The 71,711-nt window shown below is 46.7% G+C and overlaps 2 protein-coding genes, 1 long non-coding RNA gene and 4 pseudogenes across 4 annotated transcripts; 6 read left to right on the plus strand and 1 right to left on the minus strand.

Moving 5' to 3' along the window:
- Positions 1 to 280: 280 nt before the first annotated feature.
- Positions 281 to 4,691, minus strand: LOC120685207 (annotated as a pseudogene).
- A 3,815-nt stretch (positions 4,692 to 8,506) lies between these two features.
- On the plus strand, positions 8,507 to 14,392 carry LOC120685582. Its single transcript, XM_039967592.1, has 3 exons — positions 8,507 to 8,652; positions 10,079 to 10,209; positions 12,095 to 14,392. Exons 2-3 carry the CDS (start codon positions 10,157 to 10,159, stop codon positions 14,226 to 14,228), a joined length of 2,187 nt encoding a protein of 728 aa, XP_039823526.1. The 5' UTR covers positions 8,507 to 8,652; positions 10,079 to 10,156; the 3' UTR covers positions 14,229 to 14,392.
- Positions 14,393 to 18,336: 3,944 nt separating this feature from the next.
- Positions 18,337 to 22,848, plus strand: LOC120685583. Of its 2 annotated transcripts, none has more exons than XR_005679647.1 (6): positions 18,337 to 18,580; positions 18,670 to 18,727; positions 19,189 to 19,693; positions 21,780 to 21,932; positions 22,412 to 22,496; positions 22,583 to 22,848. It is a non-coding gene; the product is annotated as an uncharacterized LOC120685583 (long non-coding RNA). The 2 variants fall into 2 exon arrangements; XR_005679646.1 differs by having other exon boundaries at positions 18,338 to 18,529.
- Positions 22,849 to 36,631: 13,783 nt separating this feature from the next.
- LOC120685208 (putative disease resistance protein At1g50180) lies at positions 36,632 to 39,199 on the plus strand. The gene is made up of 4 exons (XM_039967024.1): positions 36,632 to 36,881; positions 36,999 to 37,144; positions 37,982 to 38,205; positions 38,558 to 39,199. Exon 4 carries the CDS (start codon positions 38,600 to 38,602, stop codon positions 39,197 to 39,199), a length of 600 nt encoding a protein of 199 aa, XP_039822958.1. The 5' UTR covers positions 36,632 to 36,881; positions 36,999 to 37,144; positions 37,982 to 38,205; positions 38,558 to 38,599.
- A 103-nt stretch (positions 39,200 to 39,302) lies between these two features.
- On the plus strand, positions 39,303 to 41,885 carry LOC120685209 (annotated as a pseudogene).
- LOC120685584 lies at positions 41,634 to 43,671 on the plus strand (annotated as a pseudogene).
- Positions 43,672 to 54,890: 11,219 nt separating this feature from the next.
- Positions 54,891 to 57,685, plus strand: LOC120685210 (annotated as a pseudogene).
- Positions 57,686 to 71,711: the final 14,026 nt, after the last annotated feature.

Below are 71,711 nucleotides of genomic sequence, written 5' to 3' on the forward strand. Positions count from 1 at the left end.
CTCGCATGAAATGGTTCAGAGTTCATGCGAGGATTATTTGACACTACCCTGGGCTGAACCCTGAACATTTAGTCATTCTGTGAAGGTCACAGTAGGACTCTGAAAATCTAGAAGTCCACACCAACAAAGCAAAAAGAGACGAACAATTCGTACCCTTATTCCCATAATAATCTACAAATGAATCCAAGCTTTACATGATTCGGATCTTATCGAATACTAGCATCTACTAATTGTTTGTCGAATTTGACCACTGATCCACTGCTACATATATAAACTACTGTCAGTGACTAATAGTACAAGAGCTGTGCGTGAGCCTGAATACGTCTGTCGTGACTCGTGAGACTGATTCATCAATAATAAAGGAACAAGAGCAGTACAGGCAGCAGAAGCCACTGTGATCATATAGCGTGCTCGCTGATGACAGCGTCATCCACGGCTGCTGATAGGTAGTTCCATCTCCGCCGCCGTCGCTGGCCGTCGGAGGCGGCTGGCTGGTGCTCCCGCCGCCGTTGCTGACAGCAGGAGGAGGCGTGCTGTCACCAGCACTGTCGCCGCCACTAGTGCTCTGCCCATCGGCCGTTGGCGGCGGCCCCAGCGGAACGCCGCCAGACATCTGCGACCTGCGTCAAGATCAAGAGCTCGTTTTAATCTCAACTCTTAACTTTTTGGCAGACGTCAAATATTATTTCTTTGTTCATCAAAATCGTGCAGATCAGAGTGTGTTTCAGGGTTCTGAATTGTGATCAACGTGACTGGTAGCCGGCGAGGTTAATTACCCGGAGGAAGGCAGGCAGAAGGCGATGGTGTAGTCGGCGGCGCTGCTGCGGGTGAAGGTGCTGGAGCTAGCCGTCGTCGTAGGCGTAGCTGTACGCGCGCGGGCACGCCGCCTTGAAGATGGACGAGTAGGGCGTCGGGCGGCACGTCGCCGGCGTCGCGTACGCGCCGCTGCAGCAGTACTGGTCCTGCCCGAACGCCTCGCACGCGCTCCGGCACTCCACCGCGCCGCCGCCGCGGTCCACCTGCAGCTCCTTGGGGCACGCTGCCACACACACGCACGCACAGAGAGTATCACGCGTAAGAGAAACAAAGGCTCCGTAGTGCACGAGATGGATGCCACGTAAGCATGGTGGTGTGGCGCAGCGCGGCACACGTACAGCGGATGAGGTCGGCCGTGCAGCCCGCGGGACGGCGACGACGGGCAGATTGTACCCGTCGACGAGGCTCACGTCGTAGTAGTCAAGGTCCGCAGCGCCGCCTTTTCCCAGCGTGACCTCGAACAGCGTCGCCGGCGGCGTCGCGCCGGTGCCGGCACACTCCATGCGCCCGCTGCAGTCGCCGGTCTGGCACGTGCCCTTGCCGCCGGCGTCGAACACGCAGCTGAAAGCGATTGGGTGCTTTAGCCTAAGAGGGGGAGGGGGTGAATTAGGCACTCTAAAAATCTTAACCTATGGCTCCAACTAGTTTACACAAAATTTAAACTAAAACAAGCTATCTAGATGTGCAAATATGGTTCATCTCAGTGTGAAACCCTCATCCCAAAAGAGTTTTGCAACCTATAGTCAATCCTAGCAAGATACTATACTAAGAAAGTAAAGGCACACAAGTTGCAATATGAAATACGGAAGCTAAAGAAGAGGGATGAGAGAAAGCGAACTCTCGACACGAGGATATATCTCGTGGTTCGGTTTGCCACAAAGACACTCCTACATCCATGTTGTTAAAGCACTCACGAAGAGTATCGCTTCCCGGCAATCAAGTCTCTTCCGTGAACACAATCACGGTCACCTTGATCCCAATCTTCACTAAGGGAGATTACCCACGAAGGAGGGGTCTCCGTCCCCCGCACAATGTTATCGACGCCACTCCACACCAAGCCGGAGGTTCGTTGACTTGTCGGCGAGCCACTAATGCTCCAAGGAGGCCGGCGCACCGAGATACAAGTTTGGTTTACTCTAGAACCACAGCACAATGATCTAAACCTTGCTTGATCACTCACTCAAGAGCTAACCTAGCACTACTCACAAAGATTGTGCTAAGGACTAAGGATTTGAACTCTATGCTCTTGGATGGCTTGGAGGTGTTCTTGGGTGTGTGTGATGTCTTGGGACTCCAGCAAACTTCAAATGGCCGGGGAGCTCATATATATAGGTCTCCAAGTCGAACTAGCCGTTTGTAGCCGTTGGCAGATTTCTGCGCAGGCATCGGAACTTCCAGTGCAGAGGCATCGGTTCTTCCGGTCACTCTGTGCTCTGAACTAGCCGTTGGCTTCTCTGACATGGCCACAGCAACTTCAGGAACCATCGGTTGAACCGATGCTTAGGTGTCGGTTCTTCCGGTGACACTTGATCCGCAGATAGCCGTTGCACCTTGCTGACATCATTGCACGGACGCTTGCTCCGATAGGGCATCGGTTCATCCGGTGCTGAAAGCTTGGCTGCTGCACGCTTGACAACGTCTCTGGAACATAGTATGTTGATTGCACCGATGCTTTACTTGACACCATCGGTTCAACCGGTGCTTCACTTCTTTCTTCACTTGATCTCTAGAGGCGCTCAGTCTTGCACCAAAGCAGGGCCGCCGGATCTTCCGACAACCATCGGATGCACCGATGCTATGGGTATCGGTTCTTCCGGTGCTACTGATTTCAGTAGAACTCGTCCAATTCAGCGTTTCTTTGAGTTCTTTCTTTGTGTTTTGCTTTGTATGACCTTTTTACTTCATCCTTGGGATCTAGAAATGTTCACTTAACAAAACCATTAGTCCCATTAATTGCGTTGTCATACGATCACCAAAATCACTCGAAATGGCATAAAAGGTGCCATGTTCGTTACAATCTCCCCCTTTTTGGTGATTGATGACAACACAATCAAAGCAAGCATAAAATTTGTAAAAAATTAACAAATTAAACCACTTACACTCGCTTGGATGTTTACCACCATCCAATGATGGCTTGGCCTCCCCCTAAAACTATGATCCCCCTTTGTTCCTCCCCTTATTTGCTACTCTTCTCTCATATGTTGACTTGATCCAGTCGGCATTTTTCCTTTTTTGAATATACTTTTCCTTCTTGGGAACATCTCTCCCCCTTTTTTTGGAACATGCCTTGCTTTGATCCACATTTCTCCCCCTTTGGAATCAAATCACCTAAAAGGTCTTGCACCTAAAAGGTCTTGCAAAAAAATATAGCTCAAGAGAAGATTAGTAGCCTAGGGAGTTAGTTCCATGACTCATGATCCAATTGTATGATATCAATGAAGATACCAATTGAAAATTGCACTATGATGGATCACAAAATCACGAAACTAGCATGACATGAGCTAAACTTTCCATAAGTATGTGCACAAAATGATAATTTGAAAATCAAGTACAAAACTAGAAGTTTTAACTAGAAAGCTTAGGCCATATCATGCACAGAGGTAGCTCTAAAAATGATAAGAGATTGACAATTATACCAATTGAATGAGTTTAGAACCTTGCATACCTTCGGGGGACACTTTATTTACCTTGCATGTACCAAATGAAAGTGACTTGCAACCAATTGAAAGTCTTTAAACAAAGAGCACTTGGTATACCAAGGTTAAGCAAATATATGAGCACATAGCCTATGAACTTAGATATGAGCATTTAAGTTCAATAGAGCATGACTCAAAATGCATGAAAGTATAATTTATCTAATCACTCTTATAGAGTTGTTTGTTCACATTGATCGTGAAAAACATTCTCTTAGAGTGTTAACTCCACGTGAGACTACAAAAGATAAACTTGTAAACATATTAGTCTCAAAATCATAAGCCATAGGATTAACTCCCCCTAAATGTGTGCATTTAGTGTTTGAATCACCAAGCAAGTTGGATTGCTCCATACATTCCCATGGAGGAAAATTGTAAGGGATAAGAAACACCGGCCACATACTGTACGAAGCACTCATTTTTCCAAATGGGTTGAAACCATCCGTAGCAAGGCCAAGTCTGATGTTTCTTGCATCTTTTGCAAACCACTCATACTTTCTATCAAAGTCTTTCCATGCCTCACCATCAGCTAGATGGCTAAGCTCATTCTCCACTGGTTTCCTCTTCAGCTTATGCCATTGTGCTTGCTCTGCAATTTGTTTAGAAGAGAACATCCTCTTTAGCCTTGGAATCAATGGAAAATGCCGCAATACCTTTTTAGGAATCTTCTTTCCTTCTTTTTCATCTTTCCATCTTGATGCATCACAAATAGGACATTTATCCATTTTTTCAAACTTCTTTCGGAACAAAACACAATTGTTTGGGCACATATGGATTGAATCATATCTGAGTTCTGAGTCCCAATGCATGAATAAGTCTCTTTGCTTCCTGGTAAGAAGAGGGAATAGAGCAATCTGGGAATGCTGATGATAACAACTTTAGTAATGCAGTGAATGCAACATTGCTTATTCGATAGAATGACTTTATATGAAGTAACTTCACCACAAAAGAAAATCATGAATGAGCTGCAGCAGGGTAAAGTTCCTGCTTCATCTCTTCTAATAGAACTGCAAACATCGATTTTTTCTTGTTACCTTCTTCTTCAGCCACGTACAATTCCTCTACCATATCATGAATTTTATCGTCACCGTCATCTTCTTGAACCTCATTCATACTGACATCATCACTGAAATCAATATGTCCATCAAGATGGTCTGCATTTTCATTACTTTGGACATCCATTGCTTCCCCGTGATATATCCACCTAGTATATTTGGTAGCCATCCCATGAATGTAATGGTGATCCTCCACAATTCCTTTATGTTGATGAATCCGATTCAAACAACGGCGACATGGGCATAGTATCTCTTCATTCTCATCATACCTCTCTGACACAAACTTCATGAAATTGCTGACCCCATCTAGGTGGGGCTTACTAAATAGCCTACTATTGATACAAGATCGATCCATCTGTAGAACAATGATAAAAGATAATAGATAAAAAAAATAATTAAGGGCACGAAATAGATCTACTTCTCAAGATCATGCTTAGCATATCTATGTGATGTTCAAGAAAAGTCAAAATAAAGTCATATTATATTGTCATACTTCACCAATCTAGCCTTCAATATTTTGTTGATGGTCAACTTGGAAATACTGCAGAGCTAAATAGTAAACAAAATCTAACCATTAATCTTTTTGATTGCGCCCGACTACAAATTAATCCAATATGGAAAATGCACTCACCAGTGGTGGCTAGGAGAAAATCGCCGTGGCAAGCGCTGCCTCATCCGTTGACCTCTGGTGCACTCCCGATCAGGCTGATTCCTAAGTTTTGGAGGGTGCAAAACACAAAATGGTGGCCCAATATTTAGAAAATGTAAGTCACAGCAATCAGTGTAAGCCTTTTTTTTATTGTTGCACTTTTCATTAATCATTACTAGAAATGCCATGATGATGTTTTTGTAGAATCATATGATGACCTTATTGCCAAGAAAAATGATGAGCTCAACCAAGAAGTGAAAAGGCTCATGAAGAACATGGCTAAACTAAAAGGCAAGAGCATAGAGAGCAATGTCCAACCTTCTCAAGATAACCGTGAATACTTGGTGAAGAAGCTTGAGAAGGGGTCCACCATGACTTGCTCTAAATACCATCAAGAAGGCCACAAGTTCAACAAGTACCCTCAACCAAAGAAGAAGATTTCGGATGAGAAGAACAAGAAGAAGCTCACAATCAAGAGTTCTCTCATCTACACCAAGCCCAACCGGAGGAACAAAAGCAATAGCACCTCCTATGTGATCAAGAAGAAAACCAATGGCAAGGTGGTTGCTCACAAGGTTGGGAAGAAGGAAAGGAGTTGAATCACTCCATTTGGGTGCCCAAGGATATCATCACTAATATGAAGGGGCCTCAAATTGTGTGGGTTCCAAAGGAGACGTGAAGCCCAAGAATGGCTTCAGGGAATTTGGAGGCTTAGCTTACAAGATGATGTGAAGGTTTAAGCCAAAAAAAGCTAAGCTCACAACTTGGACATTTGGTGCCCAAGTACCCCATAAGGTAATAGTAGCTAGATTTCAATTTAAGCATTATGTAGCTCTATTGCTTTTTGCTAGGATGTTTGCATGCATTGCATTTCCTAGTGCTATATATGGTGGGTTGCTTATGTCTTGCTCTAACCCATGAGCAACCTACATGGGTTAATAAGTGTGTAGAAAGCTACACGTAGTTACCCTTCATGGTACATGGATTTCATAAGGTATGTACTTCATTTATATACCATGAACACAATCTATAGGGTAAACTTCCCTATCATAAACAATGTGCATACATTTGATTGGTGATTCAAACTCTAAATGCACATATTTAAGGGGAGTTCATCCTATGGTTTGTGATTTTGGAGACTAACATGTTTGCAAGTTTATCCTTTGTAGTCTCTTTCCAGAGTTAACACTCTCAGAGAATGTTGTTTACGCTCAATGTGAATTAACAACTATATAAGAGTGATTAGATAAAGTAGTGTGCTTTCATGCATATTGAGCCATGCTCTATCGAACTTAAATTTCCATATCTAAGTTTATAGGCTATGTGCTCATACATTTGCTCACCTTGGTGTACCAAGTGTTCTTCACTTCAAAGACTCTCAATTGATATCTAACTATAATTGGTATCATTTGGCACAAGTCACTTTTAATTGGTATATGCAAGATAACTACACTCCCGGAGGTATGCAAGATTCTAAAACTTCTTCAATTGGTATCCTTGTCAATTCTTAGTTATTTTAGAGCTACCTCCGTGCATAATATGATCTAAGCTTTCTCGTTCAAATGTTCAGTTGCGCACTTGATTTTCACATTATCATTTCGTGCACACAATTGTGGAAAGCTTAGCTCATATCATGCAAATTTCATGTTTTATGATCCACCTTAGTAAATTGCTCAATTGGTATCTTCAATGATATCATACAATTGGATCATGATTCATGGAACTAAGTCCCTAGGCTACTAACTTTTCCCATTGAGCTATATTGTTTTGCAAGGCCTTTTTAGGTGATTTGATTCCAAAGGGGGAGAAGTTTGGATCAAAGCAAGGTGATCAAAGGGGGAGAAGTTTGCAAGTGGCTTTGACAAAGAGGGAAGTAGCAAACAAGGGAAGAAACAAAGGGGGAATGATGGATTTAGGGGGAGGTCAAGCCGTCATTGGATGATGGTAAGCATCCAAGCAAGTGTAAGTGATTCAATTTGTCAATCTTTGCAAAATTTATACTTGCTTTGATTGTGTTGTCATCAATCACCAAAAAGGGGGAGATTGTAAGGAGCATGGCCCTATTAGGCCATTGTTGTGTGATTTTGGTGATCGATTGACAACGCAATCAATGGGACTCATGAGTTTGTCAAGTGAATCTATCTAGGTCCCAAAGGTGAAGTAAAAAGCCCAAGCAAAGCAAACCACGAAGAAAGAACTCAAAGAAATGTTGAATTAGATGAGTTCTGCAGAAATCAGTAGCACCGGATGAACCAATGCTATGCCGTCGGTCTAACCAATGAGCATCGGATGAACCGACGCTAGGTCGTTGGTGCATTGTGCAGCGTAGGTGCCAGGCCAAGTGGAGAAAGCCAAGTGGCTCTGGACGAACCGACGGTGCCAAAAAGAGGCATTGGAGCATCCACCGGAAGATTGACCAGAGACGATGTCAAGCGCGCTGAAGCAAAGCATTCAGCACCTTAGTGGAAATCGGGATCAAGATGACTGTGGTGACTCGGTGTCCCCGGAAGAGACTTGATTGCCGAGAAGCAATACTCTTTGTGAGTGCTTCAACAATGTCGATGTAGGTGTGTCTTTGTGGCTAACCGAACCATGGGGTAAATCTTTGTGTCAAGAGTTTGCTTCCACTCATCCCGCCTTTATGTTTCCGCATTTCATATTAGCAATTTTTGTATGCCTTTACTTTCATAGAGTAGTATCTTGATAGGATTGGCTATAGGTTGCTAAACTCTTTTTGGGATGGGAGTTTCACACTAGAAGAACCGAAGTTGCACATTTAGATAGTTTGTTTTAGTTTAAATATTGTGCAAACTAGTTGGAGCCATAGGTTAAGGTTTTTAGTTGCCTATTTCACCCCCTCCCCCTCTTAGGCTAGAGCACCCGATCCGCTTTTCACACAGTCACACAAACACAAATATGCCTCTAACACATATTAACAAACTTAACTGTTAAAACACTTATATATATGTAAAATGTGAGGACTTGAATTTAAACTTTGTCAAGGCATCACCTCACCTATCTTCCAAGCAAAGCATAAAGTGGAGGAGGACCAGGTAAAATGTGAGGACTTGAATTTAAACTTTGTCAAGGCAATACCTCACCTATTTTCCAAGCAAAGCATAAAGTGGAGGAGGACCAGCTTTATGTCCTGAGGGTTGCGAGGACACTGCAAGCATAGATACAAGAGGACCACCTGTTTTGCGCAAGCTTTGGGAGCGAGCACGAACGTACAATAGTAGGGTGGCCATATAAATTCCTCCATGGATAGCCTTTGCGCATACCCGTGTGCCCACTCCATCTCGCTCAGAAGTCCGGAGAATGAAGCCGACATCCGTCCGGTGAGTGGCGGTGCCAAGCCTCCCATTCACGTCGACGTCTCGAACGGTGACTCGTGACGGCAAGCTCGGCTGGACCGGGTGGAGGTGGCAGCACTATAGGCGTAAGTTGGAGTCGGTTAAATTTCATAAATATTTTTTGTGATAGCATCTATAAGAGTTTTGCACTCAACCAGCCAATATTACGGAGTTGTTATGCCATAGAGGCTTCAACCAAAGCGAAGGGACTAAAAGTGACAAGACACAAAAAAAAAATGCTAAAACTAAGGGCAACGCCTATTCATAAGTATTCATCCATTTCTTATGAAGATCTCCATGACATTCGTCTTCAAGGTGCAGCAAGCTCGTTTCTGTCTCTCCCGAACCTCCTCCGATCCTTTTCTAGCAGTGCCCAAAACCGCGTCCAGACTTTTGATGATACAATGGTATATGCCAAGTTGAATTATTTATACTAATCTATCAACCCATGCTGCTACATGGGCTAGTAATTTTAGGAAAAATAAGTATTAGAAGTTGTTGATTAATTTATGACCATGGCTAATAATAAAAACTGTTTATTTTGCTTTTTCTTGTTTGTTCATATTTTAACAAAATAGTCACACACATACTTTGCAATCTTTATCTAGTTGTGATAAGACTTTAATTACCAAGACCACTATATGCTTTCTCCACAAGGCGCCGCAACCAAAGTTTCCCTAGGAAATACAAAACAGCATAGGGCATGTGTTTCTTTCCTTATGTGTGCCTGAGGTAACCGTAGGGGTATGATCTTTCCCAACATTTGCTAATTCACTTCTAGGGAAACTTTTAAAACGTAGGGGAATTGGTGATTTCCGGTGGTATTACACCTTCATATCTGTTTGCCTGTGTTAAGTTGAAACAGTAGCATAAGTTCTGCGTTCAAAATGGAAGTCGATGTGCTCGTACCTTCATGTATAAACGTATGTGTGGTTTGTACGGTGAACGGTGATACACATCATGCATTACACCTTAGATGGTTTTTTCTATATTAACAGCAACGGAATTGAAATAGATAATATAGGCATACTTTGGGTTATTATATTAATAAAAAATGTCTGTAATTTATTTATAGACAAAATTAGGGAATTACGTTTTATTATCTTTTATAATGGAATATGCGGGTTATTAGATGAAGATATAGAGGTTAATTTAAATTATTTTTTATAATGGCATAGGACGTAGGTGGGTACTTTACTTATAAATTTAGGGGGTTGTTTTAGACTCTATTTTATAATGACAATTGTGATTAGTTTCATTTAGAAAATAGAATAGATCCCATAGCTACCATTGTTGCTGGGGATTAGTAATATTAAGATTAGAGAAGGGAAATGGCACAGGCCACTCTGCTAGTTTATCTCCTATGGAAAAAGGTTATTAGTGTGTTTCAAACAGAATACTTAGTTTCCTAACAGATAATTGCAAATCTCATCGGTTCATAGCTAGCTCCTGCTTAATTAGTAGCAAATTTATGCTTTACATTAACCATTTCACCTCTGTTTTCTTTCTCAGCTACCAGCTGGCAACGAACTAAAGATGATAGTCCGCGAGCCCGTATAGGTTCTCAAGCGCGTGATTGAGCGAGTTGCCATGACAGTCGACATCCATGTCGATGGAGGCCAGAAGGCGAAAGAACTGCTCAGGTCCGGTACAGTAATGGTAGTAAGCTTGCTAATAATGTATCATTTTTATTAAGGGGTCCTTCGGTTGCTTCTTTTTTCTCCCAAATAATTTCTTTCACCCGTGCTGAAAAGGTTCCTAGTACCTCTCCATCATCCTCCCTACCACTGGCGACCGCCATGCATGCTGACCACAACAACCTCATCGTTGCCCAAGCCCCGAGCCCCTTACCCTCCCCAGCCAGTAGCCCCCCATTGCCTGCAGCCACCAGTGCGACGGACAGCGCCCGACCCCGCGCGTGCCACATGTGACTCCACTCTAAACTTGGCGGCGGAGAAAGCCCGCAACAGCAACCTCTTACCACCGTACCATTGATAGAAAAAAAAGGTTTCAACAGTAATTTTTTATTTTCACTATATTTTTTTTCACAATCCTTTTGTTCTTTTACCTATGCATGCAACAGAAAGCGAATGAGAAAAGAGGGGTCATTTTTCTCTTAAAAGATAAACTCTAAAACCTCTGGAGTTTTTAGGCAAGTACCCGGATGTAAGGCGTAATCTTTAAATTGGATATAGAAGCAACTTACATACTACTACCTCCTTTTTAAATATATGTTGCTGTTGATTTTGGACATGACGTTTGATCATTCGTCTTATTAAAAAATAGAATTGTCATTCATTTTATCATAACTTATTTTATTATAAAATTTAGTTTATGCATAACTTATATTTTTGTACATTTACACAGTTTTTTAATAAGACGAATGGTCAAATGTTTGTCAGCGGGAAGGGAGTACACATTTGAGTCTCTCTTCCAAGCTTCCACATGAATCATTGTAATATATGTTAGAAAAATAAAAAACCATAGAAATCCCAGGAAAAAACATCTGGCTATCAATTAGTAGACCCCAATCATTGTTGATCTAATTTGCTTCTTAAATTATCCGCTATCCATTTCTGTAAAGAACTAGTCCCTAGTGCACTTGCTGTGCATCTAAATTACCCACCTCCATCATTATAAATATTAAATACACGAGCGGCCCATAAACTTGTTCCGTAGTGCCACTTAGGTTCACGAACTTGCAAAATGCATTTCTAGCACTCTAAACTTGTCAAATGGTTCATGCCAGATCCATACCCCTTCATGGCCTTATTTTTGCTGATGTGGCAGCGCCAACATAGCTTCCATCATGTCTGGTTGACAATTTTTTCGTCTGTTGGCCAAACAATTGTTCAAACCTTGAAATTTGGGATCGACAAATGAAAAACCGGAGAGTACTGATTTTTCTTTTATGAAGATAGGGGGGGGGGGTCTAATTACCGAATTGCTTGGCCAACAAGCGGTAAAATTCGCGTCTAGACATAGTGGACGCTATGTTGGTACTGCCACATCAGTGAAAGCATGCCCACGAAGGGGTATGGACCTGCCATGAACCCCTTGGCAAGTTCAGAGTGTCAGAAATGCATTTTGCAAGTTCCTGGACTTAAGCGGTACAAGTTTAGGAGCCGCCAGTATATTTAACTCTATATAAAAAAACCTAAACCTAAAGTACACGTGCATGCGAAAAGCTAGCGAGAGAGAGTGTGTCCAGTATTTGCAAATTAGAAAAATGTGAGCTTGAATGAAACTATTATACATATGCCTTTCATACTTCAATTAAAGTCCCCAGGACGACCCAACAACCAACAATTTAACGAATATTGTTAGGCCATATAGACATACTGTTAAGAAGCTGGTGAAGCCGATAAGGGAGTAGCATACTTTTTTAGATGTAATAAGTATAGCTCGTCCTCTGCACCAACTAAGGATACACACAGTAATTAATAAACTGGTAAACATATGAATATGTGCACACCTGGTGAGTATGCATTTGGTGCTTCTGCATTGATTCCTGTCGCGTTCGTGCAGCGTGTCCTCCGCACAGCAACTGTGGGAAAAATGGGAGCTGCAGTGCTTGGTCCTTGCCAGCTTCACCCTGCAGGCCTTCTTCCTGTTCGCCGCCAGCATCCGGCGGCGCAACAAGTCCGCTGTGCTCCGCATCCTGCTCTGGCTGGCGTACCTGTCCGCTGACTACGTGGCGGTCTTCGTCCTCGGGCACCTGACCCTGAAGATGGACGACCCGCAGCACCAGCTGGTGCTGCTGTGGGCGCCCGTGCTGCTGCTCCACTTGGGCGGCCAGGATACCATCACGGCCTTCTCCATGGAGGACAACGAGCTGTGGAAGCGCCACCTCCTGGGCCTCCTCACCCAGGTGGCGATGGCCGTGTACGTGGTGGCCAAGTCCTGGCGCAGCAGCAGCGACGGGCTCCTCGTCGCCACCGTCGCACTCATGTTCGTCTCCGGCACCGTCAAGTACGCCGAGCGGACGTGGGCGCTCAAGACGGCAACCTCCGACGCCATCAAAGACAGCCGCATGAGCGACCTGTACGAAGCCATGAGGACGAGAGAGGCTGCCGCCAGTGGCAGCTCATCGTCGTCGTCCTCCTCGGCGGTCCGGATCCAGAGGTACAACCAAGACATTGTTGGCCGTCAGAAATGGTGGCTCCAGGAGGAGTACGCCGACCTCGTGCAAGCGGCCGGTGACAGCTTCCCCAACTGCATGAACGCGCTGATGGACATCCCCGTCGCGCCATGGTTGCTGCCCCAGATATGGGGCATGATCCGAGAGATCCAGCGCCTCCGTGGACCCGCGACGCAAGCAGCAGGTGCAGGCGGCAGCAGGGAGGAGGTTGACGCGTTCCCGTCCAGGGCGTACAAGCTGGGCGAGATCCAACTCTCGCTCATGTACGACCACCTCTACACCAAGGTCGGCCTCCGGTACGCCCAGCGTTGGCCGGTCGTCGGCCTCGGCCTACCGCTCCTCACGCTCGCCACCACCTCGTCGGCTCTCGCGCTATTCGCGGCGGCGGCGACGAGGAAGAAGGATGGCGGCGCGTCGTACAGCGCCGTCGACGTCGCCGTCTCCTACGTCCTGCTGGGCGGCGCCGTGGCGCTGGAGGTGCTGTCCATACTGACCGTGACGCTGTCCTTCCGCTCCTACTGCTTCCTGCGGGACAAGCTTGGCGCCGGCGGCAGGCTCACGCCGGCGGTCTTCTGGCTGGTCAGGTCCCTGAGACCCTACGACAAGCCGCTGTGGTCGAACAAGTGGGCGCAGTACAACCTGCTCGCCGGATGCATCAGGGAGAAGCAAGCCGGCGTGTTCAAGAGGGCGATGCGTCGCGTCGGCCTGGCCGGGGACACCGAGCTCCGCCGCATCTCCGACGAGACCAAGGCGCTCATCTGCAACGAGCTGGACGACCAGAAGCGGCTGTCGAAGTTCAGCCACGCCCGGGGGACGGAGATCCTGTTGCTGAGCGGCCACGGCGAGGGCTCGCCGCTGCACAAGAGCATCGCCAAGGTGGACTTCTCCACAAGCGTCGTCATGTGGCACCTTGTCACCGACATGTGCTTCTTCTTTGGTGGCAAGCCGCCGGGCATGGACGACGGCGGCGGCCGACACGCGGCTCTGGCCCGGGAGGTCTCCAGCTACCTCATGGACCTCGTCATGGAACGACGCGTGCTGATCAGCAGCGAGGGACACGTCGCGCACCGCAAGGCCCGCGACGAGGTGAAGCAGATCCTGGCGCGGCACGAGGGGGCAAAGGTACTCGACGCGGGCGACGCCGACGCCATGAGGAAGTTGCTGGAGGCCGGCGTGCCAATGATCTCGGACCCCGCCGAGCGGGGCGCGGCGCCGGAGGGGGTGGACATGGTGTTCGCGAGCAACTCGTACGAGACCATGCGGCCGGTGCTGCCCCGCGCGTGGAGGCTCGCGCAGCTTCTGCTACAGAAAGGCCGAGGCGCGGCGGAGACAGGAGGCGGCGCTCCACCGTGGGAGATAATCGCGTCGGTCTGGGTGGAGATGCTCTTCCACCTCGCCACGAGGTGTGAGGCCGGCTTCCACGCCAAGAATCTCAGTACCGGCGGCGAGTTCATCACACATGTCAGGTTCCTGCTCCTCAATCGGGGGATCGGCTGGAACTTCATCCTTGGGCGAGCTTGACGACCTTGCTGCGGCCTGCCTTCATGCGCGCAGCTGATAACCAAGAATCTACTCCATCCGTTCCAAATTATAAGTCATTCAAACTTTCTTAATTATAAAATCAAAGTATCTTAATTTGACTAAGTTTTTATAATAAAGTACCAATATTTATGATACCAACTAAATACCAATAGATTCTTTCTTAAATATATTTTTATAGTATATCTATTCGGTGTTATAAATCTTTATAATCCTCTCTATAATTTTGGTCAAATATAAAATGGTTTGACTCTCTAAAAAAGTTGGAATGACTTACAATTTGGAACAGAGGGAGTATATGTCTTATATAAATGCAAACCACTGAGGGTCATTAATTCCTAATTTTCTCTTCCGTGGCGCAGCCACATCACCTCAATTATCTACACCATTTGATATAAACAAAAATCCAATCTTGGCCATCAACAACCCACTATGGGACTTAATTATTTACTTGATTTCATTATTGCCCCGTGATAAATGCAATAATGCAAATACCATTATCACTTTATTTTAGTGACAGAATAGCTGTAATTCTATTAATTTAGTTTCAATTAGGATGGAACAAAACCTTCCTTTTCTGATTATTCAAGAAGTTCTCCCAATACGATATACGGTAGATATGTCCAAGCAATGAACGAGCTCAAGGATGCTACAAGCCCAGAAGATTATTTAAATTTCACAAGTAAATCTCAGGTTAGAGACATAGTCACACGACCATTGTTCACTACATACGAGAAGGGAAAATATATACTATTATCAGTGATGAGGACTCTAGGAATATAAATGAAAAGTAGTTATCTTATCACAATTATGTTTTATTTTCTCAACAATTTTAAAATTTTATTCCATAGATAGCTACTCCCTCCAGGTCCGAATTAGCTGATGTTTTGAGGTTGTCCTAAGTCAACTATTTCAAACTTTGACTATAAAATAATCTTGATGTATTGAGTTTGGATATATGAAAATGATATGAGTAGATTTATCTTGAAATGTGGTTTCATAAAAGTATATTTTATTTATATTTTACAAATATTTTATAGGAAAAAGTAGTAGTCAAAGTTGTGTTTCCAAGACTGTATCAATGTCCAAAACGATAACTAATTCGGAGGGAGTATATCTGTATTGTGAAGAATCTTTTAATTAAACTAGTAAAGTGTACGTGTGTCACGCACGTGTTTAAACAAACTCTTAAAAGATTTAAGGATCACAAGTTGTAACTCTTGCATTAAAAAAAATACTATAACTATGATACTATGATTTTTTTTTTCATCTATACATCATAGTAGTGATAATATCTATACATCAATGTACAATGTGTTGATGATCAAAAGTGGATGTTTGGACTTATGCAATATGATGGATGTGTTGAAAAATGTGAAAGCTTTTCTGATTTCTTGCTAAATAAATCTGCAAGTGTTAAAAAACATCTGCACTAATAAAACAGTATTGTAAGAAAGAAAAGAAAAATTGGCAGATTCAAGTGAAGAAGAATGACATGTTCATGTAAAGAAAAATAACAGAGTCCGTGAAGAAAGAAAAATGGCATGCTCTGAAGAAGAACGACAGGTTTCTCTACTCCTCACAATCCATTCTAATCCTATCTTCTCTTGTTCCCTAAGTTTTGATCCTCGACTGCAGTCAGGATTTTCGATCGATCGATCCAAACTCAGTTTTCCTCTCAAGCCGTTACGTTCATTATCTGGATCGCCAAGTTTTGTTGCACAACTCCGATCCGGACACACCCCGTCCTCTATATCGCGGGTGAGATTTTACTCCTGCGCGCTGCCTTTTCTGACCTCGATCCCGATTCTCCCCCTTCCTCTACTTAAGCCAGTGCTCATGCAGCAGAAGGCGGAGCCAGAGATCGATCTAGGACATGATCGAAGAGTCTAGCCGCGGGTCCGTCACGATCACCGGCGCCGCCGCCGCCGCCGCTCCGGCCGTCGGGGCGGCGTGGGCGCTGCACGCCGCGTGCTCCACGAAGTGCGCGGCGCTGCACATGTACATGAGGATGGGCAGGCGGTCGCCGTAGGCGCGGTAGTGCCGGCAGCCGCCGCGCGCCGCGCACCGGGGCGTCACAGTGCTCCAGGGGCGCCCTCGTCAGGTTCCCCTCGAGCGGCGCCTCGGCATCCTGCAGCACCGCCGCCGTCGCCGGGTCCACTGCTGTCAGCTCCTCGAGTGTGGCGTCGACGACGGAGCCCCTCGCGTCGTCGGCCGGCGCGTCGGCGCCGCGGCTAGGTGCCTGGGTATGGCACATGGAGCACCGGAACGTGAGCAGCAAGAGCAACACGACCAGGAGCGGGAGCGCGACCAGCGGGTGGCTCCACTGCCTCTACATCCCGAGCGGCGGGGAAGGGAGTGAAACTGAGGCGGCGGTAGTGGCGAAGCGAGTGCCATCGGGGGTGGGGCGCCACGCCGGAGACTGCGGAGCCATGCCGCGAGGCCAGGCGATGGCGACGGTAGGGAAGCGAGGGAGGAGCAAGGGAGGAGGCCGGACGAGGTGGGAGGGTGAGGGAGGCCATGGCGGTGGCAGTGAGCGGGCCACGGCGGCGGCGGCCGGTCCAGTTGGGTCAACCGTGGAAGTATGGGTATGCGGCGGGTATGTGCGGAAGCGGTGAGGAAAAAAGTAATTTTTTGGTAGAAATATTCTAACTTTCAATTTTTATGGGTCTATCCTTTCGTCCACCTCTCTTGGTTCTTACACACGGGTCCAACATGAGGGGTACGGTCGATCCGATTCAAGTAACAAACATTGTCAATTCTTTTTTATCTTTATAGTATAGATAACTCGCTTTCGTGCCAAAAATAAAACAGGCAAAATTTTCCCCTGACTTTATCCTATAATAATAATTAAAAATTATACAAATATCCCACAACGATTGGCAAAATTTTCCATTAACTTTATCCTATAATTTTTCTATAGCTCATTGTCTTTGCTTTCACTTGTTAGCTGATCTTCTGGGCGGTATAACAAATAAATATGCTAATCTGTGAAAATTACTTACACTTAAGTTTTAGTTGTGTTGCGGTCCTTGATCTATTTTCCCTGCCTTCTTCCAGTTTGGGGTGGCATTTTTACATCACTGGGGCCTTAGAATTGCAAATAAAATATGATTGAAGGTTAATCCCATCTTTGTTACTTTATTTCAGATGCTTGGTAAGGCAGGGTCGGGAACAAATGGCCTAGGGTGGTCTAAAAACCGGCGCAGTTCTTTGTGAGGTATTCCAGGTTCCATTAATGTCGTTAACCTAAAATCTTGAAGTGGTCCTTTTCTGAACGCATTGAGATCTAATAGTGGTAACATAAAACACTAAGTTTCTACTCCATTTATCTATGTGTACCGCTTCCTTTTGGACCTTTGGTCCTACAAATGGATATACTGTCATTGCAATGTATAATAACTTCATTTATGTGTGAATTCTCTTTGTGCTTATGTGGCTTTCCTGACAAGAAATGTTGTTTCAAATTCTGTGATCATTTAACACACAAAGCTAGGTGCACTACACCACAACACCAAATTACCGACGGGAGTCAGCCGGTAAAAGTGCAATATTACCATTGGGCAGTCCGTGGGTAAAGCTTACCAATGGATGGTCTGTCGGTGATGCTTGTTTTAGAGAGGAACCATCGGTAAACGTATATGTATTTACCCACGAATAGTCAGTCGGAAAACCCTTATACTACGTCGCGCGGTCAGTCGGCAAAACTAACACATTTTAGCGCCGATCGTTTTCTAAATTTTAATTTTGCGCGGGCACCGTTGCGCGGTGACTCAAATCCAATAAAGCTAACCCAGCCCAGCCGGCCCATCTGACCTAAAACTTTCACACACACCCTAATCACCCAGCGCCGCCACCCCACCCAATCCAGGGCCGCTGCCCCGAGCTCCTCTCGCAAGCGCGCCGCCCCCCACCCTGCATCGCCGCCCCACCCAGCGCCACCGCCCCGCCCCACCTCGCCCCAGCCAACATCCCAGTGCCGCCGCTCCCCCACCAAACACCGCCGCCCCACCCCGCCCACCCAGCGCCGCCGTGCCCCACCCAACACCGCGGCCACGCCCCGCCCCACCCAACACCGCGGCCACGCCCCGCCCCACCCAGTGCCGCCGCCTGACCTCCTCTCGCACGCAGCCAATAGGAGAGCTACCGCCCCATCCGTCTCGCCGCACCACTAGGTCGAGTCACAGGCCATGCAGCGTGGCACCCTGCGTGGCGCATGAGCGATGGCCGGCGGCGCCCCCCTCCCCTCCCCTGCATGATGGGCGGCAGCGCAGGCGGGGCAGGTATGATGCTGCCGAAGCTCTTCCAAGCTCTGTGTGCTAGTTCGGTTGAAGGTAGAAGGGCAAGTATTTGTCCTAGGGTTTCGATTCAGTCATGTTCTTGTAGAGGTACTGCTAACTATAATTCATGTTCCTTTGTGCAGATCTGCTTCTTTCCTCACTTGTTGAACTCCCTCAGTTCTTGTTTCTCCAGAACTCGTGGTAACTAGTACATTTTCTCCCTGTTTGCTTTGCTGTTCATGCTCCATGGTTGAATTATTCTGGTTCTGTATAATTTGACTCATGCAAGAGCTTGGTTTATACAGTGTAATGTACATTCTAGCATCTTTGATATACTCTTTTTTGTTGAGATGAATTAGTTTTCTGTTATGATAGAACTTCGACAAAAAATTCTTTTCCATCATGAAATCACAAAGAGGCTGGGTATGGTAAAGTTAGTGAAGATCTGGATTTACCTTGACACAAACAATTTTGAGTTAATGTTCCTCTAGTATTTCCCTGTGGTTGCAAGTGATATAAGGCATGCAGAGTCTTGCATGACATTGGATTTTCTATAATGAAGCATGATAGCAGCGTTGAGATCATTAATGGTCATCACCTGTAGCCTTTTATTTCAGTTCTTGGTTGCACATGTTCACCTGAAGCTTCTCTTGATTTTGCAGGGTTCTCAGCCTTGTACTTACTATGCACAGCATGGCTTTTGCAAGTTTGGGCCGACATGCAAGTTTGATCACCCGATGGGCACTCTAAACTTTAGTCCTTCAGTGTCATCACTTACTGATGTGCCAGTCACTCCATATCCTCTCAGTTTCCCTGTTACTCCTATGGCACCATATCCATCATCTTCTGATCTGCGGCCACAGTACACTCTAACCAAGGAGCACTCTGCTAATCCACATGCAGTCTCGGATTCTTTTTGCTCCGATTTGACTGCCCATCTATTGTGAATAAAGGCTGCAGCTGACATAGGAATAAATGCAAAGATAGGAATTGGCAAGCTCATTCACTTGCCATTTTCTCATCTCATTGGTGTTTGCTTTTAATCTGATTATAGTGTTGAGCACATGTTCATGCCTATTATGTTTGTCTTTAATCTGATTTCCATGTTTGAATCTGACCAGACCACATGTCCAAGCTGATGGTGATTCATTTGTAACTTAGTATAAGGTGAAAACTGAACTCATGCCCATGCCAATGATGACTTCTTTAAATATCTAAATGGTGAAAAATGAAGTTCTGTCTGCTGGTGTGATGATTCACAAGTTTCTCCCCTTTTATGTGGCTAGTAAAATGTTGGTTTCTATATGTACTAGTAGTTGGCGCGCACCCATGCGCGCGGGTTGTTGATGCGTTGTATAGCGCATTATGAAAGTAGTTTATCAAATATGATTACAAATATTCAATAAGCATAGTGTGGAAGTTTTAGCTAATTTAAGACTACCGAGTTCATTGTTGATCGAGATAAATAAGTAGTGTGGAATATATAGGACATGCAACATTGCTGATTAACTTGGAGGAAATACGTATATAAATATCTAAGTTTAAACAGTCATAGGTAATTTTAATGGGAGGTACTTCATAGTTTCATATTTATCGGCAGATAAGAGGATAGCCCTGCTAATGGGTTGGAACCCGCACCATACCCAACCCCACCCAAAATTAACATATTTAGATACCCAACCCCACCCAACCCAATTAGTTAATTTCTCAACTCTAACCAACCCGCCCCATTATAAGCGGGTAACCCATAAAAACCCATGGGTTCTACTATGCAGAGGAATTTAGTGGTTCTATACTTAATGTGGGGACCACATATATGTCTAGCCACACTATTTTGCACAGAGTATCTGTCAGTCATATTGACTCATCTCTAAAAATTTCAGTCAATTTCGATAAAATTTTATAGTGTGAACGCGAGGTTTTAATTCCAGGGTCCGGCTCTTGATGTGGAGCCCACGTATAGTTCTAGCCACGCTATTTTGCACAGAGTAGCTGCCAGTCGTACTGAGTCATCTCCAACAAATTTCAGTCAATTTCGATAAAATTTTATAGTGTGAACGCGAGATTTTAATTCTAGGGTCCGGCTCTTGATGTGGAGCCCACGTGTAGTTCTAGCCACGCTGCTTTGCACATAGTAGCTGCCAGTCGTACTGAGTCATCTCCAACAAATTTCAGCCAATTTCGATAAAATTTTATAGTGTGAACGCGAGGTTTTAATTCTAGGGTCCGGCTCTTGATGTGGAGCCCACGTGTAGTTCTAGCCACGCTGCTTTGCACAGAGTAGCTGACAGTCGTACTGAGTCATCTCCAACAAATTTCAGTCAATTTCGATAAAATTTTATAGTGTGAACGCGAGGTTTTAATTCCAGAGTCCGGCTCTTCATGTGGGGCCCACAGGTAGTTCTAGCCACACTGCTTTGCACAAAATAGCTGCCAGTCGTACTGAGTCATCTCCAACAAAATTCAGTCAATTTCGATAAAATTTTCTGATATAAACACGTGGTTTTAATTTCAGAGTCCAGCTCTCATGTGGGACCCACATTTATATATAGTTATACTATTTTGTAAAAAGTATCCATTTCAACCCACCCCAACCCGCCCCAACCCGCATTTATATAGAACCGCCCCGACCCACCCCATTAACTAATACAACCCATTTTAAATCATCCAAACACACTCCATTTCAAAACCCACCCCATAAAATCCATTTCAACCCAACCCATTAGCAGGCTATAAGAGGAAATTGACATCAATGTAGTAGTCGTTCTTGCATAGTAGTCGTTCTTGTGGTGCTTCTTGGTTTGTTGTAATTAGCATTATTATTTCCATTCTCTGTACTTGTGGAATGCGCGGTAGCCTGACCAGTCGCCGCCGCAATCAAAGAAACGGGCAGCGTGCGTGGGGAGTGGGGGCAGCCAGCAGCACAAAGAGAGAGCAGGAGGGAGATGGGGAGGGACCCGAGCCCCGAGGCGAGAGAATCGTCAGATATTTTACCTGAACGCACAAGGCTGGCGAATCTTCCAGCCACTAGGAGTAGGACACGCAAGATGCAGATATTAAATCACCTATCAGTAAATTGGAGCCGTAAATTGTGGATCGGATGGCGTAAATTTTTTCACCGACGTGTCCATCACCATTGGCCACGCCGGGAGCGTGTTTTACTGATACTAATGTCTTCTAACTGGTTATGTTTTTCATTTGTAAGTGCTTCTTGATTCCTGATTGTGTTTTTTTTTTCATTTGATGGTTGCAGCATCAGGTGGCTGCCGGCCACTAGCTAGCATCATTCCCATCTCCATGGCTCGCTCTCCAAGCACCAGGTCAAGCTCAAGCCTCCAGCAAAGCTGCAAGCAACAGGACAGTAACGAGGCAACAAGTTAACTTGGTGAAAAGTAGCAAATTTGCTGTGAGTTCTAAGTTTTTTCATTTCAATGTTTTTTCTATACTTTCATGAGCTATGTTTGAATAGGAAGGACAGTGTTAGTGGTGTTAAGTCCCAGTAACATTGAGTTGCTAAGGTATTCATTATTGATAGTAGTATGAGAATTTCTACCTTAATTTCTACTTTACATATTTTGTTTACTTGTATAAGATTTCAAGTCTTGGTTGGTCCGATGAGTTTACAAAAAAAAATTGAAAATTCAATGGAACTTTACATTAATTTTGAGAGAAATATTTCTCTAGTGCTTATCAATGCTGCTAGCTGCCTCTTTATGTGATCCATGGTGCCTGTGTTCTATGCTAGTTGACTTGAAAGTTAGACTTTCGAAGGCAACTGAACTGTGCTCTTATAGACTAGTGGTCAATACTAGAATTCCTTAACATGTTCACCAGCTATTTTTAGTTGCTATTAACTGATACCCTTTTTTATGCTACCTTTTGTAGAGTTCCCTCTATCCCTCTAGAAAATGGCTGACGGTGAGGATATATCCAGCCTCTTGTCTGTGACAATGGAATTGGAATGGTCATGGTCAGGAACTGCATACCTTTAGCAGGGTTACATCTTTCATCCTCCAATCCAACTACACCAATTTGAAGTTGTGTTTAATTTTGCAGGATGGGTTTGCCAGTGATGATGCACCAAAGGCTGTTTTCCCTTAGGCATGTTGAATTGTAGTAAAAAAACAAAAGTATGTATTATTTTACAACATTTTGAGCTAATGGGAACCAGACTATAGATATATTATCTTGGCTCTTGGCTTGTATGGATGATGTGCTATATATGTTCAGTTATTAAGAATATGTTAGTCTGATTATGTTGAGTAATATATGACTATATGATGTATGAATCACTCATTGAATCGAATGTTTGTCTGGAATTATATTGGGACCTTGTTATGGATGAATGTTCTCATTGTACTAATTAAATTGCAGTTAAATAATCTTTTTTTTACAATTGAAATTATTGTGTTGGATGGTCTTCGGTAAAGATACTTTTAACATCAAACTATCTATCGGTATAACTAGTTATGCACAGTCAGTCGGTAAATGTTATTCTAACGGATTGTCTGTCGGTATAAGTAGAGTCCGTCGGTATAAGTTTATATCGACTGACTGTCCGTCGGTATATCGACTTATGTGATGTACTTACAAAGCTGCAGAGTATTGCTTAATTTGATTGCCTGACATTCAATTCATTGCAAATCTTCTATCTAATAAAGTTCTTATTATATTTAGAAAAATTATTCTTGTCTCCATTTTGATATCCTATATGTTGGAAATATTGCAGCATTGCTCAGTGTACCATGGCCAATCATCTATATTAGTAGTAGCATTTTTTAAATGTTACTTACATAATGGGCTTCATGAAGAAGCAATAGCATGTTTGATTTTTGCCTGTTGCTAATTTCAAAAGAAAATCCAATTCTCAAATTTTCGCTTGAAGTGCTAAACTCTTAATAACACTGTTGAATAGAAAAAAAATGTTCATACGTAACTGTACATGTGAGAAATAGTTAGTTCAGATGCATGTGTAGGGCAGGGTAGGGAGCACATGGCTTAGGGAGTTAGGGTGATTTAAAACAATGTGATTTTTTTCTAAATTATTTTTGCTGAATTTATTGTAGCCAACCTGTCTGGTTGCCTTGTCTTCCTATGCTAGGGTCAAAGAAAGAGTTGTTTTTGTTGCTACAAGGAAAATGTGCAAGTTGGTTGCTCTTTAACCCCAACTTACTTGGGAAAAAAAGCTATGTTGTGTTGTTGTAGGCTAACTGCAAGGCGCATGGCAAGACTGCTTGGAGTACGGATGCGAGTGCAGTGCACTCTTCACCAAGTGCTTGACTCTTTCTCTGCCTTATTAGAGAAGTCTTGTATCGGTGCAGCGATCAAAATAATCAGTGTCCATCTGACCTATTAGAGAATGATCGTAGATGATCTAATTTTTCTACTTGATCGATATTAAATTTGTTAGTTTCTTTTCCATGTTAATAGCATATGCGATATTTTTTCTTTTATTTGCTAAATTCTGCTTTACCAAATGCATACGTTGCTCACTGAAATTACATGGATCAACTTACTGCAGACCTATTGAGTGGCATTTGCAGATGTGGTCTCACACAGAAAACGAGGTGGCGAGGAGTTGCTTGGACAAATGGTGTCTGCATTTTGTTTGTTTCAGATTCAAAGTTTGATTCCTGATCCCACCCCACCCCCCACACCCGGTGAATATTTTCTATAACTAGATCTGTATGTCATGGTTCAGATCACATAAACTTTCTCTGGAATATTACATTAATTATAATTAACTAGCCTATCAACCCGTGCTCCCGTGTTGGTATTTCTTAATGTCAACTATAGAAACATAATTAAAATATCTCTCCTAGTAATGGCACCAAGAAATGCTGAACATATCTTAGCACAACTACTAAGGAGCAAGAGTATTTTGAATCATGAACTATTCCGCAAGCGCACAGAATATACCGGTGTATCATTTTACCCAGTGAGTATACTAAATATGTTTCCGCAAGGAAGGCGGCGGTGTAAAGATATTATTAGGCTAGGAAGAATTACTATGAAGTTAAAAGCCAAGCCTGATCTGGGTTAATTGATAATAATGACAATAGCAAGGTAGTGCGAGAGAGAGTGATCATAAAAGATAAACATTTATGGGTAGCAAAACTTTTTTTTTTTGAGCAGATATGGGTAGCAGAACATGGGAAGCAAGACAAGGGAACTAGAGATATTTCATCATCTTTAGTAAGCATGAAACATATTAAGTTATTTATCCAGATCAACTGCCAACAGGGACTAAAGATTACAAGCACACCGGGAGAGCCAAGCATGTCAGACAGATATGACTGTCTGGACATCGAGGTCATTTACGCACCTCCTACCCTCCTAACCTAACGTGGAGGATTATGATGGCACTAATGGGGCTGTCAGCACCCGCGGGCTACCTCTACAAACCGTTGGAAAGGACGACATTCAAACATAAACTTTAACCCAGACACCACGTCTGCATTAACGATTACTACTCTAGCCTTGCGCAAGGCCATCCGTCTCTATCAAGAACCTTAGTTCTAGAGCACCCAACTAAGGGAGATGAAACCATGATGTGTTGTTTGTTGGCACCTACCAGCGTCACCTCTGAGAGACAGCGATGACGCCCACAGATGCCAAGGGGGGTGGCAGGTAATTCATGGGCCACGAATAAATCCGCAAGCGCACGGAGTACCGCCGTAGCATTTTACCCGAGAGTAACCCGGGGTGTCATTTATATTTCCGCAGGAAAGGCGGCAGTGTTAAGAATTTAATTAAGTTAGGGGAATCACTATGGATTAATGTCAATGATTTGAGCAAGAAAATAGTATTCATGGTGATAAGGGGGTAGTAAAACATACAAACATAACCAGATAAATCTGCCCTTGGATTATCGGAGAGGCAAGAGCGAGATCAAGGGTAACCAGAGCCACAATCTATCGCACACTCATGAGCAAGGTGAATTGAGTCGTTCATACACAGAGAAAAGCCTACGTACATGGACTAGGGAGACCGCATCCAGATGAACAGGACAAGCCTGAACACCCGACGGCTTTATGTACCTCCTACCCCTCTATCCGAACGTGGAAGATTACTAGGGCTCGAATAGGGCTGTCACCACCTGCCGGCTACCTCTACAAACCGTGGGATAGAGTTGCATTCAAACGTGGTTATTAACCCAGGCACCACGCCTGCGCTAACAAGCACACCTCTAGTCTTGCGCAAGGACACCCTTGTCTATCCGGGGCCTTAGTTCTAGAGCGCCCAATTAAGGAAGATGAAACAAAGCCATGTAACAAGAACTAGTCTAGCATATGAATCAAACAAAGCAAACATGGCTCACAAACAGGATCATACACACAATCATGAGCATATGAACCAAAGTACTGAATAGATAAATAAACTCTAGTACAAACTCAAGACATTACATAAAGAGAAGGTAGAAGTCATACCAGACTCTTCATGAAGACTCTAAGACCTTGAACTACGACTCATACCTGAACTCCTCTAGTCCTAAGACCTCTACAAGTGAAGATGAACTACATCTTGAAGGAATTTCTAGTGTAGCTTGTAGTGATGATGGAGATCTTCCATCTCCTCCATGGTTGAGAATGGAGCCCCTCCCATCATATATATAGGGGGGAGCCACCCTCTCCTCGGCCGGGAAATGGGCATATTCCTCCTTGAACCGACATAAGAGACCAATAGAGGACAGCCACGTGGAGCCTGAAGGCGGTGGGGCCCATGGGCCGGTCGGCCGACCTAGGTGGTTGGCCGACCACCCCACTGGGCCCACCGACCTTCCCTTTCTTCGTGTGGGCTGTTCTCCAGGCCCACTTGTCATTGGATTGTGTCTCGGCCTTTGTATTGTCGGTTTCCATCTCTAGTGGGCCTTCCAATCCATGTGATGCTCATGTGGCGGAGTTTGATTGGATGGCGTCTTGCTCCTTCGCTATAAAGGATATGATTGCCCTTAATTTCTAGCAAAAACCTGCACTCATAGAATTCTAGAGGGACATATGGAATTCGGTGATTTATTAGCAGCATGAGTGTAAGAAATGCAAGTTCATCCATTTATTGTGACTATATTGACGCTCAAAAATGGTCATTAGTGAGCGTCAACAAGACCCCCCAAGCTGAACTTTGCTCGTCCCTGAGCAAAGCTAGACTTTAGGTTGTTGATCAGGAGTTGCTGCAATGTCTCATTTCTTCACCATGCATAAGTTACAACAAAACATTCTACCTTGAATTGAATAGGTCGGTCAAAAATTGCTCACCCTTTTCTCCTTAGTCTTCATGGGGCTTTTGGCTTTCTCCTTGTCCTGGGCGGTTGAGAGATAGAACGATTCATAGAGTACCACTCACCCATTCCTTTGCTTAACTTTACATTCGGAGGTTTTGAAAGATTTTTCGAATAAAAGCAAGTCCCTCAAATGATACTCTCGAGTCGCTCGAAATGTTTTGTGTCCTCACCAAGGCCTTGGTACGCCTTCTTTCTCCTACTTCTAAAAAGGCTTATGTGGAGCTCATGGTAGGGAGAAATGTTGGGCATACTTGTTTCAGATATTTTGCAAAGCCAAAGATCGGACCCAAAAGAGTAAGCTAGTCATACAACTATGATCGAGAAGTGCATGTGTGTGGATATGTGATGGATGAAATGGAAAGCAAAGACTAAGGTGCTTCATTTTTAGTCTCTCCCTTCTGACAAATTTGGGCATGGCCAAAAACCTTGCACTTGCATGGACCTTCATGTGTCCATTTTTTTTCATGTGTCTTCATATGCCCTATCTCTTTTTTTTTCAATACACAGCTCATGCCTTTATTGGGAAAAATTTGGGGGAGACTTTATAGAATGTGGAGCATAAAAGGAAATAAGTGGATAGTATGGAAATGCTACCCTTCCAGTGTGGAAGTTTTAACAAATGGAGGTAGTGTGTACGTGATTCTCGATCATGAGAGTATGAAAAGAAACTCGCAAAGGTCACAAAATTTGGCAAAGCTCAAAATGATACAAGCAGCATGTAAAAGGATTGTTTCTATATAAGCACCATGCATATGGCTTTGGTGGGAATTTTCCATCACCGAGGAACTCTTTATTTTGAAGTTTTGAAAAACGAAAATTCCGGACATAAAATTTTGCTCAGAACAGGTTTGTAGCAACTCTAATTCATCATATCATATTCCTCAACAGCTTAGACTTGGATCATGCACTCGTAACCCACAAAATTTCAGGTTCAACTTAAACTTTTCTTGAAACCAACAAACTCAGTTCTTGGAGAATATGAGTTGTACACTATGCATGAAGATGAAATTAAAACAGAGCAACTGTTCATCATTTCAACTTGGAGAACTTAGGCATTCTTACCGCTCATGAGAAAACAAAATAAGCGAACTAAAGGGAATAAAAAAACAAAGGACACTTACTAAGGAACCTCTTCTTCTCTTTTTTTTATGCAATACAATGCAAGATGATGAAAGGGAAATATGCAAATGCATGGATACATGTTACCTTCGGGCTCCCTCCCCCACAAGCTGGCTTACTGACCGGGTCCAGGGTGATACCCATAGTACCGGTAGAAAGCCTGACTTTCTTGGTACTGCTTCCAAAGCAGTTCCATGGTGGCTTCGTGGCTCGCTTGTTGCTGCGCGTAATGTCGCGCGGCATCCTCAACATGTTGGTTGAGAGTTCCTTGGATCTGCTGCGTCATCTCATCGATGTCGCCCACCCGAATGTTAAGGTCATGGAGCCCCTGAGTGAGGTCACGATAACCTCGGGCGGAGAATGAGTGGCGGGCGGCAAAGAGTGGGGGCGCCCCGCCCGAACTGGAGCTACTTCCCCTGTTGACGCGAGCAGCTTGGTCCCACTCATTGCTGTCTGCGCTCTGCCATGACGATCCTCCGACCTCCGGCTGTGAGGCGTACTGGTCCTAGCCGGACTGCTGTTCGGACAAGGAGCCAGCCATTCCTCCAGCTAGTGCATATCCTGCATAACCATGAAAGGCATGTGGTGGAGGTGGCGGTATGTCCATTGCAGCATTCTGAGACATGCTTCTGGTCATTCTTCCGGACACGCTACTCCTGCGTGGTGCTTCTATAGGCTGCAATCCAAAAGTATAACCATGGCTTTTGTATAAACGAAGTCCTGGGTTAGGTAGCGGGATCTCGTTCACATAGCTGGGAAAGAAAAATATAATGGAGCCATCTGGAGCACTTTTCAGCATGTGCCCTTGGACCAAATAAGCCAAATCGATCTTTGGGCGAGGAGTAGTGATGTATGAAATTTGAGCCCAATTTAAAACACCCAAACTCTTGGCAATTCGTGTGACCAAAGAAGTGCATTCAACGGGTCCGACCATTCAAAAATTTCCAAGCCATTGGCGAACCATTTCTTGCACGGGGGCAATTTTTGTTTTGTTCACCATGGCATAAAGCATACGAAGTTCATCAATATGAACGGTTCGAACATCCTCCCTGGGAAAACACATAAGGGCAAGCCATTTATGCATTAGACGCAAGGTCGGATGTTGGATATCATTGCAACGAGGCTGCGAATATGTGTTTAACCCAGAGATGGACTGCCAAAAACTCTCTTTGTGATAGCCGCGAGTTGCTTGCTCAACGTTGGTTGTGCATTTGTGGTGAAAACCCAAAACAGTGCTTAAATCCCTCCAAGATATGGCAAACTTGTTCCTGAAAAATCGAAACAATACCCCATTGTCTGTTTCCACAAGAGTGCAAATAAACTGAATTGTCAAGTCCCGGGAACCCATTTCAGAAATTTCAGCAAATGAAGACCACCCCACTGCCTTCCAAACACTAGCAAACTCGGTATCCATACCTGTCTTCTCCAGTAGGTCTTCGTCGAACTCCCACGTGTGACCGAAAGTTCGGCCCTTAGAATGTTGTAGGCTTGGTGTTCACGCTCTCCTCGGAGGTCGATCTAGGAGTCATCTGGCGCCTCTTCTTCTTGTTGCTCGACTTGCTCTTCTAGCGCCTGGGACTCGGCCTGCTCGTCATGATGGGTGAAGCTCGGAGTGGGAGTGGATGAGCAGTGCGAGCTCGATCGACTTGAACTCGACCCTGTCACCTTCCGGATTGCACGCGAGAACTTCCTCCCGATGTTCTTCATACCTGAAATCACAGCACACAAACACAACCAAAACTCGGAAAGATTATGTGAGAGTGCGGGGAGAGGGAGTTCCCACACCGAACCAGGGGTGGATTACTTCGTAGTGGAAGATAGGAGACTGGGAGTCCGGGATGCCGAAGCTGCTCGCGTCGAAGGTGACTTGGATGATATATACATATGCTTGCATAGGAAACCCCTGCCTTATCCTTTGGCTATACTTTTGTACCGTTTGCATCCAAATAAAGCTTGCATGCGGATGGTGACGTGAACCTATCCCGTCCTTGGGGATAGCCTGATAGATGCAGGATCCGAGCGAAGGATTCAACCCAGATGACCAGATGATGAAGGAAGGACTTAAGGACGGCCCGAGCTACACTCCGAGGTGCCTGTGGAGAAGAACCGAGAAGGTGGAGTTTGCCCGGAAGACTAGCTACCGCTTCCGCTTTTTTATTTATTTTCCTTTTAGCCCAATGGGCTTGTACTCTGAAATTCATACTACAATCCTTTGGATTATGTAATAAATAAACCAATGTATTGTTTTAACATGAGATATGTCTGTGATATCTGATTGAAATGAGTTCTGTATGTGATAGCTACTAATCCAGGGACTATCACGACGATACAGGGAGTCGGGTTCTCCTTTTGAAAACCCGGTTCATTTCAGTTGGTATCAGAGCATACTCGGACCGTAGTTCGAGCCTTAGAAATGGTCGTTAGATTTAGGACCCTCTAAACGCTTCTATCTATTTGCTATACTACCTTGAATTATATTCTACCTACTCCTTGATTCATTTTCCCCTGCTCCGACTTGTTCTCTTACCTACGCTAATGCCGCTCTCACTCATGCGCTGAATGGATGACGCTGCAACGAGAGACATGGTGAAGAAGGTGATCACAAGTCAGCATACGCCCGTCGTCGCAAATATCTAGTCGTCGCGATGGAGCGTGTTCAGCGAATAGCCACAGAAAGCAAGGTTGCCCAAGCAGAGATCGAACTTGTCCACCTCAAGTCACGCCAAGTTGAGATGGAGGAATCGTACCTCGTAGCCATAGAGCTAATGAAGAACAAGGCTAACCGTACCTTGAAGACTTGGATGGAGTCGGACTCGATTCGAGACGACGAGATCCAAGAGTTGCTAGACCTGCTGCCCGAGGAGTACCAGCCTGCCATCAAGAAGGACTTTTCACCGAGGCCGATCGTGCATCGCCAAGGACAGGACCATCGCAGAGGACTACCCGAGAAAGGATTAGATGTGCAAACTATGGAAGAAACCCCGCTGCTATGAGGTATAGAGCGCGTGAAGGGACTCAAGGAATAAAAGTGGAGTTGTAAAATATTAAGATGCCGATGTCCCATTCCGGCAAGAGTGCAGATGCATCGAGCCGCCGATGACCCATTCCGGCATAAGTCTCCGTCAGTTGAGTCAGAAGCCGATGTCAAAATGCCGGCTGAGTTAGTTTGAGTAGTAAGAGTTGTCAAGTAGATGCGTTATAAGTCGCCCTCTTTTGTAAGCTTTCCATGATGAATCTGTAGTACGCTAGCTGTGTTATCTGCAAGTTTTAGTCGAAAACTTGAGATAACTTGAGTGTAGGACTTGTACTGCTGAATGAATGCTTGAATCTTGATGTGCTTTCTTAATGGTTTTTAATTGCATCTTCCTATTGAGTGAATTTGTATTGAGTGTATTTGCCTGTCTACCCTCCTTGAGGTGAGTGACGTACCTTAGACAAGACAGATCCTTTAGTCTATCCTTCGAAGTATATGCCAGTTTGAAGATCCCACCATTTGACAGCACATTTGGAAGAAGCTGTTCAAGAGGAAGTTGCCGCCACAGTACGTGAATGTGCTCAAGCATCTGACCCACCTACGGAGCAAGGCAGAGGCGCAGCCCGGACTGCTGGAGCTCCTCAAGATCCTATTGGACAGGTGGTCGAATGAGAAGACAAAGAAGATAGGTGGTCAAAGGAGAAGATGCAGAAGGAAGAAGTCGACGAGAAGATCAACGCTAACTCACTTTGTCACCTAGAAGCATAAGCAAGAATGATAGCCAGCAAGAAGCACTATTACGACAAGAGCCAACGATAACAGAAGTGACGACAACTCAAGCCTTCGGATCAACGCACAAGGCACCGAGATGCCCCTAGAGAGAGAATGAATTGGAATAGAACCCTTGAAGTCGAAGGGCGGACGCCAGGTACACTAAATGTGCCATCAGCAAGAGAAGGTACTTAGTGGAGCACCTGTGGATTGAGAATAACAGGAAGTGCATCCAGAGTATTGCGTGAATTGCCACCGACTGGAGATTTACAAGATCAAAAGCTACGTACCAAGCATGAATACAAGATCACCCTACCAAGTACCAGTTCAGAATATTTGAGGAATCGAAGAAACCAAGCGGTCACCCGAACGAGATCAGAATGAAATAAAGAAGTCGGGAGCTACCACACCCGGTGTCGAGGACCCACCCATCAATCTTGTCGCAACTGGAGCCGTCGCCGAGGGAGGCACGCGCCGTCGGCTCGTCGAGGTGGAGAAGGGTCACCGTGGCTGATGCCGCTGGAGGTAGCTCATTGCTTGCATGTGCCACAAGCAGAGCCACCTCCTCCTCCGCTTGTGCGATGTGAGCTGGGCCGCATCTGGGCTGCGGGCAGTCCTTGGCCCAGTGACCTGCCACAGTTGCGGCACGTGTCGTCTCGTGCCGGCTTGCACCTGCCGGCTGCGCCTCCCTAGGCGCCTCCACGGGCGTCACCCTCGGCACATCCTCGCGCTCTGGCCTAGGCGCCTCCGTGCGCCTTGCGTGGCTTACAGCGCTTGTGGCCACCCGTCGAGGAAGAAGGCTCCCCCTTCTTCCCGTCACCACGACAGACCTCCCACTGCTCCTGAGTGAGATGGAGCTTCCCGCCGATGGAGATGCCTCCCGAGAGAGGCTGTGGCTTTTCGCTGTCGATGACCTTGAGGCGACCAATCGCCTCTTCGATCGACATGGTGGAGAGGTCCAGCAGAGACTCGATCGAGCGAGCGATCTACTTGTACTTCTTGGGGATGCAGCGGAAGAGCTTCTTGACCGCTCTCTCCTCGTCCTAGGTGTCGTCGCTAAACTGCACCATCTTCTACAGCAGAGTGTTGAGACGGAGGGCGAAGTCATCAACGTCCTCACCTGGCTTGAAAGCCAGGTTCTCCCACTCCTTGCGAAGTGCCTGCAGTGTGGTCTTGCGGGCGCGGTCGCTGTCGATGCGTGCGCAGCGATGGCGTCCCAGGCCTCCTTGGCAGTTCGCTTCTTGGAAAGCGTGAATTGCATCTCGGGCGGGACTGCTGCGATGAGAGCATCTAGCGCCCGTCGATCCTCATCGTAGTCGACGTCGCCGTACCGGACTGCCTCCCACATGTGCCGCATCTGGACCCTCATGACCACGGCCCACTCGACGTAGTTTGTCTTGGTGAGGGTAGGCCACCCGCCACTGGGACCAACGTCCCTGACCATCGCCTGGAGGCCGTGGTAGCCGGGGGCGCCGCCATCGCCTCGCGCATCCCCACCAGGGGCACCGCCGCCGCCTTGCGCGCCATCGCTAGGGGCACCGCCTCCGCGTGTGCCTCCGCCTGGAGCGTCGCGCGCGCCCATCCGGCCTGCCGCCTCCGCGCCCTGGGTTGCCGCCGAGCGCACGCCCGTCCGGGCTGCCGCCGCCGCGCCCGCGGGAGTGCGCGGCCGCCCACCACGTCGTCCGTTCTCGCGCCGCCTCCCTTGCCAGCCTAAGCTCTGCGTCGGTGCTGCCACCGGCGGAGACAGCGCTGCTAGCGCTGCTACCGCGCAGGGCCGCAGCGTCCGCTGCTGATGCACGCGCGGCATCCGCCACTGCCTCTGCCTCCATTTCTACCCTCAATGCTGCCAGCTCCGCCGCCGCCGGCCTTGCTGCCCTTGCCGCCGCTGCGGCGGTCTCCGCCGCCGCTCGCTCGCGTTCCTCTGCCGCGGCGAGCTCGGCCTCCTCCTGGTGCCGTGCACTCAAGGCGACCGAGGGCTGAGACCGTCCTGCGGACATGGCAAGCCGCTAGAGGGTTGCTGTGTGGGGAAGACGCAGCCTCAGACGAGCTGCTGCTCTTCTGCTCGGGTGAAGTGGGGAGAGCAGGGGCCGCAACTGGTGCTGGTGGTGGTGCTATAGCTGCTGCTGGTGGTGGTGGTGCTGCACCTACTGCTGCTGCTTGTGGCTGAGCTGCTTAGGAAGGGGAGGAGCAAGAGATGTCCAACCTATAGGGAAGTACGGCTCGGATACTAGTTGTTAGTAGCTCAATTCTTACTCTCATTGAGCTTTGAGGATGACAGTGAATTTGGGGCAATTTTCGGGGTTTTCTTTACTCAACAAACTCAAAGCCATACTCTCCAACAGGAGGGGTGGCAACACATTTATACAGGAGGCTGCAGGGCAGCCAAGGCATATAGTCTAAGATGCTGTCCTCTAGGTCCTAACTGCTGTCATAGATGCTAACTAAAAGCTAGTCCAAGATGCTGTCCTCCTCTAGGGGCAGCAAAATCACTACGTGCTGCAGCAAAAAAGAGAAGATGTTGCAGCTCCACAAAGACCAAAAAGTACAAGACTTATTCCCTTCAAAACCTTCCGTTCCTTTCTGAGCTGCTTTTGTTTTCAGTATGCGAAGGCCTAGAGAGGGTCTCCAATATTCCCCAAGTGAGATTGCTGCGTGCAAACTTGTGTCCAAACTGTTTATGGGAAGGCCCGTTTAATGTTTGTCTGAATAAAATGTGTGCTTTACTCGTGGACCTGAACATTTGTCTAGAGCCGGTGAAGGATCAAGAACTGCTTATGGGAAGGCCCGTTTAATGTTTGTCTGAATAAAATGTGTGCTTTACTTGAGTTTCTGGAATAACTCTGTTGTGAGCTTGGACTTTTTGTAGTTTGCGAACATGTAACATGAAGAAACCGCAACGGCATGCTGTTGCATGCTTTCTTTTGCTATTATAGATATACATGAAAAGTGAGCTGTTATTTTGTAATTAGCACTAACATTTCAGGGACCTTGCACTGATCTGGTTTCCTTGCTTTAATTTGCAAGCAGTTTGTGAATATTTGGGGTGAAGAACTACTGCATGTATCAGCTGTTTATTTCCGGACCCTGTATCTATCAATATTATGCGATGTCATGTAACAAGAGCGGACAGGCCATGTCGTTTTGTTACAACATGAGTTTCTATGCGACTACTCTGCATGTCAGGCATCACCAATGACGCAACGGCCTGGCTGGGAAGGCAGGTCGCCGACGTATGCCGTCCGGGCAGCCGTCACTGTGGCGACAACCGACGTGCGATGTGATTCATCCTGCTAGCCGGCCGTCGTCTTTCCACCACATGGACGAGCTCCCACTTCAAGCAGACGGCGGCGAGACTGCCGGAGTTGTCGAGCAGCACGGTCGCCGTCGGTCATCGTTGAGATTGCCTGCGTTTTCGAGCAGTGAAGCATATGCATGTCTGCGTTTTTGATCGGCGTCCTCTGCTCCGCACGCCGCCTCGCAGGGCCGGCCGCGTTCCCGCTTGCACCAACCAAGGGATGCGCCGCAACATGGTCCCCATACGCCGAGCAGCCATGTGGGCTCGCCGGTCGGGTTGCCATGAGACGCCGCCGCGCGCTTCGAGGAGTACGCGTTCGAGGGCGCGCGCATTGTTCGAAGCAGCACAGGGCGAATGGGGACGTTGGTCATCAGCTGTGGACTGTTAACTCTGTCCTTGTCTCCTTGACGGATTTCCAAGGCCAAATTCAGTACCAATTCAAACAACTGATGGGCGAGTCACCAATGCATTTTCGTAGCTGTCGCTCCGAACGTCTGCGGACTCTGTTCTCTTAACAGAAACTCTGTTGTTTACGAGCTCTGTTCACAGCAGCAAGTGAAAGTTTGAAACCAATCTCCAACTATACCTGTCAAATTATAGTGTTTCCGCGTGCACGTGAAGGCAAAGGCACCAGAGTCCCAGTATGTAGCCTTGCTTGTTCCTATGACAGTGCTACAGGTAAAAGGTTTGAAAGAATCACAGGGTGTCAAGAAGCTACTTTTACAAATGAATCCCACGATCCCCGGTGGCTCAAGCGGTCGAGTTCCTGCAGCTGCTCGGCCTCCAGCAGCCTCACCGCTGACAACCACGTCTAGCTTGGAGGGGAAAGCAGCGGCGACCTCGATCTCCAGCAGCGCGGCCACCACGGAGCTTCGCGCCATCCCCGGCTTCCGAACCAGAAAACAACCAAGTCAGATGGCTATCACAGGTCAAATCCCGACCGCCCATGACTGATCGAACGGATGCCAGAGACCCATGGGGTGCACGGTAAATGAGATACCGTCCACCCCTGGGCTGCCTCGCATGGCCGGCTGCGTTCCAAGGGTCCAGGCGTCCAGCCCAGACCCCAGGCTTGCAGCGAGCGACGATGGGATGCGCCGCCGGAGACGGGCGCCGTCACGGTGGCGTTGGAACCCGCCGACCAACCACGCAGACGTGGAGTGGAGCGAGCAACCACGCGGACGCAACGGGCCGGCCACAGGCACAGCGAAAAAACCAGGCCAGCGCACGTCAGTCCTCAGCTCCGGCAGCATGCGTCCTGCTGCTAGCTCGGCGAGGTCTGCTCTCCAGAAATTAAACAGCGCTGTCAACATCAGTCGTCCCCCCTGTTTCCTTACTACTCTTCGATCTCTTCTCCAAAATGATAACTTGTTCGCGGCCGGCTTCAGAGGCGCGCACGATGGATTGGTCGTGCCAGCTGCCAATCCATCTTTGTCAGCTTTGATTAAGATGCACTGCCAATTCTCAGCCAAGTCTCGATTTCAATCGATAGAGTTGTTAGCTGGTGGCGTGCTGCTGTCATGGATCGATGGCCCCACTTTTGTTGGCTTTCGTAGCCTTGGCTGCTGCTAACATCGGCTGCATGCATGGTCTGGCCTCTCCTTTTCCAACCAATTGTGCAACTTGCTTATACGATCAGTAGGGACTAATCTCAGCTACCACTGCTAATTGGTTGGGGTGCCTGTGCCCGCAATGGACCAGGCCATCACGACTCTCCGGAAGACCACCAACCATGCAGTGGGGCCACATGGCCCCCTCCCAGCGTTGACCCGCGTGGCCACGGAGTAAAGTGACGCTGCTATTCAACCCACTATTCAGGTGTGCCAAGGAAAAGGAGCCTTTTGCAACAAAAGTGCTCTCCAGTTTCCATTTACATACTCCGCTGTCGGCGCCCTTTCTCCCTGCTCTACTGAAGGTATGTTCTTGGTTATGGAAAGCTTAATTCATGCATGACCTCTATTTAATCAAGGAGATGTTCTGATTTTCACCTTAGCTTTCTGTTCTCATAAGAATTGATTGACTAATCATGCAGAAGCTTGATGCTGGACAGTGTGCCCATTTCTGGTGGACCATTGATTCAAGGGATCCTATTAGGAACAAAAAATATGCCTTGAGACAAACAGATCTCCATATGCAGCAGCACTCTAATCAGTGCCTTACCAGTTGACTCTTATTCAGGTACCCTTTCTAGTTCTAACAGATCTAAAAATTCTGAGATTTAGCAGTAATTCTTCTTGTTAATTATATTACCTGCTAAGCTGTTCTAGTATTCAGGTACCCTTTCTAGTTCTAATAGATCTGAAAATTCTGAGCTTTATCAGTGATTTTTCTTGTTTATTATATTACCTGCTAAGCTGTTCTACTTATAGGTGTTGATCAATCGGGCTGTCATTTAATCTGCTAAGCTGTTCTAGTTGTCCCCGCTTTTTGCAGTAGTTTCCGTAGGATCTGCTGGTTCTCGTTTCTCCTAGCAATAAAGTGATAGTCCTCAGTTATCTATTCTATACATTGGTCTCTCCAGGCACTCGTGTTTTAAATTGCATCCCCTCATCCAGTAAGGCCTTAAAAGTACTCATGGGTAATGATCTGATGAACAAACTGCTTGTTCAAGAAAATTACTATTGGTTATTATGAGACTCTTATGCTTCTTGGAAGATAGGTTCGAGTTGTACTTCAGATTTGCATGTCCTGGTAAGTAGAAGCTTGATGCTATGTGCACCAATTTCTATGGACCTCTCAATCTCTCAAGTTTATCTAAAAAATTCTAATTAAAGAGAGTGTTGGGAGAAAAAATAATTGCATTGACCCATACTGATCACCTTCTGTAGTGTTCTGATCAGTGGCTTACCAATGCACCTGTAATCAGGTACTTAATGCACCAGCATGGCTGTTAGGATTAATGGAGTGACAATTCATTTTGCTCTTCCGCTGAACCAATATCTGCAGCCTGTGATTGAACAACTTTTCTTTCGATGAGCAAGCACAACCTATTCATTTTTTCATCAACTTTTGCAGGTTTAATGAGCTCTGTTATTTGCGGTTCTCCATTGGTGATTGGCTGATAACTTCTGCTATCCATATTATAAAGTGGTTTTTAAAATCAGTTACTTTTCATCTGCCTAGCTTGGGCGCAGTCTGCTGGATGTTTGAAGTCTTGATGGGTTATCATCTGATAATTCTCTTTCAACAAATAAATAATTAACATTGAATCTGGGCATAAGTCATTCTCATGTTAACAGGTAAAGCTTCCAAGGCTACCACTATATTGCATCTTCATTTCATTCTCTTGTTACCGTACTACTCATTTTGCTAAAAAATATCTTGTGCCTAGTGTATTAGATCCTGACCCATATGGAATAGCATTATGTATGATTTACTGAAGATATAAAGAAAAATTTAGCGATATTCAGATTAATAACAAGGTGCCCCAGGGTCTTGGTCTCTTGGATGTCTAGTTGCCTACATGCCATGTAAATATTACACCACAATTCAGTACTGGTATATGTTAATATCTTTCAAAATGCATTTAAATTTTGTGACCCCTGTCAAATTTTTAGGCCAAGTTAACACATTTTCACATTTATTTTCCAGCCTGCAACTTCTTTGGTGAATTTCTCTCAGCACCTTTGTCTGATGGCAACCATACTAGAATCGTTGGTTGGATCGTGTGCTAAGAAGTTGCAAGATGTCATTTCAGATGAGGCCATACTAATTTTAGGGGTAAAACAAGAGCTCACAGAACTGCAGAGGAGAATGGAGCAAATAAGACACTTTTTTAATGATGCAGAGCAAAGGAGCACAAAAGAATCAGCTGTTAACAATTGGCTTAGTCTGCTAAGAGATGCCATGTATGATGCTGATGATATTATTGACTTGGCTAGATCTATAGGAAGCAAATTATTGCCAGATCATTCTTTGTCATTATCAAGCAAAACAAATTCATGCATGGGGCTTTCCCTTTTCTCTTGCTTTTCTAATATTCAGACACGTCATGAGGTTGCTGTTAAGATTCAAAGCCTTAACAAAAGAATAGACAATATTTCAAAGGATAAAGTATTTACATCATTGACAAGTACACAATTTACTGAAAAAGTTTCGGCACCGAAACACAAAAAAAGTTCCAGCCTTGTTGAACCCAACCTTGTGGGTAAGGAGGTCACACATGCTTGCAGAAAACTAGTAGATTTGCTATTAGAAGATAAGGAAAAGAGGTCCTACAAGATTGCTATTTGAGGGACCGAAACCGGCGACCAGAGGGGGGGTGAATGGGAGCCGATCAAAATTTCTCTCGAAATCGATCCATCGGCCTATATCCCGAAAATCCCTCGAACCTAGGATGAGAGAGTAGCTATGGACTAGCTATCTCTGAGCAACAACGCCCTAGGAAGCGGAATGGAAGCAATAGCGAGAAAACTCCTCAAACAGCAGCGCTGCTGAGTCAGACCGGTCTGACCGCTAGCTCAGACAGGTCAGACCGGTTGGGCTGGAAATTGAAATTCCAGACAGGTCAGACTGGTTACACAGACCGGCCAGACCGGTCGCTCCCAGACAGCCCGCAAACAAAGCTTCAAATGGCAAATCTCGAGCAAACGAAGTCCAAATCCAACGAAACTTGGAGGATACCTTCACACCTGTCCCGTGAACATATCCCCAAGAGGTCTCTCCCAAAAGATTAAAGGATCTTGAGAATTCGGGAGAAGATCGAAGTGGATTGGGGTTTTCTCAAGAACACAAAAACTCCAATTCGTGAGAAATTGCGATTCCAGGGGGTTTGGCACTAGGCTAGATGCATCGGAATCATCACAAAGAGTTCATCAAAGCACGAATTCAAAGGGTTGTCTCCTCCAAACACAAAACACACCAAAAGAGGAGAATTCAAACCCAAAACGCAAGGGAGGAAGGGAAGGACGAGAGCTCAGCACACAAGGGTGAATCACAAATGAATTTCATTCATTAATCTCAGAGGAATTCACCTATACAAAGGCTAGAGCCTACCATACCATCATCCACCCTCTAGATTGGAGAGATTAGCTATAATCTAACCTTCCTTTGCATTGGAGACCTTGGCCCTAACCTGGAGCAGGGGGAAGGGGGAAGGAAAAACTGAAAAGGACTCAAGAGACTCAAAGCCCACGACCTGGAGAAGGGGCGACTTAAATACCCAGCTGCCGCGGCCAGACCGGTCTGACCGGTCCGGTCGGGTCTGCCGCAGCCCACTGTACAATCTCAATCGTCGGCGGAGTTTCTTTCTTCGACTCGAAGTCTTTGCTGCGATGCCGCCATGTCGACGAAGATCCAGTCCGCGGTTTTGGAGGGTCCGCGAAACCCGGGTAGGTGGCCGGTTTTGAGAAAACCGCCAAAACTCCATGCGCGGGAAGATTCCCGTCTCCACGCCGCGGCCCTAGACACCGTTCCCGCCTCGGCCTTCTGACAGCCCTAGACGCCGCCCGACGCCCATCACCTCCTCGCCCGTAGCGAGGCCCTAGATGCCGTTGACGCCCGTCGCCTCCGTCAGTCCCGAGACCGACGCCCGTGCCTCCACGACTTGGCGTCTTCAACCGCCGTCTGCCTCCTTGGTTTTGTGGCGCAAACCAAGAAACCCGCCTTCCGTCGCCGCTTGCGCCCTTGATCCAGGAGTGGACGCCATAGCTGCCGCCCGGCCCGAGCTCCTCCACAGCAACTCTCCGTCGACACTCGACGCCCGTGTACCTGCAACCAAAGACCAAGCGCACGATCACACCGCACAGTTGACAATTCACTCATCACAGGCAGGATAGAGTACTCAACATTCCTCACTATTGTTGGAACAGGAGGAGTTGGTAAGACAACACTAGCACAGAAAATATACAATGACCAGAAAATAAACGAGTGCTTCGATAAACAAGCATGGGTCTATGTCTCCAAAGATTACTTTGAGATTACTATGCTGAAGGAGATTCTTTGAAAAATTGAAGTACGGTACATTCAAGATGAATCAAATGATGAGCTCCAAAGCAGACTAAAAATAGCCATCAAAGAGAAGAGCTTCTTTCTTGTATTGGATGATATGTGGCAGACTGACGCATGGGAAAATCTCAGGATCCCATTGCATGCTGCAGCGACAGGGATAGTTCTGTTGACGTCTCGACTCGAAACTGTTGCTGTAGAAATTGGAGTGGACCATACACACCGAGTTGATTTAATGTCGGTGGACGTAGGATGGGAATTGCTTTGGAAGAGCATGGGAATCAACCAAGAAAAAGAAGTGCAAAATCTGCGAGACTTTGGGATAGATATTGTTCGTAGATGTGGTTGTCTTCCTCTTGCAATTAAGGTTGTTGCTAGGGTTTGAGCATGCAAAGAACAAACCGAGAATGAATGGAACAAGTTCTCCAGAAAAGATACTTGGTCGATGAGCAATCTTGAAATACCAAGTGCTTTATATATAAGCTATGAAGAGCTACCACTATGTCTGAAGCAATGTTTTGTCTATTGTGCAATATTTGCTGAAGATGCAGTTATTTATCGTAATGATATTACTAGGATGTGGGTGGCTGAAGGCTTCATAGATGAGCAAGATGGCCAACTATTGGAAGATACAGCTGAAGAATACTATTATGAGTTGATATATCAAAATCTCCTCCAACCAAATTATTTAAACGCTGAACTTGATGAATGTAAAGTGCATGACCTATTAAGGTAGCTTGTTTGTCATTTATCTAGAGAAGAATGTTTTGTTGGTGACGCAGAATCAATAAGAGTTAATGTCTTGAGTAAATTTAGACGTATTTCAGCAGTCACTACGAAGGATATGGTGGTGTTACCTAGCATGGATAAGGATCAATATAAAGTGAGAACTTGGAGAGCTTCTTATGAAAAGTCACTAAGAGTTGATAATACAATATTTCGAAGACTTCCATACATTCGAGTTTTGGATCTAGGAGGTTCAGTTATACAAAGTATTCCAAATTGTGTTGGAAGACTGATCCATCTATGGTTACTTGATCTTGATGGAACTGACATATCTTATCTTCCAGAGTCCATTTGTTGTCTCATAAATCTTCAGATATTGAACTTGCAGCGGTGTGATGCTTTGCATAGTCTCCCTTTAGGAATAACTCGATTATGTAACTTGAGACGCCTTGGTCTTGCTGATACATCAATAAATGAGGTTCCAAAAGGGATATCTAAATTGAAGTTGCTCTATGATCTAGAAGAATATCCAGTTGGTGGTAGCAGTAATAATAGTGGTAGAACGCAAGATGGATGGAGCCTAGAAGAGTTGGGTCCTCTTGTTCAGCTGAGGAATCTTGGTATGATTAAGTTGGAGAGAGCATCTCCTTATAGTGGACATTCATTGTTACTAGACAAAAAGTTTCTCAAACAGCTATGTTTCTGCTGTACGGAACCTACAAATGAACCATACAGTGAGGAGGATGTAATCAATATTGAGAGGACTTTGGAGAAGCTAGTCCCTCCACAGAGCATTGAAGATATATTAATGCTAAATTTCTTTGGTCGGCGGTTTCCCACCTGGCTTGATAGTGCTACACATTTTCCTTCATTGAAGTACTTGAAACTCGTGGATTGTAAATCAAGTGTGCATCTTCCTCCAATTAGGCAGCTCCCTAATTGGACCCGAATTTGTTGCATATGGGTCGGGTAATCCCGGATCTGCAGATATAGTAGCTTTCCCCAAGCTTGAAACGTTGATCATGGAGGATATGCCCAACTGGGAGGAGTGGACCTTTGTTGTTGAAGAAGAAGAAGCGGCAGCAGCAGGTAAGGAAACGGGAGAGGATGGAGCTGCTGCAAAGCAAAAGGGGGAAGCCCCACCTCCAAGGATGCAGCTGCTGCCTCATTTGAAGGTCTTGTCACTTGTGCGCTGCCCCAGGCTGAGAGCTCTCCCACGGCAGCTTGGACAGGTGGGCACCAGCTTGAAGGAGCTCCATTTAAGACGTGTGGATAGCATTAAGGTGGTGGAGAATCTCTTGTTCCTCTCTGAGGCGCTTTTAATTGCAGATTGTGAAGGCCTAGAGAGGGTCTCGAATATTCCCCAAGTGAGAGATCTGCGTGCACAGCTGTGTCCCAACTTGAGGTGTGTGGAGAGGTTGGACAGTTTGCACCAGCTGTTTCTGACAGAGGATATGCAAGATATCTCCTCACGGTGGCTGTCTGGACTCCAAGAGCAGCACCAGCAGCTGCACGGAGAAGACATGGATGTTTACACCTGGGTCTGGTGATGATCGTCCAGTCCCGTGAATATGCAAGGTATGACCACTTGCTGGACATTTGAATATCGTTACAAACTTATCTCTCCCATAGTTTTCTTTCGTGCTCTGTTTCTTGTCATGAGCGATTGACAAGCTATTTCGTTTTGCTCTCATAAAAGGTACTGTATGTATCTCTTGAAGATGGAAGTGCCTAGCTACTCGTGGACCTGAACGTCTGTCTAGAGCCGGCAAAGGGTACTGTATCTCTTGATCAAGAACGACAACATGAGCTGATGTTTCCTCTGCTTATGTGAAGGCTTGTTTAATGTTTGTTTAAGCGTTTGGCTAGTGTGCCTGTCTAAATAAAATGTGTGCTACTGGAGTTCCTGGAATAACTCTGTGATGAGCTTGATCTTTTTGTAGTTTGCGAACATGTAATATGAAGAAACCGCATCTGCTGTTGCATGCTTTCTTTTGCTAATATTATAGATATACATGAAAATTGAACTCTTATATATCTTGTAATTACTGACGCATTCTTGTACAGATCACACCTGATCTCAGTCGCCCGTTGCAACATAGGCAGGCCATCAGTGATGCAGTGCCATGTCCAAAAACTCTGAATAATACAATGTGCTCACGTTTGCAGCAAATGAAGGCTAGCAGGACACAGTGCAGAGCTGTTGCTTCTTCAGAGTCTGCATTTCGAAAGGAAGGAACCATCTCTCATCTACACGGGGTCGGTCCTTCCTTGTACGTGCCTCGGCTCGTCACACAGAGACGGACGCATCTTCTATGTGCTGTCTACAGATCACAATCGATCCTACTGCCCCCTTGACAAGCTAACAAAGGCGGCGTCGACCAACTGCAGCAGTGAGGGAAAGACACCCCCCTGTCATCTGCGAGACAACTCTGTTCGCGGCAGCAACTGAAACCCATTCAGACATTCAGACATTTTATTTTGTGCCTGACCATCCGAAGAGAGACGACACTGAGCTGAGCATCAGGACCTGCAAAAGAATCACCTCGATGGAGCATGATGGGTTGAGACTTGAGAGTACCAGCCACCTCCATTTAATTTCGAATGTTTTGTGAACAAGCCGGCCTTGATCTAAACATAAAAAATCAGAGCATCTTTTGTTGATTGCACCAAAAAATGTTTACGGTGCAAATTGAAGTAATGAACTCATGAAATTATACCCGAAACGTTCCTATAGTATCTACAAATTTGTTACAATTTCTTTTTTCTAAAACGATACAAGAGTTTGTTTGAATACAAAATAAATACAATAGACTCATCATCAGGATTAATACTGGGCCTGATTCTTCCTCGCGATGGGCTTCAATACTGGGCCGAGAGGATCTTCAAGTCGAGTCGGTTCATCTCTCCGGAGCACATGGCGTCGGCGGCGATCCTCCGCTCCACCGCCCAGCTCCGGCGGCCGCTGGATCGGCAGTGGTGCCTTCTCGCGCGGTGCTCCGTCGTGGGCCTTGTCCCGACCACTCGCCTCCTCAGCAACTCCATCCCCACGGAGGTAATCGATCGATCCCCTCCTCTCCTCGGGGGGGCTCGACTGGTTAGGGCATGCCGTGTCGGGCGACCTGGACTTGACTCCACGAGATTGCTTGTTTGGGGCCGGGAATCGCGAGGCCGCCCGCGCGACTTGCTCGTCTGCGGAATTATTCGGCCGTGCTGATCGGGTTGGATTCTTCTGAAAACAGACCATGTCTAATTGGGCGACCTGACCTGAATGCCATGGATTGCTGGATTTGGACCAGGAATTGTGAGTCTACTCATCGTATCTGATGACGATCCGCGAAACTATAATCGGCCAGGTTAATCGAGTTGGACCTGCGAGCAAATGCTGAATTGTCCGTCCACCTGCTTTATTTTTTCTTCAGAAAGTTTGTAGCAGAACTGTAGCATCACTGTACCCAATCATAGTGGAACTTGACTCATTAGATTCGTCTTGAAAAGTTACACCCATGCGTGAAAAGATTTCGCAAATAAACATCGTTTAGTACTCCATGCATACATTCGTCTTTTTGTGAAAAAAATTCAAGATGCTAACCAAACATGGCCCTAGCCTGGTTTTGAAAGAATCACACGGTGTCATGTCATGGAGCTACTTCTACAATCATACTCCTGTAACTCGATGCCCTGCTTGTTTCGGTAACGCATCTGCTGCAATTGTAAACCAAACAAGGAGGTTACACGAAACAATCTGTAACAGCACGGGTTATTTCGTCCAGCCAGCCAGCAGTGTTTTTCTCTCACACCAAACTAGCACCAGCCACTAGCCACCAGTCAGTCAGCAGTAATTTTCTCTCACAACAAACAAGCACCGACTATCAACCACAGCCAGCAGAACAGAGTGGTGGTCGAGAGATTCTAATTCGCGAGCGCGCGCCAGCAGGCTTGCGAGCGAGCGATCTTCGACCAGGCAACTTTCCTTTTTTAGAAAGTTTTATTTTTCACAATTTTCTATTTTTGGAAAGTTATAATTTTATGTGCATAAAATTCGTGCATAACTTTTATGTCTAATTTTTTTTAGAATATCTTTTCAGTGAAATTGTTGTTAGAGAAGTTTTGAACAAACTTTTAAGCATAACTTATCCTTATAATTTTTTAGAATAACTTTTTAATGATAATCTTTCATCACAAGTTCATATGAGACTAGTGCCAACAAAGTTCACAGGTAAAATTATAATGAAAACTTCTCCGTATAATCTTTGTAACCTAACTCTTATACACAATTTATTCTGCAAAACTATGCACATAAATCTTTCTAGAATTTTTTTTCAAACACATGAATTTATTAGCCATCTAGCTAATGATTGTAGCTACCCAATGTTAAATAAGAAGATACGGGCAAATGAAAGGATAGAAAAAGAAATAAAAGAAAATATTTCGTGTACTAATTATTTACCCACGCTAATAATTGTAGCTACCACGTGTTGAGAAAATGAGAAGTAAAAATAAAATAGAAAATGAAGGGAAAGAAAAGGGAAATGAACCTTAACTCCTTAAGTACGTGGAAGGAAGTCATTAAGATGGACCTTGCGGTGCGTGTCAGGCATATCGCGCGCCAGCAGTTGCTCTGGCGAGCGATCGCTGTATTGGATTTGCGGTGGTGGTCGGCCTTGGTGATTTGGTATTCCTCTGCATAGCCGTGGCAACGATCCCTGACGGCCTGACACATGATGATGCGCTTAATAATCTGCACGAAGAGATTCACAACCAAATGCGTCCCGGCCGTCGATACGTATATAGTTGCACTTTTCCGGAACATCTACCGAAAACTCTCTTCGCTTCCTGCAGCCTTGCACCGGCGCCCTGCCCTGATCTGGTTCTTCAGGGTTTCTTTTCTTGTTTCTTTCTTCGGTGCCTGACGTCGAGCTCTACTGTGCTTCGGCTCAGTGCTCACAAATCTTTCCAGTGCCTGGTTTTATCTAGTTTTAAGGTCGTTTATTGCTGTCCGAACACCGAGTTCGATTGAGCCAGTATAGAATGTTAGTTATCTTAGGGAGGGGCTCGTTTCACCTCGTCCAAGGTTTTACTACAGAGGCAGCTGACAGTCCACATCTTGGCAACCTTGATTAAGATGCACTACCAATTCCCAGCCAAGTCTTGGTTCAATCGACAAAATTGTATGCTAGTAGCGTACTGCTATCAGTAGGAAGTGCTCTTTGGTTTTCAACAGCTGGTCCTCTATTTCTGCATCCTTTCAGTTTGGTAAGTAAAAAGTTCATTGGTCAATAAGGGTTGAGATATTTTGTTTACCCTCTCCCTTATCTTAAATTACTCTTGATTTTTTTACATGTCTTGATTGTTACACTTATTTCTTCTCATTTCCGTCGGACAGCTGAGTTAAAAAAAAATAAGGACTGTCACACAGTCATCCTTTCTGTACCGAACATCAGCCTCATCCTTCAGCTCTACTCTGCTTTGATCATGGTACGTTGATAGCTGCGGAAAGCTCCTTGGACTCGGTACTTAAGCCAAGATAGAGTTCTGGTTTTCACTTTTTTTTTCTTCTCATAGCACATGCCTCATTGGCTGATGTGAACTTGCTAATCATGCAGAGAGAGCCGAAGTTTCATGCTAGACAAAGCACAATTTCTGATTCATGACATCCGGTTGGGAGCAAAAAGGAAAAACTAGGTTCATTGAGACATACTGATTTACGTGTACAACACCCTGCTGGATGTTTGATGTCTCGATGGGTTGGTCATCTACTCATCTCTAAGAAAATCTTTCTACAAATAAATTATCAATATTGAATTTTGTTACAAGTCATCCTCTTTTTACCAGGTAAGCATCCAATGCTACTGTAACGAACATGACACCATTTATGCCATTTCGAGTGATTTTGGTGATCGAATGACAACGCAATCAATGGGACTAATGGTTTTGTTAAGTGAACATTTCTAGATCCCAGAGATGAAGTAAAAAGGCCATACAAAACAAAATACGAAGAAAGAACTCAAAGAAACGGTGAATTGGATGAGTTCTGCAAAAAACAGAGGCACCGGAAGAACCGATGCTCAAGCATCGGTGCATCCGATGGTTGTCGGAAGATCCGAAACCCTGGCTTTAGTGCAAGTCTGAAAGCCAAATGAAGACCAAGTGAAGATCAAGTGAAGCACCGGATGAACCGACGGTGTCAAGAGAGGCATCGGTGCATTTAATGTACTATGTTCCGGAGACGATGTCAAGCGCCCAGAAGCCAAGCCTTCAGCACCGGTTTAACCGACGGTGCATCGGAGCACACCATCGGAGCAATGACGTCAGCAGAATAGGGAAGCCCAACGGCTAGTCCAGTTGCTGTGTGTGACCGGTTGAACCGACGCCCTAAGCATCGGTTTAACGGATGGTACCTGGAGTCGCTGCAACTATGTCAAAGAAGCCAACAGCTACTTCAGTTGCTGTGAGTGACCGGAAGATCCGACGCCCTGCACCGGAAGTTCCGATGTCTACGCAGAAATGTGCCCAACGGCTCCAAATGGCTAGTTCAAGTGTGTGGCCTATATATATATGAGCTCCCCCGGCCATTTGAAGATTGCTGGAGACCTAAGACACCTCATACACATTGAAGAACATCTCCAAGCCATCCAAGAGCTTAGTGATCATATCCTTTAGTCCTTAGCACACTTTGAGAGTGTTGTGTAAAGGCTAGATCTTAGTGAGTGAGATTGCAAGGCCTTGTGCCTTTGTGCTGTGGTTCTTTAGTGAACCAAAGTTGTATCTCAGTGCGCCGGCCTCCTTGGAGCTTTGGTGGCTCGCCGGCAAGTCTACGACCCTCCGGCTTGGTGTGGAGCGGCGTCGACGATATTGTGCGGGGGACGGAGACCCCTCCTTTGTGGGCAATCTCCCCTTAGTGAAGATCGGGATCAAGGTGACCGTGATTGTGTTCACGGAAGAGACTTGATTGCCGGGAAGCGATACTCTTAGTGAGTGCTTCAACAACGTGGACGTAAGGGCGCCTTTGTGGCAAACCGAACCACGGGATAAATCCTCGTGTCGAGAGTTCGCTTCCTCTCATCCCTCCTTTTTAGCTTCCGCATTTTATATTGCAACTTGTGTGCCTTTACTTTCTTAGTGTAGTATCATGCTAGGATTGGCTATAGGTTGCAAAACTCTTTTGGAATGAGAGTTTCACACTAAGGAGAACCGTAGTTGCACATCTAAATAGTTTGTTTTAGTTTATGTTTTGTGCAAACTAGTTGGAGCCATAGGTTAAGGTTTTTAGAGTGCCTAATTCACCCCTCCACATCTTAGGCTAGAGCACCCGATTACTTTCAGCTACCTCTACATCCCCCTTCATTTCAATCAGTCACTGTAATGCGTGACTTCTATACTAGCGCATAGAAATACTGTTACTGTTGTAAGGGTGAATCAAACAACCATCATTCCCTAGCAGATCAATTTGTTATGAATAGCACTTGTATTCATTATGAGGGCTCTAGGCCCGAATATATACATGTACAGGTATTAGGAAATATGCACAAAATCCCATATACAACAGGGAAACTACAAAGGATACATATACATCTAACATCCCCCCTCAAACTCAAGGTGGATCCAAGACACTGAGTTTGGAGAGATAGAACCTGTGCTGAACTCTGGTTTGTGCCTTAGTAAAGAAATCTGCCAACTGAATCTCTGAAGGCACATACTGAAGAGCAATAACATAATCCTATACCTGTGCTCGTGTATAAGAAGCATCAACACCAATATGCTTAGTGAGCTCATGCTTCACCGGATCACGAGCAATGCTAATAGCACCTGTACTGTCAGACAAAAGAGGAGTCGGCCCAGAAACAGAAACACCAAAATCCTCAAGTAGCCACCGCAGCCAAGTAACATCTGCTGTCACAAGAGCCATAGCTCGCAACTCAGCCTCTGCACTCGAACGAGAAACTACTACCTGCTTCTTAGTCTTCCAAGCAATGAGAGAACCACCAAGGAAAACACAATAAGCAGAAAGAGATCGACGATCAGTGGAATCACTAGCCCAAGTAGCATCAGAATATGCATGAAGCTGTAAAGAGCTAGAGCGAGGAAAGAACAAGCGGCGAGATATAGTCCCATGAAGATAACGCAGAACATGAAGAAGATGACTATAGTGGATCTGAGTGGGAGCAGAAACAAACTGACTCAGGATATGGATAGCATATGAGATGTCAGGATGAGTAACGCCAAGATAAACAAGACTCCCAACAAGATGATGATAACAAGTGGGATCTGCAAGGGGCTCCCCATCAGTGGCACGAAGATGAACATTAAGTTCCATATGAGTCTCTACAGTACGATGGTCAGTGAGAGAAGCACGATCAAAAAGATCCTAAATGTACTTTTCTTGGGACAGGAAGAAACCTTGAGGTGTGGAAGAAACCTCAATCCCAAGAAAGTAACGAAGGGGACTGAGATCAGACATAAAAAACTGCTCACTGAGACGTGCCTTCTCAAAGGCAATATACTCAGAGTCATCTCCAGTGATGATCATGTCATCAACATAAAGGAGAAGAAGAGTCCGACCACGAGAGGAAGTGTGGACAAAGAGCGCAGGATCATGAGTACTGACAAAAAAACTAGCAGCAGTGACCACAGAAGCAAAACGCTGGAACCAAGCACGAGGAGTTTGATTGAGGCCATAAAGCAAGCGGCGAAGACGACATACCATACCCTCAGGAACCGAATACCCAGGTGGCGGCTGCATATACACTTCCTCACTGAGTTCACCATTAAGAAAGGCATTCTTCACATCAAGCTGAGATATAGACCACTCATGAACAGAAGCCACAGCAAGAAGAGTGTGAACAGTGGTCATATGAGCCACAGGTGCGAATGTCTCATCATAGTCCCGACCATGCTCCTACTGAAAACCACGCGCTACAAGACGAGCTTTGTAGCGCTCAAGAGAACCATCAGAGCGGTTCTTAACCTTGTAAATCCATTTACAAGTGATAGGACGGACATGTGCGGGAATAGGTACAAGATCCCACGTGCCAGTGTGCTCAAGAGCAGCAAGCTCCTCAGCCATAGCATGCTGCCACTCCTGATGCTGAATGGCATCATGGTAAGAAGTCGGCTCAGACATAATAGTACCAGCAAAACCAAGCCGATCTGAAGGCCGAAGTGACTGCCGATCACGAAGAACATATCGTGGAGCTGTCTCAGCATCAGAAGGAGCCGTCTTAGCATCATAAGGTGCAGCAGAAGAAGATGGCTCATCAAGAGAAGGCACATCAGAAGATGATCTGACAGCCCGCCGAGTACGTGTGTAGACACGTGTGACAGGCGGTTTACTATCATAAGTAGTACCCATAGGAACATGTGGAATATCCTTCGAAAAAGAAGGAACCATAGGTGAAGGGGCCGCAGAAGAAGGCTCCTCAGGTGATGGGACTACAGACAACTCAACAGGAGCCTCAGAAGAAGGGACTAGATGTGAAGGAAACATAGGAGCAATAGGATTATCTGGAAAAAGTAGGAAAGAGAGTGGCTCAATGACAGACGCTTGAGAAGCATCAGGAGAAGGGCGAGGATAAAAAGGGCGAGACTCATCAAAAGTAACATCCCGTGAAATCCTCATCTGACGGCCAACAGGATCCCAATAACGATACCCCTTATGCTCAGCACTGTATCCCAGGAAAACACACTCAACAGATTGAGCGGTCAGCTTAGTGTGCTCACGAGGTGCAAGAAGCACATAGCAGACACATCCAAAAAGACAAAGACAAGAATAGTCAGGAAGCTTGCCACAAAGACGCTCATACGGAATCCCACCATGAAGAGAGGATGAGGGCTGAATATTAATAAGATAAGTGGCAGTGGAAATAGCTTCAGCCCAAAAATATGGTGGAAGAGAAGAAGCGATCATAAGAGCACGAGCAGTCTCAAGCAAATGACGATGCTTATGTTCAGCAACACCATTTTGAGCATGAGCACCTGGACAGGAGAATTGGGCAAGAGTGCCTTGCTCAGAAAAAAACTGACGAAGGGCTCCAGATAAATACTCCCCAGCAGAATCAGCACGAAAGACCCCGATAGAGGTATCAAACTGAGTACGGATCATAGTGGCAAAATTTTTATAGATAGACAAAGCCTCACTACGATGTTTCATAAAATAAACCCATGTGTAGTGAGAAAAATCATCTATAAAAATGATATAATATCGATGGCCCTCTTTCGAGACAAAGGGAGCCGGACCCCATACATCAGAATGAACAAGATCAAAAGGATGTTTCGACACTGACTCACTAGAATAGTAAAGAAGCTGGAGCTGTTTCCCTAGACGACAACCCTGACACTGTTCTAGAGATACATCACCAGAGACTGACCCTAAAAGACCACGACGAACGAGCATAGACAGACGCGAGCCACAGAGATGTCCCAAACGATGATGCCACTGAGCAAAAGACGATGTGGATGACGTGGACGCAGCAGAACCAACAAGACTGGCAGAAGCAGCGGAAGGAAGACGAAGCCAGTCAAGCTCCCAGAGACGCTGAGAATCACGTCGACGAGGGCCAGTACCAATCGGGAGACCCGTGATGCGATCCTGAATACAACAAGAGTCAGAATCAAGAATCACACGACAACCATGATCAGTGAGCTGGCCGGCAGAGATGAGCTGCATGGTTAGTTTGGGAACATAAGAAACAACAGGCACATGAAAAGAGGGAGAAAAAAGTGTTCCCTGCCCTACAACAGAGAGAGACGATCCATCCATAGTTTGAACAGTGATAGGAAGAGATGATGAACTAATAGAAGAAAGACTGGTACGATCAGGAGTCATATGGAAAGAAGCACCAGAATCAAGAATCCATGGTAAAGTACCTGAAGAAGACTGAGAAGCAGTAGCAGCATCTGACTGTGCAGAGGACTGAGTAACAGAACCAGCAGCTCTTGGAGGTGCAGAGGCAGTTAGGCGGTGAAGCAACATGAGCATCTCCTGTATCTCAAAACCAGCAGAACTCCGCTGAGAGCCTCCAGTACCAGAACCACCAGCACCACCTGTATCCTGTGAAGAACGACCACTATCACGTCGGTGAGACTGATCCTTCCTCTTCTTGAAGCAAAATGCCTCCACATGCGTCTTCTTACCACAATAGTTACAATGAAGACGACCACCCCCTCCTCCCTCAGAAGAAGACGCTGCTGTAAGAGGCGCCTTAGGTGGAGGGGCGACAGCTGGAGACGAAGAAGACCGAGCAGCCAATACTGAAGACGAAGAAGAAGACTGCAGTAGACCAGCATTCTGAAGACGCAGCTCCTCATTACGAACAGCAGCAAGAACCTCCATCAGAGAAACACAGGGCACACGGGAAATAGCTGAGCTCGAAGCTGCTCAAACTCATCACGAAGACGACCCAAAAAATCATAAGTGCGCCTAGTCTCCAGAGCAACCTTCTAAGCCTTACACGAGTCACAAGTGCTGGGTGATAGTGGAGGACCAATAGAGTCAAGCTAACGCCACACTGCAGACATCTGAGTGTAGAAATCATCAACTGTAGAATCACCCTGGCGCAATAGCTATTCCTGACGTAGAGCAGTGATATAAGTAGACTGACCAGTGGGCTCATAACACTCATGAAGAAAGGCCCACATCTAATGTACATGCTTAAAACCAACAATATCTACAGAAAACTGCTCCTCCATACTAGCAGCAAGAATAGCACCAGCACGAGCATCCTCATCCAACCATGTCCTATATGTAGCAAACTGAGACGCATATGACTCCATACTAGCATCATAATCATCAAGTATCTTTTTTTTCTCAGCATCATTAGCCTTATCAGGAATAATGGGCTTGACAAGAGCAACAGGAGGAGGTGGACAGGGTATATCACCAGTAATGAACTCCCAAAGACGAAGACCAAGCATGTGCCAGTGTAGACGAGGAACCCAGTTGCGATAGTTGGTGCCATTGAAAAGCACCAGACATCGCATAATCTGCACACCACCGGATGACGGAACGGAAGGAGACGCCATCCCAAACAGCAACGGTTGTCGGCAAGAGCGCAAAGGAAAAAGCGGCTGTCAACGGCGAGAGTGCAAAAGAAAAGCGGCAGCAGCAGTGGCATTTTTTTTCGAGTACCCTACTGACAAGTCCAGGGCAAAGTAAAGCGACAAAACAAGTCGACAGCAGCCACCAGATCACAACAGTCCTCTTTTTCTTTAAGAGGAGGTTTACCTCCTCACTGGATTGCAGGCACCGTAGTCCTGAGGGCCGAGCAGCGCTGGCCGCAGAGGAGCACGGTGGTGCTCACGGCAGCAGCCCAACCCGGCGAGCGAATCCCAAAGGTGGCGCGCGTCCAGGAGCAGATCCCGGCGGCGGCGTGGCCTCAGAGGCGGCGGCGGTGGCGCAGCCATGGAGGGGCGGTGGCGCGACCACGAGTCGCGGTGTCTGGGGGGGCGGCGGCGGCGCGACCACAGAGGGGCGATGGAGAGGCGGCGGCACAGGCTCAGAAGATGGCGGCGCGGCCACAGACGACAAATTCCGGCAACGCAGACACGGACGGCGCAACCACAGATGATGGCGCGACGCAGAGGAGAGGAAACAAAGGATCGATGGAGGCTGCACAACGAAGCAGCCAGCTAGGTGCACGCAAGTGCGACGTGCAGACGAGGGATTAGAGAGAGAGGAACCCTTACCCTAAATTTTGGCTCTGTATACCATGTTATGAATAGCACTTGTATTCATTATGAGGGCTCTAGGCCCGAATATATACATGTACAGGTATTAGAAAATATGCACAAAACCCCTTATACAACGGGGAAACTACAAAGGATACATATACATCTAACACAATTGACTAATGGGAGTATTTCTAGAGGTTTCTTGTATATGATACCAAGTTTTTTTTTCCAATTTGTAACATCTAATCCGCGGGTCATGTTCGCTTACAACACTAAGGAGTTCAAACAAAAAGGACATCATGCTAACTCAGGAGTTTATGCCTCAATGCCTCACCATACTACTCATTTTTTGCTAAAAAAACATCATGTACATAGTGTATTAGTTCCTGAGCCATATGGAATTGCATTATGTATGACTTACTGGAGATGCGAAGAAGAATTTAGTGATATATATAACTTTGATAACAAGTAGCCTATGTGCCATGTAAATATTACACCACAAATCAGTACTGGTGTATGTTAATATCTTTCAAAATGCATTTAAATTTTTGTGAGCCCTGTCAAATTTTTAGGCCAAGTTAACACATTTTCACATTTATTTCACAGCCTGCAACTTCTTTGGTGAATTCTCTCTCAGCACCTTTGTCTGATGGCAACCATACTAGAATCTTTGGTTGGATCGTGTGCTAAGAAGTTGCAAGATGTCATTTCAGAGGAGGCCATACTAATTTTAGGGGTAAAACAAGAGCTCACAGAACTGCAGAGAAGAATGGAGCAAATACGACACTTCCTTAAAGATGCAGAGCAAAGGAGCACAAAAGAATCAGTTGTTAACAATTGGCTTAGTCTGCTAAGAGATGCCATGTATGACGCCAATGATATCATTGACTTGGCTAGATCTGAAGGAAGCAAACTATTGACAGATCATTCTTTGTCATTATCGAGCAAATCAAATACATGCACCGGCCTTTCCCTTTCCTCTTGCTTTTCTAATATCCAGACACGCCATGAGATTGCTGTTAAGATTCGAAGCCTGAACAAAAGAATAGACAATATTTCAAAGGATAAAGTATTTACATCATTGGCAAGTACACAATTTACTGAAAAAGTTTCAGCACCAAAGCACAAAAGAAGTTCCAGCCTTGTTGAACCCAACCTTGTGGGTAAGGAGGTGACATATGCTTGCAGAAAACTAGTAGATTTGCTACTTGAACATAAGGAAAAGAGGTCTTACAAGATTGCTATTGTTGGAACAGGAGAAGTTGGTAAGACAACACTAGCACAGAAAATATACAATGACCAGAAAATAAGTGCTTCGACAAACAAGCATGGATTTGTGTTTCCAAAGATTACTCTGAAATTACTATGCTAAAGGAGATTCTTCGAAAAATGGAAGTACAGTACATGCAAGATGAACAAATTGACGAATTCCAAAGCAAGCTAAAATTTGCCATCAAAGAGAAGAGCTTCTTTCTTGTATTGGATCATGTGTGGCAGACTGACGCATGGGAAAATCTCAGAATCCCATTGCATGCTGCAGTGACAGGGATAGTTCTATTGACATCGCGACTTGACACTGTTGCTGCAGAAATTGGAGTGGACCATACACACCGAGTTGATTTAATGTCGGTGGACGTAGGATGGGAGTTGCTTTGGAAGAGCATGGGAATCAACCAAGAAGAAGTAAAAAATCTGCGACACCTAGGGATAGACATTGTTCGCAGATGTGGCCATCTTCCTCTTGCAATTAAGGTTATTGCGAGGTTTTTAGCAAGCAAAGAACTAACTGAGAATGAGTGGAACAAGTTTTCAAGAAAAGATGCTTGGTCCATGAGCAAACTTGAAATACCAAGTGCTTTATTAATAAGCTATGAAGAGCTTCCACTATGTTTGAAGCAGTGTTTTGTCTATTTTGCCATGTTTCCTGAAGATGCAATTATTCTTCATAATGGTATTACTAGGATGTGGGTGGCTGAAGGCTTCATAGATGAGCAAGATGGCCAACTATTGGAAGATACAGCTGAAGAATACTATTATGAGTTGATATATCGGAATCTCCTCCAACCAAATTATTTCAATGTTGACTTTTCTGAATGCAAAGTGCATGACCTATTAAGGCAGCTTGCTTGTCATTTATCTAGAGAAGAATGCTTTGTTGGTGACCCAGAATCAATAAGAGTTAATGTCCTGAGTAAATTTGGATGTATTTCAGCAGTCACAATGAAGGATATGGTGGTGTTACCTAGCATGGATAAGGATCAATATAAAGTTAGAACTTGGATAACTTCGTATGAAAAGCCACATAGAGTCAATAATACAATATTTAGAAGACTTCCATATATTCGAATTTTGGATCTAACTGGTTCAGTTATACAAAGTATTCCAAATTGTGTTGGAAGATTGATCCATCTGCGATTACTTGATCTTGATGGGACTGACATATCTTATCTTCCTGAGTCCATTTGTTCTCTCATAAATCATCAGATATTGAACTTGCGGCGGTGTGATGCTTTGCATAGTCTCCCTTTAGGAATAACTCGATTATGTAATTTGAGACGCCTTGGTCTAGTTGGAACACCAATAAATCAGGTTCCAAAAGGGATAGCTAAATTAAAGTTGCTCAATGATATAGAAGAATATCGAGTTGGTGGTAGCAGTAATCATAGTGCTAGAACGCAAGACGGATGGAGCCTAGAAGAGTTGGGTCCTCTTGTTCAGCTGAGGAAGCTTGATATGATTAAGTTGGAGAGAGCATCTCCTTGTAGTGCAGATTCATTGTTACTAGACAAAAAGTTTCTCAAACAGCTAAGTTTCAGTTGTGCGGAACCTACAGATGAATCATACAGGGAGGAGGATGTAATCAATATTGAGAGGACTTTGGAGAAGCTAATCCCTCTGCAGAGCATTGAAAATATAGGTATTCTAAATTTCTTTGGTCGGAGGTTTCCCACCTGGCTTGATACTGCTATCCATTTTTCATCATTGAAGTGCTTGCTTCTCGTGCATTGCAAATCATGTGTGCATCTTCCTCCAATTGGGAAGCTCCCCAACTTGAAATATCTGAAAATCAAGGGAGCCAGTGCAGTCACCAAGATTGGTCCCGAATTTGTTGGTTATTGTGTGGGTAATCCCGGATCTGCAGAGGCGGTAGCTTTCCCCAAGCTTGAAGGGTTGGTCATTGAGGATATGCCCAACTGGGAGGAGTGGACCTTTGTTGTTGAAGGAGAAGAAGCAACAGCAGTAGGTAAGGAAGGGGGAGAGGATGGAGCTGCTGCAAAGCAAAAGGGTGAAGCCCCACGTCCAAGGATGCAGCTGCTGCCTCGTTTGAAGATGTTGGAACTTGACCGCTGCCCCAAGCCGAGAGCTCTTCCACTGTAGCTTGTACAGCAGGCCACGAGCTTGAAGGAGGTCCAATTAAGAGAAGTGGATAGCATTAAGGTGGTGGAGAACCTCTCGTTCCTCTCTGAGGTGCTTGTAATTGCTGGATGTGAAGGCCTAGAGACGGTGCTGAATATTCCGCAAGTGAGACGGATGAATGTACAGCTGTGTCCGAAGTTGAGGTGTGTGGAGAGGTTGGACAGCTTGCGCGAGATGTTTCTGACAGAGGATATGCAAGACATCTCCTCACGTTGGCTGCCTGGACTCCAAGAGCGGCACCAGCAGCTGCACGGAGAAGACATGGATGTTTACACCTGGTCATGATTGTCCAGTCATGTGAATATGCCAGGTATAACCACGTGCTGGACATTTGAATATCGCTGCATACTTATGTCTCCCCTGGTTTCCTTTCGTGCTCTGCTTTCTTGTCATGATCGACTGACAAGCTATTTCCTTGTGCTTTCATAAAGGGTACTGTATGTATCTCTTGAAGATGGAAGTGCCTAGCTACTCGTGGACCTGAACGTCTGTCTAGAGCCGGTGAATGGTACTGTATCTCTTGATCAAGAACAACCTGAGCGATGTTTCCTCTGCTTATGGGAAGGCTTGTTTAATGTTTGTTTAAGCGTTTGGCTAGTGTGCATGTCTGAATAAAAATATAAAATGTGTGCTACTTGAGTTTCTGGAATAACTCCGTACTTTTTGTAGTTTGCGATCAAGTAATATGAAGAAAACGCATCTGTTGTTGCATGCTTTCATTTGCTATTATAGATATACATAAAAAGTGAACTCTTATTTTTGTCATTAGCACTACCATTTCAGGGTCCTTGCAGAGATGCATCTTGTACAGATCATACCCGATCTCAGTTGCCGGCTGCAGCATAGGGAGGCCACATCATTGATGTAGTGCCCGTGTCGTGTCCAAAAACTCTGAACAATGTGCAGAGTTTTGTTGCTTCTTCAGAGTCGCACGTGCGTCTGCATTTGTAAAGGAACCAACGACTCGCCTACACAGAAAGGGTGCGTCCTTGGCTCCTTATCTTGCTCTGCTCGTCACACGGACGCATCGTCTACAGATTTTTCTTTTTTGAAAAGAGAAGTTTTATTGATCTTAGAAAATTACATCAAGATGATACAATCATACTAAGATCTGAGAGGCAGTGGAGGCCTGCTCCTTAGTGTGATGAGTGATTGCCAACACGTGGAGTGGACTGACAGTGGTGTAGTCGCGACTTCGTGGAGATTGCGTCGATTTCTTGGTCTGTGGTGTGCAGGTATACGGATGGCGCGGTGGCAGCGAGTCGGTTTGGACAAGAGCGTGGTGCGTGCCGATGTACCATGCGGCGGCGTTGCAGTGGCGGGAGCTCGACGACCATGCGGAGGCGGGAGACCTTGCGGTGGCGTTGGAGGCCCAACCGGACGACCGTGCGGTGGAGAAGGACAGCCCAGATGCTTGGGCCACTGCTGGGCCGCGTGGCGATCCACTCCTGGTGCCAAGGCGGGACGGCGTGGAGTTTGTTGGTACCTCGGGAAAAACCAACGGCGGGATGCGTCGACGTCGGCCAAGTCGAAGAGGTTTCGGCGGGAGGTCGGACACGTGGTGTCATCGGGCTTGGCGGGTGTGCCCGGAAACATCGCGCGGGAAGGGTTCGCGGTTCCCTCCAAAACCGCAACCGAACTCGGTTTCGGCAGTTTTCCAAAAACTGCCCCCGGAAGATTCCAGAAGGACGCGTGGCGACATCAAGGGGATTGTGTCGAGATGAAGCAAGGTTCTCCGAGTCGTCGCGGCCGTCGGATGTCTTCGATGTATCTTTTCCGGTTTTGCCCCTAAGGGCCTTCTAGTTTAGTCTAGCACTTAGGGGTAGTTTAGTCTTTTAAAGGGAGACTTGGAGTGGAAGAAAGGATGGGAGAGATGGAGTGGGTGGTGGCTGCCTGGACACAAAAAGGCAGGGCCTCCTCCCTGGACCTGGGTGCCCTGGCAATCAGAAGTGAAAGGAAATAGAGCCAGGCGCCCTCTTCCTCCTCCCTCCCGTGTTCTTCCTCCACCCTCACCTTCTCTAAGGTTTAGGCATGGATTCTTGAAGAACTTGTAAGGAGAATTCGTGGGAAAGGAGGCCCATCCCTCCTTGTGCCCTCGGGGCTTTGAAATCAAGGTTCGTTCCATGTCCTACTGAGCTCTGTGTGCATGAATCATCCTTGTTCTTGATTTCTTCATGTTGGTGTGTCTACCACTTGTTGCCATAGTTCTTGAGGCTCTTCTTGACGACTAGAATCATCGTAGTCTTGTGCTAAAACTCACCTAGATCGTGAGCCTTCAAGAACTCAGTTTTGGAAAATTCCTGAAAACCCCATTCTTCCTCGGTTCTTCGTCGATTCCTCTCCAACCATGGAGTAGATCGTCGATTCTTTTTGTGAGTAGGCTCACAAGGTCTTTGTGAGTGTGCCTGCAAATTTTGGAGAACTTTCGACCTGTTTTGATCGTTCAATCTTCGAGTTTTTGGTCGTGCCGAGAGGAAAACAGAGGTTCTGCGCTCGGGTAGGATTTTTCCTTAACGCCGGTTGAACCGACGCTGGCGTTCCTGAGCGTTGGATCAACCGGTGAGTGCTTTTGTCACGGGTTAGGGTTTTTGGGGTTTTGTGTGATTGCACCGGTGCTTTGATCTCCCCGACGTCGGTTTAACCGGCGTTACTAATTTGGTTTGCAGTTTTGGGCGGTTGACCGACGTATAGGGTTTTGCCTACGTCGGATCAACCGGCGTTCATTTACTTCGGTTTTGTTGTCTCTCTGGACAACTGCACCGACGCTCGAGGTTTTTGAGCATCGGTTTAACCGGGGTTCATTGCTTGGTTTGGTGCATTTTGTTGATCCTCTGGACAACTGCACCGACGTGAGTTTACGATTTTGTCGGTTTATCCGACGTTCGATCACCGGTTTAACCGACGAGGTTCAAAACCCAGTGTCGGTTCAACCGGTGCTCACTGGTTGTTTGCTGCAGGCTCTGTATCACCGGTTTAACCGACGTCGTTCAAACGTGTGCGTCGGATCAACCGGTGATATATACCTTGCTTGGTTCTTGCACTGCTTTCGTGCAATTGCTTCTGCGCTTGATCGCTTTGGTTCCTAGGCTTGTTTTGTGTTAGTGTAGCTCCCTTGTAGCTACTCTGCACATCGCCTAGAACTCTGGGGTTGGGGTGCACTCTAGAATTGTGAGCCGAAGTTTTTGATCGCGATTATTTTTGAAGGCTCCCATTCACCCCCCCCTCTGGTCGCATTTCTCGGTCCTACAATTGGTATCAGAGCCGGGACAGTTTCTCTATAGCCTTCTCCGGTTCGAAACCGTTGTGCGACCATGGGTTCACCGGGCAAACCCCCGATCTTCGATGGATCCGATTACGACTATTGGAAGGTGCGCATGCGTGCCTATCTTTTGAGTCTAGGTTCCGAGGTCTGGGAGATTTGTGTGGACCCTGATTATGTGAACCTTGCGGTCCGCACGACCGAGCTTCAGGTTAGGAGACATGAGGTCAATAGCAAGGCGTACAACGCTCTCATAGCCTGTCTCTCTCGTCCTGAGTTCGATCGTGTCAGCGACCTTCTCACAGCCCGGGAGATCTGGACACGGTTGGCCAATTTCCATGAAGGAACCAACCATGTCAAGTCGAGGCTGTATGAGACTCACCGGCGGGAGTACGAGAACTTTTCTCAGTTGCCGGGTGAGAGTATCGACATCATGTTCAGTCGTTTTCAGTCGATTGTGAACAAGGTGCGTGCGAACCAACCACAGGGCACCCAGGCCTACTCCGATCATGAGAAGGCTATGAAGCTTCTCTATGCTCTTGATCGCAAGGTCTGGGAAGTGAAGGTCCAGACTATCATAGAGTCTGCTAGCTATGAGACCCTCACTGTGGATGAGCTGTTCAGCAAGCTCAAGGCTTCAGAGGTGGAGAAGCTCTCTCGAGCTAAGATGGAAGGCAATCATGCTGATGCCTCCGCCTCCAAGTCTATGGCCCTAGTAGGCACCTCTGGAGCTAACTCTGACCCTTCTCTTGGAGGTTTTTGCTTGTCTTCTCTTGTGTCTGTGACAGATGAGCAGCTGGAGGTGCTGGGAAACGAGGAGCTTGCATTGATCATCCACAAGTTCCAGCGTGCCTTCAACAACAGACAAGCACGAGCGAAGACCTACTTCAACTGCGGCAAGACCGGCCACTTCGCCGCCGAGTGCCCCAAGAAGAAGAGTTCCAGGGATGATGACGGCCGCTCCAGGCACGAGGAGTACCGCGAGCACCGCCACAAGCACAAGAGTGGGCACTCCCACAAGAAGAATGGCGGACGCTCCAAGCGGCACCACGAGCGGAAGAAGAAGAACGTCGGCAAGTACAAGGACAAGCAGGCGTTCGTCGCCCAGAGCGAGGATCACTCCTCCACTAGCCAGAGTTCGACGTCTTCGTCCTCATCCAGCTCCAGTGACTCCGACTCACACCACCGCGGCGAAAAGAAGCGGAGCTCCAAGAAGAAGGCCACAGAGGGCTTCACTGGCCTTTGCCTCCATGCTGGGAAGGCGGCCGGTCTCTGCACCATGGCCATCGACTCCGACGCCGACGGAACTCCTTCCACTACTGCAGAGCTTGCACCTCAACTAGAGTCAAGCTCTGAGGTACGTCCTGAGCACCCCACTCCTGAGGAGTTGGAGGATCTTTACACTGCTCTAGATAATCAAGACCTGATCATTAAGGATGCAAAGAGGCAGTTTAGATCTTTGAGACAGGAGCTGAAGGAAGCTAAGCTAGCTCTAGAAATTGCTCAGTCTGCACCTATTGTGGAGGAGTGTGTTGAGGAGGATGAGTGCAGTCAGTGCATCGGTTTGATGTCTGACCTGTCCGAGCTCAGGAGCAAGTATGATGAGAACTTGCTCAAGCTCGAGGAGGGCAAGAAGGCCATGGATGAGCTCAAGTCCCGGCCTACCCTCTTGGGTGCTTGCAAGGAGTGCCCAGCACTTAGAGAAGAGCTTAAGGAGAAGAATGTTGCTTTGAGGAAGTTGGAGAAATCCGCAGTTCCTAGCTCTTGCTCTGCTGATTGTACTGTGTGCCCAAGCCTGATCTCTGAGCTTGAGGAGGCATGGAAGGACAAGACCCGGATGGAGGAGGAGAACTCCCACCTTCGGGAGATTCTCAGTTGGGTGTCCGCCCGCGAGCCTCAGTTGAGCATGATGGTTCAGCAGTTTAAGCGTCCTGATGGTGTTGGGGTTGGTTTTGCTTTTACTCCTGCTGACTTTGTCCAACCCTATGGTAAGATTGGTGAGATACTTGAGCCGAGTGTGAATGTACTCTCTTCCACAGCTTCACCAGTTCCTAAGCCAGCACCAGTTAAGGACGGAATCCTCACTGAGCCACCTAAAGCTCCACCTAAGAATCCAGTGTGGGTTCCCAAGCCTAACCATCTCAAGAACCGACTGGATACACTCCCTCCTAGTGGTAAGCCAATTCCTAAGCCCAAGGTGAGGACTCAGCCCCCCAGAGTTCCTCAGAGAGCCCCAGCTTCTACACCACAGCCTACACACAAGAGAGAGCCTTACCTGTGTGAGTGGTGCGAAAGGGAGGGTCACTTGGCAGAATTTTGCTTCCGGAGGTTGAGGTTTGAGCGCAGGCAGTCTGAGAGGCGCGCTCCGGAAGTGTTCCACCAGCCTACAGGTGGACACACTCCAGCTCGACGTGGGCAGAGGCGGGATGCCAGGCCACGTCGTGTAGGTGGAGGAGGGGGAGGCGGTGGTGGTTACCGTGCTCCTGTTGGTGGTTTCGCCGGCCCCGTTCCACACCGTGCTTTCGGTGATGGTCAGCGTGGCCGAAGCTTTGGTGGCGGAGGCGCACCACGTTTTCCTCAGCGTGGTGGTCGCCAGCCACAGTTTTCGTTTGAGGATACTTACCCTGCTTTCGAGCAGATGGCACGACACTGGTTTGCTTCTTTCTGTGCTAACCCCAGTGTCGGGCCATTTGCCCGCTCTTTCTCTTCTTACTGAGCAGGACACTCGAGGCCTGGAGGACATATGGCTCATGGACTCCGGTTGTTCGCGCCACATGACCGGAAGTCACAGATGGTTCTCCAGCCTCACCCCGATGAAGGACAAAGAGTACATCACCTTCGGGGATAACAGCAGAGGAAAGGTACGTGGAGTTGGCGCTATTCGGATTTCAGATGACTTCACCTTGAGAGAAGTTGCTCTTGTTGATAAGCTGGGTTTTAATCTGCTCTCTGTTTCACAACTTCTTGATGATGGGTTTGAAGTGAGTTTTAAGAGAGGTTGCTCGCGTGTTCTTGATTCCAGAGGAGAGTTTGTGTGCGGCATTGTTCCTTTTGGCCGTGTGTTTCGCATTGACTTTTCTGGATCTTCTTCTAGCACCTCTCACTGTCTGGTGACTGGTCAGTCTTCTGAGCTCTGGAAGTGGCATAGGAGGCTTGGTCACTTGAGTTTTGACCTACTAGTTAGGCTCAACTCACTTGATTTGATCCGAGGATTGCCCAAGCTCAAGTTGGACAAGGACCTTGTTTGTCACCCGTGTCGTCACGGGAAGATGGTTTCCCTTCCACACCCACCTGTGAATCAGGTGATGACGTCGCACCCAGGCGAGCTTCTTCACATGGACACCATTGGTCCAGCTCGTGTGCGCTCTGTCGGTGGGAAGCGGTACATTCTTGTGATCGTTGACGATTTTTCTCGGTACTCTTGGGTTTTCTTCTTGGAGACTAAGGATGAGGCTTTTCAGTACTTTCGAGACCTTGCCTTGAGGTTACAGAACGAGCTTCCACATGCCATGAGGGCTATCCGCAGTGATAATGGCTCTGAATTTAAGAACGCTCGTTTTGATGACTTCTGTTGTAGCTTTGGTCTCGATCACCAGTACTCCTCTCCTTATGTTCCTCCACAGAATGGCGTGGTTGAACGCAAGAACCGGACCCTAGTGGAGATGGCCAGGACGATGCTCGATGAGCATAGGACTCCTAGGCGTTTTTGGGCCGAGGCGATCAACACCGCATGCTATGTTGCCAACCGCATCTTTCTTCGCTCTTTCATGAAAAAGACTTCGTATGAGTTGCGGTTTGGTCGACAGCCCAGAGTGTCCCACCTGCGTGCTTTTGGTTGCAGATGCTTTGTTCTGAAGGAGGGAAATCTTGATAAGTTCGAGTCTAGGAGCTATGATGGCATTCTTCTTGGCTATGCTCTTCAATCCAGAGGCTATCGTGTTCTTATTCTTGAGACTAACCGGATCGTCGAAACTTGTAATGTAACCTTCGACGAGTCCACTCCTTCTTTGTCTGCTTCTTTGGAGTGTGCAGGTGATGATGAGTTTGGCCAGGACATCTTTGAGGATGAGGATGAGCCTGAGGCCTTTGAGGATGATGGTGGTGTCCCTGCGCCGGCTGCAGGCCCACTTCCTGGAGATTCGAGTTCTGACGACGATGGCGGCCCGCTCCCCACAGCTTCGACTACGGCCGATCCACGTCCAGCTCAAGGTTCTTTCTCCGGGACCCATGTTGAGGGCGGTGGCGAGGCGACTTCGTCAAGAGAAGCACCACGACACATTCAGCGTCGTCATCCACCTCAACAAATGTTAGGTGACCTCAACGAACGAACCACGAGGTCCAAGGTAACAAGTATCGCTGGCTTTGCTCATTCAGCGTTTGTTGCCTCCTTTGAGCCAAAAGATATTGGACATGCTTTATCTGATTCTAACTGGGTCAATGCCATGCATGAGGAGCTAGAAAACTTTGAGCGAAACCAAGTCTGGGTCCTAGTAGAGCCTCCACCAGATTGCCACCCTATAGGTACCAAATGGGTTTTCAAGAACAAACAGGGTGAGGATGGGATGGTTGTGAGGAACAAGGCTAGGTTAGTAGCTCAGGGTTACAGCCAGCAGGAGGGGATAGATTATGAGGAGACCTTTGCACCTGTAGCTCGTTTAGAGGCCATCAGGATCTTTTTAGCCTTTGCAGCTTCGAAGGGGTTCAAGCTGTATCAGATGGATGTTAAGAGTGCTTTTTTGAACGGGTTTATAGAGGAGGAGGTCTATGTGAAGCAGCCTCCTGGCTTTGAGGGTCCTAAGTTTCCAAACCGAGTCTTCAAGCTTCAGAAGGCTTTGTATGGTCTGAAGCAAGCCCCTAGAGCCTGGTATGCGAGATTGAGAGCCTTTTTGCTTAAACAGGGGTTTGTCATGGGATCGGTAGATAAGACATTGTTTCTCCTCAGGCGTGGTGCTGATTTTCTGTTGGTACAGATTTACGTGGATGATATTATCTTTGGTGGCTCCTCTCACTCTCTTGTTTCTAGCTTTTCTGATGATATGAGCAGGGAGTTTGAGATGTCGATGATGGGTGAGCTTCAGTTCTTCCTCGGGTTGCACATCAAGCAAACCCGGGATGGCACCTTCGTCCACCAGGCCAAGTACACCAAGGACATGCTCAAGAAGTTCGACTTAGGGGGCCTCAGTCCTATGCCGACTCCTATGGGTACTTCTATGGCGCTGGATGAGGACACTGAAGGTGTTGCTGTGGACCAGAAGGAGTACAGGAGCATGATTGGCTCGCTCCTGTACTTGACGGCCACCAGACCCGACATCCAGTTCGCGGTCTGTCTCTGCGCGAGGTTCCAGGCTTCTCCGCGCACGTCTCACAGGAACGCTGTGAAAAGGATCTTCAGGTACCTTCGATACACTCCAGAGTTTGGCTTATGGTACTCTGCTTCCTCTTCTCTTGCGTTGGTTGGCTTTTCTGATGCTGATCATGGTGGTTGTCGGATTGATCGCAAGTCGACTTCAGGCACCTGCCAGTTTCTTGGAACTTCTCTTGTGTCTTGGTCTGCCCGTAAGCAAACTAGTGTAGCCCTTTCCACCACAGAAGCCGAATACATTGCTGCTGCTAGTTGCTGCTCCCAGATCCTTTGGATGAGACACACTCTCAGTGATTATGGCCTAACCTATGGCAGAGTTCCCATTTTCATTGACAGCACCTCAGCCATTAGCTTAGCCAAGAACCCCGTCCTACACTCTCGCTCCAAGCATATAGACGTGAGGTTCCACTTCCTGAGAGATCATTATGAGAAGGGTGATGTTGAGCTGACCCATGTGTCCACTGTTAATCAAGTAGCCGACATCTTGACCAAGCCCCTGGAACAAGCCACCTATGCTCGCTTGCGGGGAGAGCTTGGCGTGTGCTACCCATTTTGAGTTGGGTGGTTGTTTTTGTAGTTTAGGTTTTGTTTTTCCTTCTTTTTGCTTTTTCTTGCATTTTGTGTACATACCATCTTGCATTGCATTTGCTCATATGCATTACACTTGCACTAAGCTTCTCATGTATGATATCTGCATTTGCTTGTGCCTTGTGCTATGCTATGAGTTGTATATATGCTTTGACCATGTGTAGCTAGCTTCTTTGAATATGCTGTATATTGGCTCTGAGCTTAGCTATTTTATTCTCTGAAAATCATAAAACATGGTCACCTTCAGGGTCTGCTACTAGCATGTGTAGGTTTGTATGCTTATGCTATCTTGATCATGCTTAGTGGCTAGGTCCTTTGCTCTCACATGCAACAAGATGCCCTCTTTTCTGTTGGAATAGTTTAATTGGTATCTAATTTCAAAAAGTCCAACAAATTGGTTTATCTTGGGTTGCTTTGAGTGAAAAGATCCAGGTGGGATTGCTTGCACCACTGTTCTTGTATCGAGACTGCTCCTCTGGAGAACTTGGACAAGGCTGTGGATGACTGAGAGTGGTGTCTTAAGCTTCTGATGGTCCTTGACCTAGGCTTGGCACATTCGCTAAGTTAAGCGCTTGCAAGCTTTCAACCCCTGGCACCGAAATTTGAAAGTTTTCAATTGGTATCAAGGCTGCTTGAGTGGCAGTTGCTGTGATATGGTTTGGATAGCTCACCTGTATGTTCTTGCTAGCTCTAGCATGCTTGCTTGCCTTCTAGTATGCTAGGTCCTTTATGTTGATGCTTTTCGTTTACAAATGACAAATGCTTGCTCATGATCTGTATAGATATATTCTTATGAGCTTCTCCATGCATTGTCTTTGTATATGCACCCTCATATGCTATGATGTTTCGACCCTTGCAAATGCTCTTGTTCTGTACCTGGAAGCTTTTAAGCACGCATGCTTGCACTTCATGGCATATTTCCAGGGGGAGCATCTAGACAGGGGGAGTTTCCTTGTCGTGTGCTTTGTCAACAAGGGGGAGAAATTGGTGTCTCTTGTACCTTAGGGGGTTAGGGGAGAAATTCTTGTTCCTTGTCCTAAGGGGGAGAGATTCAGATTTAAGTGTGCTCACATCTGGGAAGAGTTGCATAGTGAGGGGGAGCTGCATTTCAGGGGGAGTTTTGAGCATGAAAAGCTTTGTGATGCTTATTTTGCTGGTTGCGTTGAGCCTTACCTCTTTCTGGAGGGACCAGCTTTGCACATGCTTGGCTGTGTTGAGCCTTGCCTTTTTCTTGAGGGGTCAAGCATGTTTTGGAGTCAGTGCGTCGAGCCATTGCCCTTGTCTTAGGGGCTGACTCTTTTGGCTTTGCTATGTTCAAGTGATCTTTTCTGGCTTTGATTCGTTTTTGATCACTTGAGATAGCTCTCTTTGTTTTCTATTTCTTTTTGGTTATCTTTGTTTTCACCAGTGCCCATGTAGGGTGTGGTGTTGACAATGCACTCATCAAGGGGGAGATTGAGAGGCAGTGGAGGCCTGCTCCTTAGTGTGATGAGTGATTGCCAACACGTGGAGTGGACTGACAGTGGTGTAGTCGTGACTTCGTGGAGATTGCGTCGATTTCTTGGTCTGTGGTGTGCAGGTATACGGATGGCGCGGTGGCAGCGAGTCGGTTTGGACAAGAGCGTGGTGTGTGCCGATGTACCATGCGGCGGCGTTGCAGTGGCGGGAGCTCGACGACCATGCGGAGGCGGGAGACCTTGCGGTGGCGTTGGAGGCCCAACCGGACGACCGTGCGGTGGAGAAGGACAGCCCAGATGCTTGGGCCACTGCTGGGCCGCGTGGCGATCCACTCCTGGTGCCAAGGCGGGACGGCGTGGAGTTTGTTGGTACCTCGGGAAAAACCAACGGCGGGATGCGTCGACGTCGGCCAAGTCGAAGAGGTTTCGGCGGGAGGTCGGACACGTGGCGTCATCGGGCTTGGCGGGTGTGCCCGGAAACATCGCGCGGGAAGGGTTCGCGGTTCCCTCCAAAACCGCAACCGAACTCGGTTTCGGCAGTTTTCCAAAAACTGCCCCCGGAAGATTCCAGAAGGACGCGTGGCGACATCAAGGGGATTGCGTCGAGATGAAGCAAGGTTCTCCGAGTCGTCGCGGCCGTCGGATGTCTTCGATGTATCTTTTCCGGTTTTGTCCCTAAGGGCCTTCTAGTTTAGTCTAGCACTTAGGGGTAGTTTAGTCTTTTAAAGGGAGACTTGGAGTGGAAGAAAGGATGGGAGAGATGGAGTGGGTGGTGGCTGCCTGGACACAAAAAGGCAGGGCCTCCTCCCTGGACCTGGGTGCCCTGGCAATCAGAAGTGAAAGGAAATAGAGCCAGGCGCCCTCTTCCTCCTCCCTCCCGTGTTCTTCCTCCTCCCTCACCTTCTCTAAGGTTTAGGCATGGATTCTTGAAGAACTTGTAAGGAGAATTCGTGGGAAAGGAGGCCCATCCCTCCTTGTGCCCTCGGGGCTTTGAAATCAAGGTTCGTTCCATGTCCTACTGAGCTCTGTGTGCATGAATCATCCTTGTTCTTGATTTCTTCATGTTGGTGTGTCTACCACTTGTTGCCGTAGTTCTTGAGGCTCTTCTTGACGACTAGAATCATCGTAGTCTTGTGCTAAAACTCACCTAGATCGTGAGCCTTCAAGAACTCAGTTTTGGAAAATTCCTGAAAACCCCATTCTTCCTCGGTTCTTCGTCGATTCCTCTCCAACCATGGAGTAGATCGTCGATTCTTTTTGTGAGTAGGCTCACAAGGTCTTTGTGAGTGTGCCTGCAAATTTCGGAGAACTTTCGACCTGTTTTGATCGTTCAATCTTCGAGTTTTTGGTCGTGCCGAGAGGAAAACAGAGGTTCTGCGCTCGGGCAGGATTTTTCCTTAACGCCGGTTGAACCGACGCTGGCGTTCCTGAGCGTCGGATCAACCGGTGAGTGCTTTTGTCACGGGTTAGGGTTTTTGGGGTTTTGTGTGATTGCACCGGTGCTTTGATCTCCCCGACGTCGGTTTAACCGGCGTTACTAATTTGGTTTGCAGTTTTGGGCTGTTGACCGACGTATAGGGTTTTGCCTACGTCGGATCAACCGGCGTTCATTTACTTCGGTTTTGTTGTCTCTCTGGACAACTGCACCGACGCTCGAGGTTTTTGAGCATCGGTTTAACCGGGGTTCATTGCTTGGTTTGGTGCATTTTGTTGATCCTCTGGACAACTGCACCGACGTGAGTTTACGATTTTGTCGGTTTATCCGACGTTCGATCACCGGTTTAACCGACGAGGTTCAAAACCCAGCGTCGGTTCAACCGGTGCTCACTGGTTGTTTGCTGCAGGCTCTGTATCACCGGTTTAACCGATGTCGTTCAAACGTGTGCGTCGGATCAACCGGTGATATATACCTTGCTTGGTTCTTGCACTGCTTTCGTGCAATTGCTTCTGCGCTTGATCGCTTTGGTTCCTAGGCTTGTTTTGTGGTAGTGTAGCTCCCTTGTAGCTACTCTGCACATCGCCTAGAACTCTGGGGTTGGGGTGCACTCTAGAATTGTGAGCCGAAGTTTTTGATCGCGATTATTTTTGAAGGCTCCCATTCACCCCCCCCCCCCTCTGGTCGCATTTCTCGGTCCTACAAGATCCAACCTGGCCTCTGCATAATTAAAATGCACACAGCCTAAAGAGTAAAAGGAACAAAAAAGCGACATGACAAAAAATCATGCCGTAGCAAACTACAACATACAACTTTATCTTCAACTCCTTGCCTCCTTCGTTACCATAGCAACACCTGGACTTCGAATAAGGCTCCCAAGACAACGCTACCAACGTGGAAACGGTACGCGCATGCACCGCCATTGCAGTGACCCAACCAATTAAGGTCAGATCATAGGTTTTCACCCTAGAGAGCAATTCTTCGGAATCCAAACAATACCTTCAGCAAGGCCATTGCCAGGTACAACCAATTAAGGTCAGACCTTGGAATTTCTTCCTGGCCTCGAAGAATTGGTACCGAACAAGTACCACAGAGACAAAGTCACCTAGTGCTGCTCCCCCTTCTTGCCAAGCCAATGCTACCAAATAGATCAGAGTTGGCCCACTTCAAACAGCCACGAACTCCAAGTCTAACAAACCATATGTAGCCTCGTCTGCCGCGAATACCATACTACAAAGTAGTCGCGAAACCCGGAGCTAGCCTCTCCGTCGTCGAAGCCGGAGGCCCTCACGACGAGGAACCGCGGGAGTACAATTGGGCCGGAGATGACGAATCGCCACCACGAAGCTGTCGCCGGCCATGCTGTTCCCCTCTGCCAGCGCCGTTCCATGAGGATACAACAACAGCAAGGACGGCCATGGGAGATCCGGGCAAGGGAACACCGGATCCGTCCCCTGCGAGGCCGGATCTGCAGCCCCGGCCACCGGCCTGTGCGTCCCCTCCACCAGCCGAAATCTCGCGCTCCGAACCTCTACGAACTGGGAGGAAAAAAAAGGTCCCTACTGCCGCCTTCCTTACCCTCCACCGGGCTTCCGGCGTCAAGCTCCGGCGGTGGTAGGTCTGGGAATGGTGGGGGAGGGCCTGGCGGCGGCGGGCTGTGCGCCACCCGAGCCGCCCTGGGAGGGCGACGCGGGGGCCTTTCGTGACGCGATGGGAACCTAACTATCCGTAATTAAAGATGCGAACTATGATGGGCATCGTCTACAGATGACAGATCACAATCCATCCAACTGGCCAGCCCCTTTAGAACCATGATGCCGGACGGGCACACCGGTCTGGTCGTGTTGCCACTGAGACGCCGGCGCACGCGGCGCTCCTCGACGGCC

Source organism: Panicum virgatum, chromosome 8N (assembly GCF_016808335.1).
Source record: "Panicum virgatum strain AP13 chromosome 8N, P.virgatum_v5, whole genome shotgun sequence".
Lineage (NCBI taxonomy): Eukaryota > Viridiplantae > Streptophyta > Magnoliopsida > Poales > Poaceae > Panicum > Panicum virgatum.

Excerpts from the sequence above, each read along its gene's own strand:
- LOC120685582 (XM_039967592.1), top strand. The coding sequence starts at position 10,157 with ATGACAGTCGACATCCATGTCGATGGAGGCCAGAAGGCGAAAGAACTG. Across the intron at positions 10,210-12,094 it reads AAGGCGAAAGAACTGCTCAG|CGTGTCCTCCGCACAGCAAC; the intron begins GTCCGGTACAGT and ends GCGTTCGTGCAG.
- LOC120685208 (XM_039967024.1), top strand. The coding sequence starts at position 38,600 with ATGGCAACCATACTAGAATCGTTGGTTGGATCGTGTGCTAAGAAGTTG.